Genomic DNA, 72,089 nt, shown 5'->3' on the forward strand with positions numbered 1-72,089 from the left:
ATAACTAAAATTACTTCAAATAACTAAGTTTCTTATAAGTAACTAACTTCTTCAGTAAAATTTAAGTCAGTGTTGATAGTTTATTTTATACTATTTTAAGGATATCAATGAGATCTCATTTTTATTTTGATTGATTTCTTTCTGTATCATTTTTTAATACATATACAAGCTAAGTTTTGGCACCAATATGCTCACATTTAAACCATAAAAATTCTTAGATTGAATCATAATAGTAATAAATTATTCATTCATATAAAATAGCAATTTTCATTATGGGATGTATAAGAAAAGATCCTAATTTTGTGATAAGTGGTTACAGTTTGTACTCTTTCCTATTTGTTTCTCTTTAGAGGAACTGTTAGAATTTCAGTTTTAATCATATAATATTGATATATGTAATAAATATATGGTGCTTCCCTGGCAGCTCAGAGGTAAAGAATCATTTTGCCAATGCAGGAGACCTCAATTCGATCCCTGGGTAGGGTAGATCCCCCAGAGAAGGAAATGGCAACCCACTCCAGTGTCCTTGTCTGGGAAATCTCATGGACAGACAAGCCTGACAAGTTACAGTCCATGAGGTCTCAAAGAGTCAGATGCGACTTAGTGACTAAATAACAAAAATTAAATATATAATGATTATTTCAACCAAATGAACTGTTTAAGTCAGATAAGTAGAAATTTCAGTAAATATCTAAACACATGCAATATTGATTCCCAATTTCAGATCAGAAATCTAAAATGCAAGTCACTGAGCTTTTCCTGTAAAGCACCAGATAGTGAATATTTTAGGCTTTGTAGGCTGCATGGTCTCTACTGCAGCTCAATTTGGTTGCAGTAAAATATCTGTAGACAGCCTTGGAATCAATAGTGTGGCCGTGGCCCATGAAACTTACAAGGCAGGCAACAGGCTGGATTTGACCCACAAGCCATAGGTTTTTGACCCCTGAACTTCGATGTTCAGATACATATGCTTCAATTGTGACTGAATTGTCACTGTGCTGTTTTGTTTTTTAATTTTTTGAAACACATCTGATTTATAATGTTGTGTTAATTTCTGCTGCACAGCAAAGTGACTTAGCCAACACACTCTTTTTCATATTGTTTTCCATTTTGGTTTATCACGGGGTATTGAATATAGTCTCCTGTGCTATACACTAGGACATTGTTGTTGATCCATCCTATATATTGATGTAATAGCTTACAGTTGCTAATTCCACTGTTGTTTAGGAATTCAATCTATCCTTTCCCAGCAGTATGACTTGATTAGCTAGTTCTCTATATTTCAAATTCTTAAATTTTCTAATGGAAATATCTATTTTGTAAAAAGGTTTGAAATGATTACCCACTAATTCACCTAAAGTACTTGGCAGAGGGCATCTCGACACATGAAAAGCAGTTAATAAACCTTAGCAGTATTATTACTTTTTTCTAAGATTATATATATTTTGTAATATAATATATATAAAATATGAAGGTTTTTTTTCTCACGAAGATTATATATTACATAATTCACAAGGTATGTCATTTATTCAATTCAACCTAACACAGATATTATTTATTTAGGAACAATTGCTCTTGACATTTTTGTTGCCTAATAACTTCAGTGATTCCCCTACCCCCTTAGTCTTGTATGTCATGCTACTCAAAATGCTTCAAAGAATTCTGTATTACTTTAATTAAATTTTCACTTAGTCAATTACATGTACAAATTTGGGACAGACAAAACACGTAATGCTAAAGTCCAGACACATTAAGATTAAAGAAAGCCAGATTATGTGCTGAATTTAATTGACCCAGATTCACATTAAAGCAAGTGATTCTGAGGTTTTCACATGTTAATTACCAGTTATATGGAACAGCAAACTTATAATGAAATAAATTTGGCCTTGAAAGTAAGGGAAATGAAATATATGCTTTTGATATTTCAAATAGTACAAATTGGCAAAATCTAGGCTTCATAAATTATATGTATGATTGACAATTATAAAAATATGTTAGTGAAATGTTCCTTTATACCATGTATACATATACATATTCATATAAATGTATATATGACTATATAATTATTTGAATATATTGCATACATCTTTGCCTCAATGAGATTTTTTCCTTAGTATATTTATTTATTAAACTTAGTTGACTTACAATGCTTCAAGTGCTCAGCAAGCTGATTAAGTTATACATATATACACACATTACTTTTAAAATTATTTTCCTTTATAGGTTATTACAAGATATTGACTATAGTTCCCTGCACTATACAGTAAATCTTTGCCGCTTGCTGTATATCTATTTTTTTAACTATAAATTTAGCATTTGACTCATACTCAATCAAACAAGCAGAATCTAAATGTCATAAAATTTTTAGTTAGGCAAAAGTTAATAAATTTTCTAAAATATATATATTATACATGTTGTTTATATATATATATATATATGTATATAAAAGATTTTCTACTAAGCTTGATAAGGGTTTGAAAAAGAACATCAAAAAAGAGAAGAGATGGAGAAGCTGGAAAACATAACCTAAATGATTGGGAGCACTGAATATGAAATAGAAAAAGGTGAAACAAACTGGATTAAAGTAAAGGATCATCATATAGTCCAGTTGTTTTTAAATGTGACTACTCATTAGAAACATATCTGGAGTCCTGGAGAAAAAAGACAAAAAAACAATACTTAGGCATTTGTATTTTTCAAAAAATTCCAAAATAACTCTGATATGCATCTGGATTTTAAATAGTGATTGCAGGTTTTTCTATTAAATTGTAGTTTGGGTGATGCAGAGTTTTATTAATTTTCTTTTGACCAATCATAATACAATGGTATTGAGTATTAGTCACCTGAGCACAATAGTAAAAGATATTTATCTGTTTTCACAATCAATATCCAGACAAAAAATAAAAGATAATTACAACTGCAAGCCATAATGGGAACATGATTAGCTTAACAATATAAACTAATTACATATAATTTGGGGGTCTAGCAAAGTGATGCGGTATGTGGAAGTGCATACATGCACATATTTTAATCTTCCCAGCCAGTCTATGTCTTTTGGTTGGTGAATTTAATCCATTTACATTTAAGGTAATTATCAATATGTATGATCTAGTCAGTTCATTTCAGTTCAGTTGCTCAGTCGTGTCCAACACTTTGTGACCCCATGGACTGCTGCATGCCAGGTTTCCCTGTCCATTACCAACTCCCAGAGCTTGCTCAAACTCGTGTCCATCGAGCCAGTGATGCCATCCAACCATGTCATCCTCTGTTGTCCCCTTCTCCTCATGTCTTCAATCTTTCCCAGCATCAGGGTTTTTTCCAATCAGTCAGTTCTTTGCATCACGTGGCCAAAGTATTGGAGCCTCAGCTGCAGCATCAATCCTTCCAAAGAATATTCAGGACTGATTTCCTTTAGGATGGACTGGTGATCCTATTATCATTTTCTTAATTGTTTTGGGTTTATTTTCTGTAGGTAGGTCTTTTCCTTCTCTTGTGTTTTCTGCCTAGAGAAGGTATTTTAGCATTTGTTGTTAAGTTGGTTTGGTGGTGCTGAATTCTGTTAACTTTTGCTTGTCTGGAAAGCTTTGGGTTTCTCCATCAAATCTGAATGAAAGTCTTCCTAAGTAAAGTTTTCTTGGTTGTAGCCTCTTTCATTTCATCACTTTAAATATATCATGCCATTCCCTTCTGACTTGTAGAGTTTCTGTTGAAAAATCAGCTGACAACCTGATGGGGGTTCCCATGTATGTTATTTGTCATTTTTCCCTTGCTGCTTTTAATATTTTATCTTTTTTGATTTTTGTCAGCTTGATTACTATGTGTCTTGGTGTGTTCCTCCTTGGGTTTATCCTGCCTGGGACTCTCTGTGCTTCCTGGACTTGGTTTTCTTTTTACTTTCCTTTGTTAGGCAAAGAAAGTGAAAGTCACTCAGTCATGCCCAGCTATTTGCAACCCCTGGACTGTACAGTTCATGGAATTCTCCAGGCCAGAATACTCGAGTGGGTAGCTGTTCCCTTTTCCAGGGGATCTTCCCAACCCAGAGATCAAACCTGTGTCTCCCACATTGCAGGAAGATTCTTTACCAGCTGAGCCACCAGGGAAGCCCCTTATTAGGGAAGATTTCAGCTATTATCTCTAAAAATATTGTCCCAGGTCCTTTCTCTCTCTCTTCTCCTTGGGACCTCTGTAATGTGAATGTTGGTGCATTTAATGTCCTAGAAGTCTCTCAGGCTGTCTTCATTTTTTTTTTTTCCATTCTTTTTTCTATATTCTATTCTGCAGCAGTGATTTCCACCCTTCTGTCCTCCAAGTCATTTATCTGTTCTGCCTCAGTTATTCTGCTACTGATTCTTTCTAATGTATTATTCATCTCTGTTTGTTCTTTGGTTCTTCTAGGTCTTTGGTAAACATTTCTTGTATCTTCTCCATTGCTTTCTGAAGATCCTGGATCATCTTCACTATCATTATTCTGAATTCTTATTCTGGAAGTTTGCCTGTCTCCATTTCCTTTAGTTTTTTTTTTTTTTTTTCCTCCTGGGGTTTTATCTTGTCCCTTCATCTGTGACAGAGCTTTCTGCTTTTTCATCCTGATTAAATTTCTGGTATGTGGTTTTTGTTTTAGCCACTGTGGGACTGGGGTTCTTCTTGTTTTTTTCTGTCTGCCCTCTGATGGAGGAGGCTAAGGAGCTTGTGTAAGCTTCCTCATGGTAGGGACTGGTGGTGGGAAAAACTGAGTCTTGCTCTGGTGGTTAGGGCCTTGCTCAGTAAAGCTTTAATCCAATTATCTGCTGATTATTGGAGTTGTGATCCCAGCCTGATAGTTGTTTGGCCTGAGGTGACCTAGCCCTGGTGTCTAGGGGCACTATGACTATGGTCATTAACTATGGTTAATAATGACCTCCAAGAGGGCTTACAACTAGGGGAACCTTCCCAGACCACTGCTCCCAATGCCCCTGTCCCTGTGATGAGACCCTGCCATCCCACACCTCCACCAGGAGACCCTCCAACACTAGCAGGTAGTTTTGGTTCAGTCTTCTGTGGAGTCTCTGTGCCTTTCCCCTCGGTCTTGGTGTGTGCAAGATTTTGTGTGTGCACTTCAATACTGGAGTCTCTGTTTCCTCCAGTCCTGTGGAAGTCCTATAATCAAATCCTGCTGGTCTTCCAGTTCAGACTGCATGAAGATTCCCTTTGTCAGGTCCCCAACCTGGGAAGCCCCTCTCTTACTCTAGTTCTAGAGGCTGGAAGTCTGAGATCAGGGTGTCATCTTGGTCATCTGAGGGTCCTCTCACAGGATCAGACTACTCTTGGCACCCTCAGAGGGATGGAAGACCCTCAATAAACAGATATGTTGTTCATAATCAACCTTTCCCTGTTAAGTCATCATCCTACAACACGAGCAAGGCTATTAAACTTGCACTTAAGGGTCTTGGGGTATTCTGATTATTTATTTCTTTTAATATGATATTTCCAATTTTTATCTTGTGTAATCTGGTACAAACCAACTAAAATCATACTGTTTTATTTTTAATTTACTTATAGTTTGATGCAGTATGATATCTTATACCCAAGGTTTACTTTTTCAGAGAGGTATGACTTCTCAACTGGGCATGTATACCCAGAAATCAATGAATTATCCTATTTCTCTAAAAATATACTGAGTTTGAAGTATTAGAAGAAAATTAAACTGTTTACTGAACTCCATGGGTAACTTGTAGAGGCAAAATTACAAACACATTGCTATCAGTATGTATTTTGACTATTGAAAGTTTTACATATTTCAATATTTTATCTATTTTTATTTTTTAAGATACTTGATATAGACCACTTTTAAAGTCTTTATTAAATTTCTTGCAATATTGTTTATGTTTTATGTTTTTTTTTTTTAGCTGTGAGGTTTGTGGAATCTTAGCTCCCTGAGTGATCAAACCCATACCCCCTGCATGGGAAGGTGAGGTCTTAACTACTTGACCACCAGGGAGGTCCTCATAATTCCAGATTTTAAACAACTATTTCAAATCACTTTTGAGAGCACGGGTAGTGAAGACATTGACAAATGTTTACTAGAAATATCTTTTCTTCCCTATGTATAAATGATTATCATGATTTCACTAATAAAATATCTTAGAATTTTTCCATTTAGCCCATATGTTTTTGAAAAAGAAAAGAAAGAAAAGAAAACAGTAAATCACCAGCAGCCAGGTTATGGATTGAGCAACTCTCATTACTTTTGGTTTATTTCAAAGCCTCAATCTGTAAGATATGTAAGGAATTATTGAGCAGTCTTTTCTCATTTGATTCTAAAAACTGTGCGACAGAAATCAACATACCTAAAATACATAAATATTGAAATGTGTGGTTCACCTCAAATGTCTAAAGCTCTGGAGCTTTCCCCGCAGAGACAAACTAAGCTTAACTTAATTGAGAAAGGAGGAAGGAAGTAGTTGAAAAGCAACACAGAATTGTTTTTAGAGAATAATGGTAAACTTTTATCCCCCTGAAAGGATAAATTTTTTAACTATAATATAGCTTTTCCCAATACAAATCAAAATAAACTCCAAAAGTATCCATTGCATAATTTTATGAGTTTTAAAATATGCTTCCTAAAAAAAAGTACAGGTAATTTTTCTTGTGGTTTATTGGTGATCCTGAAGATTGTGTTTTTTTGGGGGGGGGGGGAAGTGTGGTTTGACTTGTCATCTTTGTTGTTTATAGTTTTTTAATCTTTCTAATCCGCAGTGTAAAGATTAAATGAGATGAATAATATTACAGTATGAACATTTAATAAAGATTAGTTTCTTTTACATTCTTTAATGCTAGTGTGCATCCAAGGGTATAAAAAATGTCATTAAGTTGGGATTATGGTAGTCTTTGGATTTTTGTTTTTTATTTTTCTTTTGGATTTGGCTTTATTTGTGTTTAAAGTTAACATTTTTAAGGAACATGGCAGGCAACTGCTCTAATGTTGATTTGTTACCTCTCTGCATAGAAATCAGCCTTTGAATGATAATTTGTGCTTTCATGCTCAGCTGGAATTGAACTTGCATATCTTATGTCTCCTGCATTGGCAGGCATGTTCTTTACCATTAGCACCACCTTGGAAGCCCTTCTTGAAAACTTGTAGAAGAAGGCAATTCAGCAAAACTGGTTGAAGTGAGTAAAACAAGACAGGGTTTAGAAGCAACCAGTGAAGTCAAGGCTCATTCACCACTAAGAAAAGGCAGGGGTTCACCTTCTTTCCCAATAGTACATTGGTGACATGTTGGTAGTTTGAAATTGACCATTGTAGGTCAGAAATGCTACAAATCAAGATTGCCTTTCTTTTTTCTCTCTTCCTTTTTTCCCCGTATCTAGAGCCAGCTCTTACAGATTCACAAGCCATGGGATTAGTCTTGACCTATCATGATTGTATGATGATAGTTTCTGATCAAGATTTAAATGTATTTTTTTTTAGGTTTATAAAATATTGCAATGATATTCTCAGAACTGTAAGTGGAATGAATAGGGAAATAAGATAAATGAGTGACAATCAAGAGTAATAATATTACTTTTATTTTAGATGGTGGGCTATAATTTATTTTATTTATTTATTATAATTTATTCATTTAACACTTCTTGTTTTTTTTTTTCATATATCCTGCATGCCAAATGTTATACCAGGTGCAAGTGTTTTGAAGATGAATAAGAAGACCTTTCAGTCACAAAGTTCATATCTAAAGGCATAGTCACATAAACAGAGAATACATATTAAATACAAATGTGAAGCTATGTAGGGGATATTGTAGGAGCATCTAAGAAGAGAACGCTTAACAAGTTATGACTGATTCCTACAGGATGTAGCACCTAATTTTTCAATAAAACTTCTTGGGATATAGGTATTATTAAATGAGTAACAAAGAAATGAATCCTGCCACCTAAACTCTGATATTTAACAGTATATATTTAAGATTCCTAGATCTATCTAAACAAAAACAACTTTCCAATCTAAAACAGACCTCTTCACTCTTTGGGTCTAGTTATCCATCCATCATGATATCATGGCATCCTCTGTGTTCAAACTGCCAAAGAGGATTTAGTTTTTTCTCAGACTATGCAACAGTTAGGTACATGTAATGGAAAGAAAAGCAACATTTTGGGTATGTGTGTGTGTGTGTGTGTGTGTGTGTGTGTGTGTGTGTTTTAAGAGATCTGATAGCTGTATCCACAGATTACTTGATTAAATTGTGTTTCTGCATATGCTGAAGAAAATACGTTTTGTACATGGAAGATAAGAGGGATTTATAAGACCTTGCTTGAATGATAATTTCTTTAAATTGTTGCCAAAAATTAAATACTTGAATCTACAGGCTATTCCCAGGTTGCACTGAATGTGTTTTGAAGATTCCCAGAGGTACTATTGCTGTCTTTGTAAATGACAGTAATTAATAACAGAATGCCATAACTATGGCTTTTATTAAGTCATTAGCAATGAAAGTGATAAACTCCATATTAGAACTTTGGACAATGACTACAGACACTAGAGAAATCATCCAAAAATCTGAGGCCTAAGTAATGAAATCTGTCCACCCTGACTAAATATGAACATGATACTTGTGGCTCCCAAGCCATTATGATAAAACAACAGGTTTCCATGATATGTCACTAACTGGTATTTTCATCAGCTGGTTTATGTTAAGCATCTGTCAGGGAGGTGTCATTAGTAAATTTCCAAGGATGTTTCCCACAGTATTTTCCAGTGATGATGCAAAAAATGTATGGAAGATACAAAAATGGTTCTTGAAAATAAATCTGTCACAGGGTGATATTTAGCCAACTCTAAACAAAAGCAGCTTAACATCCGTGGAACTGTCTGTATAGAGAAACATTGTCAGAATTGATGTATGGGAAATTAAATCAGTGACCTTGGTTACTGCAGTAGCAAAAAATTGCTAACTGGATCCAATAGGTTGGCTTAGAGGGATAAGTGGGAAAACTATACAAAAGAAGCAAATTTTAAAATAGAAATAATAATCAATAGCCTAGTGGTGTATTATATCTTCAAAATACTTCTAGGAGCATCATCTCATTTAATTATAACAAATTCTTTGTCAAAAAGTAGATATTTTTGTGACCATGCTGCATATGAAGTTTAGAAGTATTATTTAATTTGTTTAAAGACACAGGGCTAAAAAGAGTTAAATTGAAAATTGATCAGCAGTGTTTAGAAGGAAATGGCACTCCACTCCGGTATTCTTGCCTGGAGAATTCCATGGACAGAGCTTGGCGGGCTACAGTCTCTACCTCTCTTTTGAAATGCAAAGAAAAATGTGATACATTTCTTCCCAAATTCTTTGCAGGAAATGTAGGTAGGCTTCAAAAGTGAAAATGGTTAAGCAAGTGATTTTATAGACATTCAACTTCCCTTTCAAGACAGGCATGCTGGATAATTCCTGAGTGTAGAGGAGAAAATCTTTCTGTGAGAAGGAAAATTTACTGCCTGGTAATAGCAGGGGAATTTCCTTGAGAGTATCTAAGAATATCAATATTGTGTAATGTAATTACTGTTGAGGTTTGGCTTTTGAAAATATGTAGACTAAGTGGCAAGGAGTACATGAAACTTACATTTAATTCAACTTATTGAGCAGCATTTAGTCCAAAGATCCAAATGTTATAGGCTACAGAGATGAACACAATCAGGTATCTGTCATCTAGGCATTTATAATTTACTTGATGAAATGACAAAAGATCTTTAATATAGCATTGCAGTAAATATCAATACTACAGAAAAGGTAACTATACAGTGAAAGACCAAGGGAAAGAAAGAGTGTTTTCTTTGAGAAGGAGAAATGGAAGAGGTGATAAGAATGAAGGTAGGGAATGGACAGCTGGCAATGTCAGGAAGGAGTGAGCTGAGGAAAGATGTGCTGAGAGAGAGGGTGAGGCCGGTCTGATGAGGTCGGCACAGGGGGGCCCCACCAGGGAGACTGAGGAGAACCTGAGGGCACAGCAGTGACACAAAGCCGGGATGAAGAGAGAGTAGACTTCTGCCGTGTCCACTCAAGGTGAAGTTCACTTCCAAATCAGTGTCCATGGAGGGAAAAGTGGGGGAAGAATAAGGTAATTTCAGTGGGTGAATGAATGAAAAATAGACTGAAGATGGGGATGAGGTGGGTGGGTTATATTTCTTTATGAAACGGTGAGCAGCAAAGAGTCTCAAGGCTGAGGGAGAAGAATCTGCAGGGAGAGCTGGGATGAGGGAGAAATACTCGATGTGGGGAAGGATTACCTCAGTGGAGGCAGAGTTTCCCTGCCCAGGGACAGTGGGGGCCCAGCTCTGAGTAGAAAGAGGGAATCTTCTTCAGCTCACTCTAGAAGAAACAAAGGGCACACGGATGGATAAGGGTATGTTGACAAATAAAAGTGACTGGAAACTGGAAATATTCACCTGTAATTGTTTCAGTTTTCCATTTGAGATCGAGTTACCAAAAGAGTGTGTGGGGCAGGATAAGCTTGAAAATGAGACAGTCGTTGAGGGGAAAGAAGGTGGTGCTGAAAACAAATAACTGAGATTTGAGGTCCCAGCTCTTTGCGAACATCATTATTCTGTTTTTCTGATCTATATGGTCACTTGGTTTTACACAGCAGACCTTAGGAAACCACTTAGGTATAAAGAAAGGGGCTGAGATTGAGTCACGATTACGATTTTCCCCAGATGTTTCCTGTGAAAGGGCAGGAGGATAAGATTATTGAAACTGTAGTGACCAACATTTCAGAAGAGCAGAAGACAAAAAGGTGATCAAAAGCATTTTATGTATGAGAGGAATAGAGAGAGGTGGAGCCTCAGTTATGGGATTGGAAAGAAATCCTAACAGAAAACAATATCCTTGAGGTGGTCAGATGATGAGATAAAACTAATGTCTGATTGGAACAATTCAAAGTGATGAGAAATGGCAGGGGTGTGTGGGAGTGTGTGTGTTTGCACACTCACACCTACCCACGTGCACTCTAGCTTCTTTTTGGTGTTTCTTTTTCACAACTCCCAATCTTACTTCTCTGTGCCATAATTTTAATTGTTGCCCAAATACACAATTTATACATTCAGAGCCCTGTCCCTAAACAAATCCCACCGCAACAGCAGTGCCTTCTCTCAGACCTTATGCAGGGAGGCCTTTTGGACAAACAGCAGTTTCCTGTCTAGCTGATTCAGCATAGGAGGTGAGGGTCGGCTCTCATACACGAGGCAGCTGATGAAGACAAAATGAGCTTAACAGCTAAACTGTAGACAATTCAATATTCTCAGCAGGTGAGCTTTGTTAAGTTTGGATCTACAGATTTCTAACTTCTGTAGTCACTACTGCTTTAATTGGGGTTGATTTATTGTTGCACCAGCTATTGTACATGCTTAAAGCACAGATTCCTGTAACTGCTCTACTGAGGTCACTGTGTACAATTTAAGGGCTTCCACTAGGTAATACTGTTCCCAAGTGGAGCAAATATTAGAAACACAAATGAAATGCAAGTTTGCATACAATTAAAGTGTTACATCTATAGGTTCTGAAATTGGTAAGAGATTATTTTAATTTAATATGGCATGAAGTTATTTTCATTATTTTTTTTTGAAAAGCAACTGTTTATTAGAACCAATACCAGAGTATGAAAAGTGGGAAGAGAGAAGGTTGGGAGGGGGAAGAGAATGAGATCTGCATCAGATGTCAGTTGTGAAACACAAAAATTTAAAAATTTTAAATATTTATAAAAGTCAAATAATGAGATAAAAGGTGAATGTTTATATAATATATAGATATAATGTAATCAATAATATATCATATATAATATATATTATAATTATATTACATATAATATATATTATATGTATAATATATAATATTATAATTTTATAATATATTATAACCATATTAGACATTGTATATATATAATATGTATATATGATTGTGTATATATATATCACTTTTCCCAAAATAAATCAAAAGTAGACATATTTGGCTGAAATAAAACCAAGAAACACAACCAAAACTCTCCTACAAACTAAAAATATCCATAGAGAATTCAATTTCCCATTTTTACATTCAGAAATCTGACAACAAAGTGTGATTTGTTTTTCTACTCAGGATGGTACCTAGGGCTGAAAGAAGCCCAGCCTCAGGTTCCTCTCAGCTCCCATCCTGTGGAAAGGGGTGGGAAGACCTGTGGGTCATGGGCGAATCAACTCCTGGCTACTTGGCAGGATGTCTGACTGTTCTCTATCCATGGTCCAGGACTCCCCAGAACCTCCTGGTGCTTTCAGCGCAGTGGGCAGAAGAGCAGAGTCCATAAAACACAGAACTGGAATGTGACTGTGGCAAGAGGCCAGAACACTGTGCCTTTTTGTGGGTTTTACGTCTAGGGCCAAGGAGAAGGAGAGGAGAACAAACGTTACTGGGAAGAGGATCTGGCCGAGCCCCTAAACTGAGATGGAGAGTAAGGCTCTTGAGTCCATGCCTGGGCAAATAGAAATAGTGTGCAAAGGTTTCCCAAACCAGAGGGAAAAATGGTTGAAGCCAAGCTCAAATTCTGGACACTGAGAGAGAAGTGGCAGATGCTGAATGCAGGGAATTGGATGACATTTTCAGGAGTATCAGTGCCCAATTCTGAGGGTTAAACCTATCTCTAGAAAAAAAAAATTTTTTTTTCTAATGTTGCTTTTTTTTGATGGAGGATGGAGGAAGATTGCCAGCTCATTCCTGTGAGGCTTGGGTACAGATATTACAAATGGGTGAAGTGACCCAGCGCTTCTGGGATCAGTTCAGGGAGCAATAAACAATGATATAAATCAAGTACACTGTGTGTACTTTGCTCCTGAGACAGTTCCAGTCTGTTCCAAGCCCATGGGGAATGAAACCCCAACTCCCAACCTGCAGAGAAATCTTGGATCTCAAACAGCCTCTCTTTGTGGATGAAAGACATAGAAAATACTAAGTGCCTTCCGCTGGCAAGGCACTTAATTAAGTCCGAAGTAAGTCTGGACTATTAAGATTCTAAAAGTCGTGAAAACACTGTCAACATCTGAATGAGCAGCTTTGACCAGTGGTGGGGCCAAAGAATTTGCTGAGGTCAATAAATGCTTCTAAGCTTGGTACAGCTTAGTGAGGACAAAAGCCAATGGCAGGCCTAGACTTCAGCTCAAGGTAGCCTCCACCAAGAACTCTAAATGTATCCTGCTGACTATGATTTCAGTGCCTCACAATACCCCTGTGAAATAGGTCAGTACTATTACCCCCATTTGACATATAGGAAACTGAGGCATTGATAAGAGTGACTTTCCCGAGGTCAGACATTATGAATCATCAAGAACTTGACACACACAATTAGCATCCACTCAATTGCCTGTTCCACTCCCTGGAGCATTTTTGTTCTCACAGTGCACTTCATGCAAAAGAAGACATGAGACACACCTCACTCTGCAAACTAGATGAACTCAATCAGCCTGCAAGTATTAATGGCTGGCCTATTATTTATCTGGCATAATGCAAGGAACCTTGGAGAAGAAACAAACTGCTTCTGAAAGTCATGCATTAATGAGTGTTTTGAAAATAACATTGCATTTTAAACATTAAGGGCATGCATTATTTTGTAAAGAAATACTCAGTTTACCCTAAGTGTTGAAGGACTATGTCACACCAATTTCTCAAAGTTCTGTGCTAAGTAACATAAATTAATATTCAGAATAAAGCAAGATCCCACTCAAAAAATAAAACTAAGACCCATTTCCTCAGTGGTGGCTCAGGTAGTGCTCGAATCTCCAACGCTGGTGGGGAAAGGATCACAACAGCGGTGACAGCAGCTGCATCCTCCACAGGCTAAGCTAGGAGCCGGGGTACCACCAAACACCCTGCTGCCACTCGTCTCTCCCTCACAGTACGGCTACACAGTCCTGGAATTCTCCAGGCCAGAATACTGGAGTGGGGAGCCTCTCCCTTTTCTAGGGCATCTTCCCAACCCAGGGATCGAACCCAGGTCTCCCGCACTGCAGACAGACTCCTTACCAGCTGAGTCACCAGGGAAGCCCACCCAGGGGCAACATCTGTCCAATTTTCTGACTCAACTCAACCGCAGGAGTTGCAGTATCTTCACAACAGGCCAAGATGGAGGAGATAGATGCATGTGTGCTAAGTCACTTCATGCTTTGTGACAGTATGGACTGTTGCCTGCCAGGCTCCTCTGTCCATGGCATTCTCCAGGCAAGAATATTGAAGTGGACTGCCACCCTCTACCCCACGGGGTCTTCCAGACCCAGGGGTCTGTCTCGTGTCTTCTGTCTCCTGCCTTGGCAGGCTGGTTGTTTACAGCTGGTGCTGCCTGGGAAGCCCACGGAGACACATGCTGACACTTGTTTTTCCATTATATTCACTCTTGATGGGATATTGACAGAAATTTTGTTAAAGAATTTTCAAAGCTCCCCTCAGCCATTCCTCAGTTTTCTCTTGACCTGCTTTATCTTTGTCTTCTTTGCACGTTACAATGTCCCAACTCAGCATTTAAATAGGGATAGATCATTACTGAGGGGAGACAGTAATAAATTGAAATGGGTTCTTAGAATCTTCATTCCAACCAGAAATATATTTCCCAGAACATCTCACAGCCAAACAATGAACTTGCTCTACTTTTGGAAAATTTACATTCTTTTATTCACTTACAAAAGCTTAAAACTCAATATACCTGTGTATGTATATGTGTATATACATATAATTTTTCCATATTACCGGCACCTTTCTAGATGTTATGGGAATATAAAAAGGTGAAACCTAGACCATGACCTCAAGTCTTGACAATCTAAATGGGACGGACTAGCATCACTTAGGGAAATACAGGGCCAGGCACACAAGATGGGATGTGAGAGTGAATCACCCTCATGATATGTCTTCACCCAGCAAACATCAATGGGGCTCCTTGCCTCAGATGCTCTTCTATGGCTGAGCATACAGCATTGAACAGAGCTGATGACAAACCTGCTCTTATGTGGCCCATGGTGCCATGAACAGACAATCAGCAAGATAAACACGTAGACACACTAAAGAATAAAGAAAGCTAAATATAGACAATGAGGAAGAGAGGGGCCCAAGACACATTGTGGTTTGGCTGGGAATTTAGGTAGAATGTCCAGTGAAAGATGAACTGTCTGGGAATCTGAAGGAGGTGAAGGAAATTAACCAGCCATGCAGATAACTGGGAAAATACGTTTCAGGCAGAGGAGCTGTCAAATGCAAAAGGGCTGAGGCAGAAGTATGCTCAAAGAAGAAGAACAGGGAATCAGATCACTATATGTAGGTCATTGTGAGAACTTTGGCTTTCACCTGGAGTGATAACAAGGGATAGAAATCAAGAAGTAGGTAGAGAGTGTAAAACATTAATAAACAAAAACCCCAATTAAATAGATCCAGCAGTGGAGGTTCTCGAGCCCTGCAATAACAGTAGAGTTCATCAGGAAGAAGGAGGACTTACTTTCCTTGCTGACCAGGGCTCAGCCAATGAAAAGCCATGGGATCTTTAATTATAGCCCTCCCACCTTCCTTTCCCTACTATAAAAGCAGCTCCCTCCCTTGCCATATGGGGACTTGCACTTGGCTCCCCACAGCTGTGGAACCCAAACTGTAATTCTCTGCTGATCCTGAATAAACCCATTTTCACTGGAGAAATATCTGGCCATTTGTTTGTTTCAGAATATGAGAAAAAATAAATACAAGATGTGAAATTTCCACCAGGTTCAGGTGGGTGGATAGAATAATAGCACAATACTAGCAAAGACATAATAGGAATTACTTTAGAGGCCATGATGTTAAGGCGTCTGGCATTATTTAAGTAGAAAAACATCCTATGACTGGATAATGATGGTGGGACTAAACTACTGATGACCTTGGAAGACATGAAAATAGGCTTACATGTGATAAAAGAGAAACACTGGGAATCTGGAAGCTTTTGACCACCAAAGCTTGAATAAATTGGAGAGAGACCAGTTCAGGACAAGACATAAAAGAAATAGAGAAAAAAAGAAAACTGATTTCTATAGCAGTTTAAAAAACCAAACCTCTATTCTAGCCCTCAATGGACTTTGAATTTCTGCCCATGGTTTATAAACTTGAGTGGTTTTGTTTGAACAGGACCCTTGATAATAATGTAAGAATTATAGTTTGAGGTAGAAAAGAACAGCAGGTGAAGGGGAAAAACAGGAGGGATAGAAATAGGAAAAGAAGTAAATAAATACTTAGGTAAGCTAGAAGAGCTGGAGCTCTGTTAACGATTTCTAACAATCTGATATTAATAAAGTTTTAATGTGTTAGCATTTATTGCAGTGGGGTAACCTGCTTTAGACTACTTCCCGCTGGTTCTTCAGCTGTCAACATTTTGAGATTAGTGTTTTGAAGCATATTTTTCTAACAGTAAAATTAAAAAGTGTTTTAATGTCTACCTCCTACTGCCTCCCTGACATGGAAAGATTTTCACATGAGTTTATACAGGAGGTAAAAATAAAAACTTTTACTGAGCCATTGGACTGTGAAATGCAGTAAATTTCCTGGCAAGACTAGAACAGTGTTTATGACTGTGGGAGACTCACTGACTACAGGGTATACTTTTCGTGGGTTGAGAATTTGGGAAATTCTATTTTCTATATATGACCTTTAGCAAGTATAGAGGATGGGAGAAAAATTCTTTACAACCCTGACTGGTTTACAAAGTCATCTCCATTAATTTTGGTTGTCAATGCTGGTGCATGGTTAAACTAAGTGAAATTCAGATCAGCTTGAAAATGTGAGCTGGAAATGTTCATGTTTCTGGGCAAAATCAGAAAGTTACAATTAAGGGAGTTTAAAGAAGAGTGATAAAGAAAAACAAAATTTCAAATATGTTTAATGAATTTCTAGTGATCAATTCATGTCAACACTTGTCTGTTGCTGTCACTGCTGGGGATGAGTGCATTCTGGGGTGGAAACACCAATGGTTTAATTACTTCACACATGAACTTACTGATGGGGACAGAATAGGAGCACGAGTCCAAGTCTGAGGTTCTTGAACTATGGCTCATGAGCCAAATATATTCCCCTCCAGCCTCTTTCTGTAAATACGATTTTATTGAAACACAGCCATACACAATAATTTGTGGGTACCTGTGGCTGTTTAGGGGCTTCCTAGGAGCCTCAGTGGTAAAAGAATTCACCTGCCAAGCCAGAGATTCAGGATATCCAGGTTCAATGAGGGTTTGACCCCTGGATCTGGAAGATCCCTTGGAGAAAGAAACGGCAGCCCGCTCTAGGACCCCTGTCCTGGGAAATCCCATGGACAAAGGACCCTGGTGGGTTATAGTCCATGGGGTTGCTAAGAGTCAGACACAACTCAGCAACTGAGCACATGACTGCTGCTGTTGCTGGTTTTTAAATTATTTTGAAGTTATTTATTGGAGTATTTTTTAAAGTTATAATTGGAGGATAATTGCTTTACAAGATTGCATTGGTTTCTGCTGTACAACAACATGAATCAGCCATAGGTATACATATGCCCCTTCCCTCTTGAACCTCCCTCCCACTGGCAGGTTGTTGCTGAATGAAAAGATGCTGGGATTCTTGGCCTCCAGAGAAGAATTTATTCTGGGGCCAGAGATGAGGCTGGATCACTCAGAGCTTTTGTGTAACAAAGTTTTATTAAAGTATAAAGGAGATAGAGAAAGCTTCTGACACAGGCATCAGAAGGGGGCAGAAAGAGTGCCCCCCTGTTAGTCTTCAGCTGGATGTTATATAGTCACTAGCAGTTTGTTAAGAAAGAAAGGAATGTCTTAAAACTCAGAATGGCACCAGGCCCCTCATCCATAAGATCCATTTTGGGATAATCTTGGCACCAGATGATTCATCCCAGGCCATATAATGATTGACTTGAATCTTGTTAAGGGCAGATTACCATACAAATAGTTTCATTTACATAGATTAGGAGAACAATATCTGAGTATAACATACTGGTTTGTCAAGTAGGTTCTGAGCCATTAGGCTGAACAAAGACAGAGTCTGGGGTAAATGCATAGCACATTAACATAGCTTAAGACAAACATTTCCATAAGAAAAATGCATTGGTTAACTCAAGGTTTGAGAATAGTTAGCTTCAGGTGAAACCAGGTGTCATTATGGCAACACAGTATTTTAAGAGAAACCTCCTTTTAAATTTGTATAGAGAAGAAAAAAAAATATCGTTAGTTTGTTTTTTCCTGATGCTTAAGAGAGATAAAAATGTCTGACGCTTGCAGCCTATTTCCTCCATCTGGAGCCCCTTGGCCTCCTGCCCGTTACCCTCTCACCACCTCCCACCCCATCCCACCCTTCTAGTCTTCACAGAGCGCTGGTTTGAGCTCCCTGTGTCAGATAACAGATCCCCATTGGTGATCTATTTTACGGTAATGATGGAACTATTTGCAGGCCAGCAGTGGAGACACAGACATAGAGAACAGACTCGTGGACACAGTCAGGGAAGAAGAGGTGGGGATGAATTGAGATAACAACATGGAAACATACACATTACCACACGGCTGTCTTTACAGGACAATGACAGAGCTGAGTAGTTGCTATCAATATGGCCTCTGCCCCAAAGTCGAATATATTTACTGTGAGGCCTTGAATGAGAAGTCTGCCCTGTCTTCTAAAAGCACTGCTGTGCATGGGAATCGCAGAACTGGGAGGTGACACATATTCTGTGAGTAGAGGGCAGATGAATCTGGGAGAAGGGGTTAGGGGCAGAGAAACAGCAGAACAAGACCTCATGGGCCTCGTGAAATAGTCTGTGAACTCTACTGTCCATGGAGAGCTTATCTGAACACGCTATCATTCAATGTTGCATTCCCTTTTCAAAATAATAAGTTTTTTTTTTTTTTTTAACTCCATAGTAGTAATGTTTCTGGCTGGTGCAAAAAAAAAAAAAAGAACTGTTTCTTTTTATGAACTGAACTAGTATAGATACAACTAGCAAGCAAAACGACAAACTGAAGAAGGAATTCACAGGGCCTGGACTCCGCCTTAGACCTGTCCATGCTGATCATGCTCGGCCACCTCTCCAGTGGACTCTGAACTCTGTGTTTAGTGCCTATGGAAATGACGACAGAAGGATAAGACCCCCTCCAGACAGGAGAACCTTGAAGATCGTACCCTGGTTACTCATTGCGTGAGAGAAAACACACTCTAATCACCCCTTCCTCCAGACAATATCTATCGGAATGTAACCACAGGCTTATCAGTTACAGGCTTATTGATAATTAACTGTTTGAACACATAACACATGAATTATGGGGTTATTGTGATTGTATTTACCCTTCCTTAGTTTATGTAAGTCTCAAGGAATTTGGGGTGGTGGGTTCGGACACGTACACATGGGGTATAAAAGATTTTCACAAATGCTGGTCGGGGTCCTTGGCTAAGAGGAGATTCTGCCTTGGGCTCGCTGGTGTAATAAACTGCACTCCGCTATCTGCATTGTCCTTCTGAGTGAGTTTGTTTTCTGGAACATGTGGCTATAACAAAACAAGTGTTAACAACAATGCTTTTTTTTTTTTTTTTTTTTAACCAAGGCAGTAAGAAATAGGCTGCTGTCATCGTCTCATTGTCATCCACTTTTATTATAATAAAGTTGTTTTGAAGCTCTGTGAAAGAAAATTGCTGCTTGCTGAGATCACAGCATAAAGGCAAACTGGATGAAAAATTCGAGTCTATTACATGCCGCGTGTACTATTATTTATTTAGAGACTGTGGCATTTATTTAGGGGAATATCCATTTTCTCTCTTTTGGAGAAGAGCTTTCTGTCTCATCCATGAAAACTCCATGGCATTGCACCTTATAAACCCATGAGAAGAACCTGAGTTATGCGGTGCAGTGATGGATGAACTCACTCTGGGCGCTGAATATCCCAGCTCTTGTTGCTGCAGCCATCACAGCTGCTTCATCTTTGTTTACAAAGCTGAAATGATCAGTTAAAAAAGTCAATTTTCACTTGTTTCAAGACAATTATTTTTAATTTTTTGAATGGATTATGCCTCTTTCATTTTTTGCAATAGATTTTAATTCTAATTTAATAATAGGCCAGCATAGCACAGGAGTTGAGAAAAGCATTTCTCAGACTTTGCGATCTCTAGACACATTCCCACTCAAAACTCACTGAGGGCTTCAAGGAGTGTTCTGCTTATGTGGGTTATATCTATTACTGATGTTTTGTTGCTAAAGACAAGGGTTTCAAAGAACAGAAAAGCAAGAGATTAAATTGCCAACATTTGTTGAATCATGGAGAAAGCAAAGGGGTTCCAGAAAAACATCTACTTCTGCTTCATTGACTACACTAAAGCCTTTGACTGTTTGGATCACAATAAGCTGTGGAAAATGCTTAAAAAGATTGGAATGCCAGATCACCTTACCTGCCTTCTGAGAAACCTGCATGCAGGTCAAGAAGAAGCAGTTAGAGCCAGACATGAAACTGATTCAAAATTGGGAAAAGAGTACAAAGGCTGTATATTGTCATCCTGCTTATATACCAAGTATGTCATGTAAACTGCCAAGCTGGATGAATCACAAACTGGAATCAAGATTTCCCAGAGAAATATCAATAACCTCAAACATTCAGATGATACCACTCTAATGGCAGAAAGTGAAAAGGATCTAAAAAGCCATTTGATGAAGGTGAAAGAGAAAAGTGAAGAAACTGGCTTGAAACTTAAAGTTCCAAAAGTTAAGGTCATGGCATCTGGTTCCATCACATCATGGCAAATAATTGGGAGAAAAGTGGAAGCAGCAACAGATATTACTTTCTTGGGATCCAAAATTACTATGGATAGTGACTGTAATCATGAAATGAAAAGATGTTTGCTCCTTGGAAGGAAAGTTATGACAAACCTAGACAGTATGTTAATAAGCAGAGACATCACTTTGCTGACAAAAGCCCATATAATCAAAGCCATGGTTTTTCCAGTAGTCATGTAAGGCTGTGAGAGTTGGAACATAAAGAAGACTGAGAGCTGAAGAATTATGTTTTTGAATTTAGTTCTGGAGAAGACTCTTGAGAGTCTCTTGGACTGCAAGGACATCAAACTAGCCAATCCTAAATCCTAAAGGAAATCAACCCTGAATATTCATTGGAAAGACTGATGTTGAAGTTGAAGCTCCATTACTTTGGCCATCTGATGCAAAGAACCGACTCATTGGAAAAGATCCTGGGGTTGAGAAAGATTGAAGGCAAAAGGAGAAGGGGAGAGCAGAGGATCAGATGGTTAGATAGCATCACTGGCTCAATGGCTATGCACTTGAACAAACTCTGGGAGATATTGTAGGACAGAGGAGCTGGCATGCTATAGTCCATAGTGTCACAAAGAGTTGGACACAATTTAGGGACTGAACAACAATAATGCTACTAGAAATTTAAACTGATTCACTTTAAAATATTTATTAGCTCATTTTAAATTTCTTTCTGTGGTAAAATACACAAAATAAAATTTACAGTCTTAACCACTTTTGAATGTGCAGTTTACTATTGTTAAGTATAGTCACAGTGTTCCTAACATTAATTCATTTTAGATGATAATAATAAATACTATATATGGTGATATAAGCAATGTGTTTTTAATGCAAAATAACTATTCATTTATTTTGAAAAATAAAAGCAATTTTCCCCCCAAGTTCTATTAAAGTAAAAGTAGCATGTTTTTACATTTTTGTAGACATTTCTTTAATGTCTAGCTTAATAGGAGATGTTAAAATCTCATATCAACTTTGCATTCATTGTAGTAAAACATATTGTTTGGTGAAAGTGTATGAAGAAATTCTGGTTTTGTATAAATATATAATTGAGAAAAAAATGAATATATTCTAATAGCCTCTCCAAATAATTGTGGTTCATTATGTGGCCTTCACTGTTTACATGAAATAGAATAAAAAATATAAAAGGCAAATCACATCTTAGTATATTCAAAAATAATTTTGATCTCACAGATCCTCTGAAAAGGACCCCTATGTGTTTTATAGAATTAACAGTGTAGGGTACAGCATTCTGCAAATTATATGACTTCATGGAAGCAAAAGTGAAAGTGTTAGTCACTCAGTCATGCCCGACTCTTTGCAAGCCCATGGACTGGGGCTTGCCAGACTCCTCTGTCCATGGAATTCTCCAGGGAAGAATACTGGAGTGGACTGCCATTTCCTCCTCCAGAGGATGTTCCCAACCCAGGGATCAAACCTAGGTCTCCTGCATTGCCAGGAGTGTTTTTATCATCTGAACCACTAGGAAAGACCAAAGTGAATAGTAAACATTGTAGCAAAAACTATATTAAAAATTTTTTTTCAACAAACTGTGATGAGAAACTCATCACATAAAATTTATCATCTTATCCATTTTCAGTTGTACAGTTCAGTACAGTTAGTGGTATTAACTATATTCACAGTGTTATGCAACATATCTCTAGAAATTTTTCATCTAGCAAAACTGTTGCTAGGCAGCTGGATATTCAACATGCACAAGAATGAAGTTGGAATCTCACCTTACACCAGAGAAAAATTAACATTGGTTAAAGGCCTACAACTATAAAAGTTAGAGAAGAAATTGTACGTAAACATCTTTAGGACATTGATTTTCACAACAATTTCTTGAATATAAAACATAAGGCACAGGCAAAAAAACAAAAATAGGACTATATAGGCTTCTGTTAATCACAGAAAACAGTCAACAGACTAGAAAGGTAAAGGCAAGATACAGTGTGAAAGAAAATATTAAAAAATCATTTTTCTGATGAGTTGATATGTAAAATATATAAATAACTCCTACAACTCAGCAACCAGAAACCAAATAAATTGATTAAATAACAGGCAAAAGGCTTGAATAGACAGAATTTCCTTAAAGAATATGTACAATTTTCTAAGAAGCATATAAAATGATGCCCAACATTGCTCATTATTAGATAAAATGAGTTCAAACTTCAGTGAGCTATTACTTCACATCCATTGGGAACATGGCTACTACCAAAAATAAACAAAATGACAAATGTTGAGGAGAGGTGGGGAAATTAGAAGTCATATGTATTTTAAGTGGGAATGTAAAATTTTATAGCCACTTTGGAAAACAGTACAGATATTTCCCCAAATCATAAGACAGAATCACCTCATGATCCAGCAATCCCATTTCTAGACATATATCCAAAATAATTAAAAAGGTCTTTAAGAGATATTGGCCCACTTATGTTCATTACAGCATTACTCACAACAGTCAAGAGGGAGTAGAAGCCAACCAGATATTCATCCATAGGTGAATAGGTGAGCAAAATGTGTATGCATATACAATGTAATTGTATTCAGCCTTTAAAAAAAGAAAGAAATCCTATCACAAGCTACAACACAGATGACCCCTATGAATTGATCTTTTCTTTCTCTTGTGACAGCTTTCAACTTAAAGTCTATTTCACCTGATGTAATATAGCCATCCCTCATCTTTTGGACACCATTTGTATGATGTATCTTTATCCATTCTATCACTCTCAGCCTATATGTGCCCTTGGATCTAAGTGAACCTCTTTATTCGACAGCATATTGTTGGAGCTTGATTTTTGTATTAGGGTTTTTTTTTTCTTTTTTTAATCAATATAGTCAATCTATGTCTCTATGTCTTTTGATTGGGGGGAGTATATCTATTTACATTAATCCCATTTTGTTTCTGTGTTATTTGTGTAATGTTTTTGTTGTTCATTTTCCTCTCTTTCTGAATTTTTTTCCCCAATTCATTGATTTTTTTAAATGCTTTGATTCTTTTCCCATTTCCTTTGTTGTATGTTCTGTAAGTATTTTCTTTGTGTTTACTGTGAAGATTACATACAACATCTTAAAGTTACACAATCTATTTTAAATTGATAGCAACTTAACTTCAATTGCATAAAAACTTTATTCCCTTTTATGTCTCTGCCCCCTGCTTTATTTATAAATTACTGATTTCATAAATTACATCTGTTTATATTGTATAGCATTAACATAAACTGATGGTTACTTTGTGCTTTTATCTTTTAAATTATATACAGAATAAAGAGTGATTTAACTACCAACGTTACAATACTACAGGGTTATTAACCTGTCTATATATTTATCTTTACCAGATGACCTTATAATTTCATATGTTTCATGTTGCTATCTAGTTTATTTTTGTTCCTACTTGAAGGAATTCCTTTAGCATTTCTTATATGGAGATATATACCCTCAGCTTTTGTTTATCTGGGAAAGTATTAATGATCTTCATTTTTTTTCAAGCTTTATTATAGCTGACAAATAAAAGCTGTATGTATTTAGCATGTACAATTCATACATATACATTGTGAGATCACCACCACATTCAAGTTAATACATATGTCCTTCATGTTTCACAGTTGTCATTTAGGGTGTGTGTGTTGCTGTTGTTCAGCCTCCCAGTCATACATGACTCTGCAACCCCAGGGGCTGCAGCACGCCAGGCCTCCCTGTCCCTCATCAGCTACTTAAGTTTGCCCACATCACGTCTGTTACATTGGTGATGGAATACAGCCATCTCATCCTCTGATGTCGTATTCCTCTTCATGGATCACTGCCTTGTTGAGGCGAAGGGGCTTCTGTAACTCAATGAAACTATGAGCCATTCCATCCATGCAGGGCCACCCAAGATGGATGGGTCATAGCAGAGAGTTCTGACAAAACATGATCAAGTGGGGGAAGGAGTGGTAAACCACCAAAGTATACTTGCCTGAGCCTCATGAACTGGCTTAAAGGACAAAAATATATATGCCACCAAAAGATGAGTCCCCAGGTCGGAACGTGTGTGTGAGGGAAATTAAATAGTCTTGTTTAGGCTTCAGAGACAAAGTAGAGCAGAACATTGTATCTAATGTGCCTGGACACCTCCCTGACTGTGGGTGACTGCCTGCTGTGAGTGCAAGACTTGTGGTTGTTGGATCATCAAAAAAGCAAGAGAGTTCCAAAAAAACATCTACCTCTGCTTTTTGACTATGCCAAAGCCTTTGACTGTGTGGATCACAATAAACTGTGGAAAATACTTTGAGAGATGGGAATACCAGAGCATCTTATCTGTCTCTTGAGAAATCTGTATGCAGATCAAGAAGAAACAGCTAGAACTGGACATGGAACAACAGACTGGTTTCAAATCAGGAAAGGAGTACATCAAGGCTGTATATTGTCACTCTGCTTATTTAACTCATATGCAGAGCACATTATGCCAAATATCAGGCTGGATGAAACACAAGCTGGAATCAAGATTGCTGGGAGAAATATCAATAACTTCATACATGCAGATGACACCACCCTTATGGCAGAAAGTGAAGAACTAAAGAGCCTCTTGATGAAAGTGAAAGAGGAGAGTCAAAAAGTTGGCTTAAAACTCAACATTCATAAAACTAAGATCATGGCATCCAGTCCCACCACTTCATGGCAGAGATGGGGAAATAATGGAAACAGTGACAGACTTTATATTTGGGGACTCCAAATTCACTGCAGACAGTGACTACAGCCATGAAATTAAAAGATGCTTGCTCCTTGGAAGGAAAGCTATGACCATCCTGGACAGCATATTAAAAAACAGAGACATTATTTTGCCAACAAAGGTCGCTCTAGTCAAAACTATGGTTTTTCCAGTAGTCATATATGGATGTGAGAGTTGGACTACAAAGAAAGCTGAGCACCAAAGAATTGATGCTTTTGAACTGTGGTGTTGGAGAAGATTCTTGTGAGTCCCTTGGACTGCAAGGAGATCCAACCAGTCAATCCTAAAGGAAATCAGTCCTGAATATTCATTGGAAGGCCTGATGCTGAACTTGAAACTCCAATACTTCGTCCACCTGAGGCAGAGAACTGACTCATTACAAAAAGATCCTGATGCTGAACAAGATTGAAGGGGGAGGAGAAGGAGATAACAGAGGATGAGATGGTTGGATGGCATCACTGACTCAATGGACATGAGTTTGAGCAAATTCTGGGAGTTGGTGATGGACAGGGAAGTCTGCCCTGCTGCAGTCTATGGGGTCACAAAGAGTGGGACAGGACTGAGCCACTGAACTTAGATAAGATAGGAGGAATTTTGAGATTGTTGAGTCCCTGTAGGGGGCCTGGCCACCCAAGCCCCAGGCTTAATATCATTCCAAATTTTATGTGACAAAGCAAACAGCATTACCATGAAACCAGAACTGCAATTTGCTCACAGATTGATGATGATATCAATTTGCATCCTGGGATTATATTGAGTTCTGTGATCTTTGAAGTCTCACCCACAGAGCACATGTGATGTCTGGGATATATCCCCAACTGGGACTCCAGATGTGCTGTGATCTGGGACTTCCCAGCACTATTTGAGTCTGGATGTTTGTCAAAACCCAATTTGGTAATGAATTCTTTTCTGTTTCTGCTTCTTTCTTCTTTTAGTGTTAGTATATTGAAACTAAGCTAAATAAAGTGAAAGTGAAAGTGAAATTCATTCAGTTATTTCAGACTCTTTGTGACCCCATGGACTGATAATACAGTTCATGGAATTCTCCAGGCCAGAATACTGGAGTGGGTAACCTTTCCCTTCTCCAGGGGATCTTTCCAACCCAGGGATTGAACCCAGGTCTCCAGCATTGTGGGTGGATTCTTTACCAGCTGATTATTTACCACAGGGGAAGCATGAGAATACTGGAGTGGGTGGCCTATCCCTTCTCCAGCTGATCTTCCTGACCCAGGAATTGAGCCAGGGTCTCCTGCTAGATAATTCTCTAATAAATATTGGTATTACTTATTTGTATAGAATGAGTGGCTTATTTTATTAACAAATCCTTTGAACCTGAGATGAAAGTGAAAACTTTTGACAAAAGTTTGGTGAAGTATAAAATAAGATATTGTTAACCATAGTTACATTGCTTTACATTAGATGCTCAGAACTTATTCATTCTGCATAACTGAAACTTTATACCCTTTGATCTATATCTTCTTATTTCCTCCATTCTCTAGACCCTGGCAAATTTTGTCTCTGGTTCTATGAAGTTGACTATTTTAGTTTCCACATATGACTAAGATCATGCAGTATTTCTTTGTCTGTGTTTGGTGTATTTCACTTAGCATTATGTCTTCCAGATTCTTCTATGCTGTCACAAATAGCTAGATTTCCTTCTTTTTATGACTGAATGGCATTTATCTGAGTGTGTATCATTTTCATATATATATATATATATATATGATGTAAATATAACCTCCATCAACATATATTAAAGGTGTTTCTCCATTAACATATAGTTGTTTATCAATATTGATTTGTTCATTGATACATATGTAGGTTGTTTCCATACCTTAGCTATTGTGAATAATGCTGGAATGAATGTGGGAGTGTAATGTCTCTTCAGATAATAATTTCATTTAAAATATAAATATATATAACAAAAAATAAAATTATATATATATATAACCAAAACAGATTGCTGGATCAGAAGGTTCTATTTTTAATTTTTTTAAGAACTTTCTGTTTTTGTAATTGTTATGTCAATTTACTTTCCTATCGACATGGTACAAGGCTTTCCTTTTCTGTATATCCTCACTAACACTTGTTATCTTGTCTTTCTGATAATAGCTATTAACAAGCTTTCCAGAAATATAAAATGAGAAAAGAATAGTCTTTTCAATAAACAGTGTTGGCAAAACTACATGCAAAACAGTTAAGTTGGATACTTGTGTGAAAGTCACTCAGTCATGGCCAACTCTTTGGGACCCCATCCAACTATACAGTCCATGGAATTCTCCAGGCCAGAATACTGGGGTGGATAGCCATTTTTTTTCTCCAGGGGATCTTCCCAACCCAGAAATAGAACCAGGGTCTCCTGCATTGCAGGTGAATTCTTTACCAGCTGAGCTACCAGAAAAGCCCAAATTGGATCCTTATCTCACACCACTTATAAAAATCAACTCAAAATGGATTAGCAACTTAAATATAAGATGTGAAACTGTAAAACTACAAGAATAAAACATTGAGTAAGGAGTTCTTGGCATTGGTCTTGGCAATGATATATGGTTTATATGACTCCATAAACACATGCAACAAGATCAAAATAAACAAATGGGATTGTACCAAATTATAAATCTTCTGTACAATAAAAGGAGCTTCCCAGATAGCACTAGTGGTAAAGAACCTGCTTGCCAATGAAGAAGGCATAAGACACATAGGTTCAATCCTTGTGTGAAGAAGATTCCCTGGAGGAGGGCATGGCAACCCCCTCTAGTATTCTTTCCTTAAGAATTCCATGGACAGAGGAGTCTGGTGGGTTACAGTCCATAGGGTCACAAAGAATAGGGCATGACTGAGCAACTAAACACAGCACCTGATTTGATAAGATGTTACCATCCAAATATATAAGCAATGCTTACAACTCAATAACAAAAATAAATAACCTGATTTAATAATGCACAAGGGACCTAAACAGACATTTCTCCAAACAATACATACACATAGACAACAGTTACAGAAAAACAGCTCAACATCACAAATCACCAGAGAAATGCAAATATCCTTCATATTTGAAGAACAATTTGCTAGGTACAGTATTCTTGGTTGGAATTTTTGTTTTTATGTTTTCTCTTTCAGCATTTTGAATATGTCAGTGCATACCCTTCTGTTCTGTAGTTTCTACTTTGATAACCTTATAGATGCTCTTTGTATGTAATTAATCATTTTTCTCTTGCTGTTTTCAATATTATCTATTTGTCTGTGATTTGTCAGTTTGATTATAATGTGTTGGTGTGAATCTATTTAGATTTATATTAGTGGAAATTCATAAAGCTTTTTGAATTTGAATGTCTTTCCTTCCCCAAATTTGTAAAGTTTTGAACATTATATATTGAAATGGACTTTCAGCTCCTTGCTAATTTTCTTCTCCTGAGAGTTGTATAATGCATATATTGGTTTCCCTGATGATATCTCATAGTGCTTATGCTCTCTTGACTTCATTTATTTTCTTTTAGCATCTCTGATTCATTAATTTCAAGCAATCTATTTTTAAGCTCTCTCATTCTATCTTCTGCTTGATAAAATCTTGCTGAATTTCTCTAGTTGAACATGCCAATTAAATTATTGTATTCCTTAGCTCTGGAATTTCTATTTGGTTCTTTTTTATGGCTTTTATGTAAAATATCTCTCCTGATATTTCCATTTTTTACACACTGCTATCCTGATTTTATTTAGTTGTCTATATTCTATTTAACATATTGAACACATTTAAGATACTTAATTGAATTCACTGTAAAGTATTCATAGATTTCTGTTTCCTTATGGTCAGTTTCTGGACATTTATTTTGTTAATTTGATTGAGGCATTTCCCCAGTTTCTTTGTGTACCTGTGATCTTTTGTTGATATTTGGACATTTGAAAAAAAAAAAAAAAAAAGATGTAATTTTAACAAAGTTGCAATATACAAGGTTGATACACAAAAATCAATTTATTTCCTGTATACCAGCAATGAACAAGTAGAATTTGAAATTAAAAGCACAATATCATTGACATTTGCAATCTTCAAAATAAAATACTTAGGTACAAGTCTAACAAAATATATATATAAGATCTAGATGAGAAAAGCTATAAAACACTGATAAAATAAATCAAAAAAGACCTAAATTAATGAATAGGAAAACTCAGTATTGTCAAGATGTTAGTTCTTCTTCCCAAACAAAATCTCAGCAAGCTATTTTATGAATATTTACAAATTGATTCTAAAGTTTATATGGTGAGATATAAGATCCAGAATAGCTAACAAAATATTAGAGAAAAATAAGGTTGGGAGACTGATGCTATTTGACTTCAAGACTCCTTATAAAGCCATAGTAATCAAGACAGTGTAGTATGAGTAAAGTAATAGAACAATGGAACACAATAGAGAGCCCAGAAATAGATCCATGTAAATATAGTGAACTGATCTTTAATAAGAAGCAAAGGTCATCAAGAAAAGATAGTGTTTTCAACAAATGATGCTAGAAAAGTTAGACATCCACAGTTTTTAAAATGAATCTAGACCTCAGAACCTTCACAAAAAATAACCCAAAATGGATCATAGTCCTAAATGTACAATAACACTTATAGTAAGCAAATGTAAAATAAAAGTTCTAAATATAACAGATGAGAAAATATAAATGGCCTTGGGTATGGCAATACAATGTCTATGGCATTATCCATAAAATAAATAATTGATAAGATGAATTTCATTAAAATTGAAACTGCTCTGTGAAAGACAATGTTGAGAGAATGAGAACATAGGCCATACACCAGGAGAAAGTATTTACAAGGACATTCTGATAAAAGACTGTAATCCAAAATATTCAAAGAACTCTTAAAATTCACTAAGAACACAAACAGACCAATTAAAGAATGGACCAAGATATTCAGCAGACACCTCACCAAAGAAGATATACGAATGGCAAACAAGCATCTGAAAGGATGCTGCCTGTCATGGGTCATCAGGGAAATGCAAATCAAAACAGTGAGATACCATTATGCACCTATTAGAATGGCCAAATCCAGAGCACTGACTACACCAAGTACCAACACGGATGTGGAGCAATAGGTAGGAATGAAAAATGGTGCAGTCGCTTTGGAGGCAGTTTGGTAGTTTCTGACAGAAATGAACATACTCTTACCATATTATCAAGCAATCACACTTCTTGGTATTTATCCAAAAGATGTGACAACTTAGATCCACACAAAAACTCACACCAAGATATTTATAGTATATTTATTCATAATTGCCAAAACTTGGAAGCAACAAAGATGTCCTTAAATGATAAATAAACTGTGGTATATCCAGACAATGGAATATTATTCAGCACTAATGAGAAATGAGCTCTCAAATCATGAAAAGACATGGAGGAACTTTAAATGCATATTAGCAAGTTAAAGAAGCTAATCTGAAACAGCTATGTATTATAAGATTCCTATATGTCATTCTGGAAAAAGCAAACTACAGAGACAGTAAAAAAAAAAAAAAAATTAGTGGTTGTCACAGGTTGGAGGAAAGGTTGGATAGAGCACAGCTAATTTTTAGGGTAATGAAAATACCTCTAGGATACTGTAGTTATTCATACTTGTCATACATTTGTCCAAACCTATAGAATGTACAACAGCCAGAGTGAGTGAAAGTCACTCAGACATGTCCAACTCTTTGCAACCCTATACAGTCCATGGAATTCTCCAGGCCAGAATACTGTAGTGGGTAGCCTTTCCCTTCTCCAGGGGATCTTCCCAACCCAGGGATTGAACCCATGTCTCTTGCATTGCAGGAGGATTCTTTACCAGCTGAGCCACCAGAGAAGCCCACACAACAGCCAGAGAGAACTATAATGTAAATAATGGACTTTGGGTGATTCTGATTTCTCAATATAGGTTCATCAGTTTTAACAAATGCGCCCCTCTGGTAAGGGATGTGAATGATGGGGGGAGGCTGTGCATTTTCAGGAGAGGAGCAATCTTGGGAACCTCTCCACTTTCCCTTCATTTTTGCTGTGAACCTAAATCTGCTCTAAAAGAAATGAAAGTCTTTAAATATGTTTTTTTTTTTTCCAATTACAAACAAATAAACAGTCACACCTCTCAGCTTTTACTACTTTTATACTAGAAAAATGTTCACTAATGAACCCAGCTGGAGATTTATGGAGTGTCTAAAGCCTTCTAAAACTATATCTTTTCTAGGCTTGTGCAAGTAATTTCCCAGTGAAAGTTGACCCCTTCTCTGGGTTCTGTAAGCTTTTTCTCTGCCTTGGGTTTTTCTGCAGTAAGACAGTCTCCCTGATGGTGTCACAGAAACCCTCAGTCTGGCACCAAACTGCCAATCAAGTCCATGCTTGGTGCTCAGAGTCAGGCTGGATGAAATCCTTTCCTTGGGCAGCCCTCTGAAAGCCAGAGCAACAGGCTCACAGCCCACTCTTCTCTTTCCATCCTGAGTAGGGAGGGGAGCCTGGAACGTGGGAGCTTTCTCTACATCAGTCTATACTGTGCAGGACCAGGTGGACAAATGCAAGGAACCCCCCTTACTGGATTCTGTCCAGTTGTCTCCGGCTTCACCCTCACCTGGGATGCTGCAGCCACTTCCCTGCCTTCTGGGTTCTCATGAATGCAGTGTGGGGATATACTGTTGCGAAGTCAGTGTTTCTACAGGGGAATGTGGGCCTGGGGCTTCCTACTCCACTATGCTGCTGCTATTACTCCAGTAAATCTCTTCTGAAATATATATTCTTCTTGAAATAAATCTGATATTGTACTAATGAGTAAAAGTTTTGTAAAGTTTTTTGAAAAAAATTTAAACTTTCTAAAATACCTTTTCCTTAAAATGTTTTGGCTCATTTCATCTTTTTTAAACCCTTAATCTACTCTACTAATTTTAAAAACCGGCAAAGACATTTTTTATGAAAATCACAACATTATAAATATCTCTTTTCAGTGACCACGATTGGTTTCTTATTCTTCTTTTGCCAGCTTTAATGACTAATATATCATCATGAAGGGAAGCAGTTTCCAAAACCTGATTTTTCTGTGTGTGTTTTAAGTGCTAAAATTGAAAAAGTATAAGCATTTTCTAATATGACTTATTTTCAGATATGAAGGTAAAAAGGGGATAACATACTAAAACACTCAATGTTAATTCTCAATAAAATTTTACTCAGGGTGATTTGTCTTTCTTTTTAGCATCAAAGGGTAACATAAATAAAATTTAAAAAATGATGTGCTTTTAAAAGAATTATAAACAGAATTGAAAAAAAAATGCTTTTCTTTAAAAGAAGTACAACCTATAGAGGAATTAATAATTTTGATAATAGTTGATAAAAATTGTGTTTCTCTACCTGATTATAAAACTATTAATGCTAGCATATTTATTGAGCGCCCTTTATGGGAAAGATTCCTAGGCTGCTGGAAGCTGTTTTGCTATAAACTATCACTTTATCACAATGACAAAACAACATTAAAGTGTTGAAAACACAAAATTTTCTGATTAATAGAACATATCAAATTATTACTATGTAACATGACAAAACATGCAAATATTTTTTATTTAGAGTGAAATATTTCAAGAAGATACCTACTTTCCTATAGTAACATTTATTTTGTAAGCCAAAGAATGATTCTCTCAAATGCATTCACATTGAATGCACTTGAATGCCACTGCCTTTAGGGATGAATCCACTCGTGATGTGCCTATTAAGACACAAATAACAGATCAAGGTCTACTCTTGGTTAAGGTTGTGTAAGGGAAAGTATTTTTAAAAATCTGACCTACAGAGAATTTTGTGTGCTTTTAGAAAACATAATTCTCAAATTTAAAGATTTACCTACAAGTATCAGAAATAATGGATATAAATTGCAGATTTTTAAAATTTTGACTTTTACAGGGTATTACACCCTTTATGCTTCTGTGCTTTATTTGTTTATTTGTATACCAATGTGTCTATTTGTTTTTGTATCTCTTTGTCTATTAACGATCTATTATCCTACTTACTTCAAAAATAGTTTTGAGATTCATAACAAATCTTTCAGTTAAGAACTAGGAAGTGCAGCACAATTACCAGGTTGGAAGCTCTGACGGAAATACCTTTAAGTTCTCATGAAAAGAACCCCTCAGTCAGTTCAGTCGTGTCTGTCTCTTTATGACCCCATGGTCTGCAGCATGCGAGGCTTTCGTTTTGCCTTTTCATACTGTTCATGGGGTTCTCAAGGCAAGAATACTGAAGTGGTTTGTCATTTTCTTCTCCAGTGTCATGAAAAGAACCCCTAAATTTGCCTTATTAATTTTATGAAAAGCTAGTGCAAGTCTGATATGTACTAGATGAAAACATGAATATTTGGTGAGCATTACCGAAGGTAGATGAAGAATGAAAGACTTATTTGGTATTTAACCTTAAATTTGTCTACCTCTTTTATCAAGGATTGAAGAAGAAAGACAAGTAGTTGGACTCTTCTTTTTAATATTTGAGGCTATTTTGGATATCTAGCATTGTATGAATTAATCATATTAGAATTAAATAATAAATCACACATTCAGAAAGAACTAGAGAATTATCCATTTCTCCAAATTGTCCCTCCTCCTGGATGGTGAGCTAATACATATTATCAGCAATGTCAGGCTGATAACCATCCCCCTACAATTGTTGCCTTAGCTCTCGGCATTTGCCCTGTTTGATTTTTCATCTTCCTGCCCAGAAGCTACTTCACTGATCTCCACCAGTCCCTTTCAACCTACATGTTCCTGGCCAATACTGGGCCAACTGAAATATCCCATGACCATCATCATAGTTAAAGTCATAATAATATTTACACTGCAGGATGGCATTACAAGACTTCCCTCAGTGCTTGTAGGTATACTTTTTTCTGGAAATTCTACACTTTACAAACACAGAAACACAGACTTCCCTGGGGGTCCAGTGGTTAAGAATCTGCCTGCCAATGTCAAGGGACACAGGTTCTATCCCTGGCCAGGGAGGACTCCACATGCCATGGAGCAACTAAGCCCATTTGCTGCAACTACTGAAGCCAAAGCACCTAGAGTCCCAGGGAAACAAGGGAACCCACTGCAGTGAGAAGCTTCTGCACTGCAACTAGAGAGTAGTCCCAACAAACTGCAACTAGAGAAAGCCTGCATGTATCAGTGAAGACCTAGCACAGCCCCAAATAAACAAATAAATAAAAATTAAGAAGAAGAAAAAACCAGACTTGCAGCCACTGCCAAAGGGGGAGGAAACTGGGGCTGGAGCAGCTGGCACAGGTCTGGAGCCCAATGCTGCCCCTGCCAGCAGCAGGTTGGGAGCATCTGAGACCATAGCCCAAGAGGAGGCCAGAGTTGTGGCTGGAGTTGAGGACTTGCATGTGAATTGCTCAGACTCACCTGACCTGGAGCTACTCAAACTCTGGGAGGGGATACTTCAGGTGGGCTGAGTTGCCATCTCCCCTCCTCACCACACCCCCAGGCCCAGACCACAGGACTGGGGTCTCCCCAGGCTTGAAACTCGCTCCTCTCAGGCCCAATCCTCCAGGCCAGGCTCTGGGTCTTCCTTGGCCTCTGGCTCCCTTCACACTCAGGATGAGATGGGAGGATGGTGATCATCTCAGACTCAGGTGCTTTCTCTGCCCATATTGTAGTGATTGGGAGGGAGCCCCTTCCTGCTGACTGCTAGGGAAGGACCAGCACACCCCCAAGGTCTCACTCTGCATCTCCCCCTCCTCCCATTCAAAAGCAAGTTTCTTTTTTTCCTCTCCATTGGAAATCCTACCCGGAAGTCCAAAACACCTATCTGTGTGTCCTTCCCCAGCTCCTAGAGTACTCTTAGAAATAGTATCTACTGACCAAGGTTCAGAAACTTTCATTCTTGACTTGACTTTTCAAATTTGAGAAAAATGTTGACCCCCTCCCCAGTATCCTAAGTAACTGACACTCCATGCCTAGGGCTTTATCAGTTTGGATCATTAGCTCCTTGGCTATCTTTGTGTGATTATCCTCACCCAAGTAAGTTTCAGTTCCCTCTGGACTTCAACTTCCAACCTGGGGTGGGACTGACCCGAAGGACTCTGACCCAGGATTTCTCACCCTGGAAGACAGCTCCAAGGAAGCAAGAGAAGTAGATGTCTGGTAGAACCTGGCAGCTCAGGAGTGGGTGTTTTACTTACCCCCACACAAGATGAAAAAGTACAAAGCTCAATGCATTGACAGGCTTGGCTGGGGACAAGTGAAAAAAGAAGCCCAAGAAAGGCTCAGGCCAATGCCTGCTTTGCACTGAGCCTCCTAACTCTGAGTCTAGCTAAGAGGAGGAAGAGGAATTTGGTGCAGGTGGAATCGCTCTGGCCTTGCCAAGGGAGACTATTTATGATACTGCAAGATCTGGTATCCCCTCTGTGCTTTTATCATCCTTGTCACCTGTGTCCTGGCCTGTGTTGACTTGGTGTCGATGCAAATTGCTCTGCATACAGAATTCTCAAGAAGCTAGTAAGGTGGTCTGGTATTACCATCCTTTTAAGAGTTTTCTACAGTTTGTTGTGATCTGCACAGTCAAAGGCCTTAGCATAGTCAGTGAAGCAGAAGTAGATGATTTTTCTGGAATTATCTTGCTTTTTCTATGATCCAGTGGATGTCGGCAATTTGATCTCTGGTTCCTTGGCTTGTTCTAAATCCAACTTGAACATCTGGAGGTTCTAGGTTCAAGTACTGTTGTCGCCTAGCTTGAAGAATTTTGAGCATTTCTTTGCTAGCATGTGAAATAAGTGGAGTTGTGAGCTGCTTTGAGTGCTCTTTGCCATTGCCTTTCTTTAGGATTGGAATGAAAACTGATCTTTTCCAGTCCTGTGGTCACTGTTGAGTTTTCCAAATTTTCTGGCATATTGAGTGTAGCACTTTCACAGCATCATCTTTTAGGATTTGGAATAGCTCAGCTGAAATTCCATCATCTCCACTAGCTTTGTTCATAGTGATGCTTCCTAAGACCCACTTGACTTCCCACTCCAGGATCACTTCATAGCAAATGGATGGGGAAACAATGGAAACAGTGACAGACTTTATTTTCTTGGGCTCCAAAATCATTGTAGATGGTGACTGAAAACATGAAATGAAAAGACATTTGGTCCTTGGAGGAAAAGCTATGACCAACCTAAACAGCACATTAAAAAACAGAGACATTACTTTGTCAACAAAGGTCTGTATAGTCAAAGTTTTGACTTTTCCAGTAGTCCTGTATGGATGTGAGAGTTGGACCATAAAGAAGGTTGAGTGCCAAAGAATTGATGATTTTGAACTGTGGTGTTGGAGAAGACTCTTGCAGTCCCTTGGACTCCAAGGAGATCAAACCAGTCAATCCTAAAGGAAATCAATCCTGAATATTCATTGAAAGGACTGCTGCTGAAGCTGAAGCTCCAATACTTTGGCCACCTGATGCAAAGAACTAACTCATTAGAAAAGACCCTGATGCTGGGAAAGATTGAAGACACGAGAAGGGGATGACAGAGGAAGAGATGTTTGGATGGCATCATTGAATCGATGGATATGAGCGTGAGTAAGCTCCAGGAGATGATGGAGGACAGGGAAGCCTGGCGTGCTGCAGTCCATGGAGTTGCAAAGAGTCAGACATGACTGAGCGACTAAATGGCAACAACAGCAAGGAGAAGTTTAGAACAATGGGATCTAATCAGAAAAGCTGTTCCAAGAAGTTCCAGAAGTTAAGGAAGAGATACTTAGCCAACAAAAACAACTTAAGAAGATTGAATCTGAAGAGCTGGGGTTGAACAAAGTCTGGATAAACATCACATAAATGAATAAGCAGATTTCTCTGTTGACTTCTGCAATAAACCACCTCAAAGTCAATATCAAGTTAGCTGCAGACTTAATTAGCCTGCCTGCCACTGTAGAGGGACTTCAGAAGAGTGTAACTTCTATTGGCAACACTTTAAACAGCATCTGTCTTGCTGTGGAGGCAATACAGAAGACTATGGAGGAATACAAGGAAACCATAAAGTTACTTCAGAGTGGCATGAATCAGCATGCCCTAAAGGAAACCAATAGAAGCAACCAGATCATTCTATCACTTCCAGCTATATCTGAACTTGACAGCAAAACAGACAATTTGAATTTGAAACAGGATATCCTGTACCTCCATAGTTTTTTGGAGGAGGTAAACAGTGCCCCAAGGGAGTACCAGCGATGGAAGTATCTTAAACTCGAGGGAATGAATGAGGCAGTTAATAATCTTACCCAGAGAGTCAACTTGATAGAAGGAGTTCTGGTTGCTATAAGCAAGGTAGAAAAGCAAGTGAAACTGTCCTCCAGCATGGTGAATGATAGAGCTGTCTCTCCAGAAAGAGTCTTTGCATCAAGTGACCAGCAGAATAGAGTTTGTAAAATCCCAGAGCATAAAGAAAGAAGAGGGCATCAGAGGATAGGATGGTTAGATAGCATCACCAATGCAATGGACATGAACCTGGGCAAACTCTGGGAGGTGGTGAGGGACAGGGAGGCCTGATGTGCTGCTCCAGTCCAGAGAATTACAAAAAGACACCACTGAGTGACTGGAGAGCAACAAGAAAGAAAGAAGATAGTTCAGAGTCTCAGGTATTCAAGCTCAGAGAGAAACTGTAGCTGATCAGTGCCCTCACAGACAAAGCTGAGAGCCACAGGCCTCCAGAGACTACCAAATGAAGAGCAAGTACAGGTTTCAAATCAAAGCCCTCAGTGTTGCCAAAATTCCCACAGTCTCTTGGAAATCAGATTGAGAAATCTGCCCAGGTAAGACCTATCTCCTTATCAGTAATTTCTAGTATTGAAGATCTTCAGGACTTGTTCCATAACACTGACTGTGATGTGGATGGGAAGCTGACTTACCAGGAAATCAGGAACTCCTTAGATTCTGTTATGCCAGCACCAGAGCATTTGAGAGTTTCATTCTGATGGAGATGGAAGATCTCATTCTTAGAGATAAGAGTAGCTTTAGAAGTCTAGCTTTATCAGGCTTATTTTAGAAATGAATGTGTGCCCTAGACTACCTAATATCTACTCAGTTTTTGTTTGATTAAATGAGTGGTATACTTCAAAAAAATTCAAATTAATAAATAAGGTATTAAAAATTTTGCACATGAAGTAGTGTGCCAAGTAAAATGCAGTATTTTATACTCTGAATTGGAAAAAGTATCACATAATTTAATTATCCACAAAGACAAAGTGGCATTTTGTTTTGGACATCTATTACAGCATCACTCAAAAATGATAAAGAGCTTTCAACTGAACTTGAGGACTGTGGTTGGGATAGTTTGAGTTAATAAAGAAAACTATGTAATACATGTGAAACTCACTTTGGCATCCTTAGGAAACATTTGAAAATACAATAATTCTGCAGGAAAAGGGAAACTAAACATGGAATTCCTAGTTTCAGAGGATATGGTTATGTAGTCTGGCATAAAATCCATCCACTTATACACTCAATAATAGAATGTATGTAACATATATATGCTTGAATTGCTTACAATAAAATAGGGTATATACAATATATATATATATACAAATAATATATACATGGTTATACTATTTACATGTATACATACATACATGTATAAATAGTAGTATATTTATAATAGTAGAAAAATACTAATTTAAATGATCATGAATAACATATATATAAGCTTAGTATTATTATTGCTACTACATATATTATTCTATTGTGTGTGTGTGTGTGTGTGTATACATACACATACTATTTATGGCTATTTAAATTATAATTTGAAGTATGTTTTTTAGCAAGGGATACATATAGTACATATGATATATGTGTGTTATATAATGTGTATCTCACTGAATGAATTTGTATATAGTGTTCAGTGACAATAGCCAAAATACAAAGTTGATATGTAGAATGATCACACCTTTGTGAAACGGCGTTTACCAAGACAGGATTGCCCATTTTGCAGTCCAAGACGGAGTTTGAATCTTGATTACTCACACACATAGAGGCTGCAGGTTAGGGAGCCCTCCTTCCTCTTGAAGCCCTCGATGGTGGCACGTGTGGTCTCTGAGGTCCCTGTGGCTCAGAAGGAGAAGTGGGGGAGCTGCACCAACTCTTAGCTGGCCAGAAGGTGAGGTGTGTTCTTCACCACCATATCCAGAACGAGTCCCACAGCTCACATACACATATAAGAGATCCTAGGGAGTTACTCTGCCACAAATGTACCTTTTAGAAAATAAAATATCCTCTATAAAGTTTGCTATTTGCATCAAAATATTAATAGCAGCTTTCTGAGTGACTGATTATGATTAATTTCAACTTTCTTCTTTGTGCTTTTCCCCTTTCCCAAATACTCTGTAATATGTACTATTTTCATAAAATAATTTTTAAAGTATTAAAACTACAAAGTAACCATGTACTCCATGTCACATTACTTTAGCTTTTTATTAGTCTGAGGAACTATTAATATACCTTTAAAAAATAGTACTTTGGCCCTCAGTCAAACATAACTGTAATCTGTTAACATTACTTTGTGCCTTGATAAAATATTAAATGTAACATTACTATAGACTTAATTAAATTTTTTTTTGCAATTTAAATCTTTTATTGGGGTAGAGTTGCTTTGCAATTTTGCATTCGTTTCTGCTGTACAACGTTGCGAATCAGCCGTGTGTACACATACATCCACTTCCTCTTGGACCTCCCTCTCACCAACCCCCATCCCATTCCTCTAGATCATGACAGAGCACCAAGCTGAGCTCCCAGTGCTACACAACAGGCTCTCACAAGCTCTCTATTTCACACACGGCAGTGCACATGTGTCAAATGTACACTGTGTCTAATCTCCCAATTCACCCCACCTTCCCCTATCGACCCCCTTCATCATGTCCACACATCCTTTCTCTATGTCTGTGTCTCTATTTTAACCTAATACTAGGTTCATCTGTACCATTTTTCTAGATTCCACATGTATGCTTTAGGAGAGGATGTGTGTGTGCATGATCAGTTGCTCAGTTGTGTCCAACTCTCTGTGACCTTGTGGACTGTAGGCCGCCAGGCTCCTCTGTCCATGGGATTCTCCAGGCAAGGACACTGGAGTGGGTTACCGTGTCCTCCTCCAGGGGATCTTCCGAACCCAGAGATCAAACCTGAGTCCCTCACATCTCCTGTACTGTAGGCAGATTCTTTACCCACTGAGCCACCTGGTAAGCCCTGTTAGTAGAGAATACAGAAGACTTAATCCAATTTCAAGATTGAACAACTTATAGTTAAATATGTTGTGTCAATTTTGTAGCATAATATTCATGACTTTATGCTAAAACCATACAAATAGGAATGAAGGGATAATAAACATTTTGTGACAGAAAAGAGGATGTGATAGGAGAATGTGGGGCTCAGTTATAATCTCAAGGGAGACTCACTGACAGATTCCCAAATCTCAAACACTTTTGTTACTAACATAAACAGCTGTGTCAACTGTGAATGAATGCTGTGAAAACATTTTGTCTCTCAGATTAATCACTCCAACATCTCTCTCAAATGACATCAGGACATCCAGATCTCAGGAAGTCCTCTTTGAACTTGAATTATACAAAGAACTCAAAACTATTCAATCAAAAAAGGGTCAATCATGTTGCCCCTGGTACTTCACCAAGTACCAGGTGAAGAGGAAATTGGAGGGTCACTTCACTGTTTTTGCCTCACCAAATCTTCACTGGGGGCATTGCTGAAAACTCTCCCTGCAAAGTCATTTTCACAGATTTCTCTGTGCTTCACATGTTTTATTTCCTGAGGTTACAGCTTTTTATTCCAAAAGGACTTGCACAGACATTGTTCCTAAGTCACATCTAGTATAATAAGGTGCTTCAGAAAAAAAAAAAAAGGCACAATTTCCTACTCTTCCCAAATACTGTATCATTTGATGTGGGGTTTTACAGTTCCTCCCAGCTTGAAATGAGTTTCTTCTTGCACCTCTTGATCTGGGATGGCCTCCTCTCTTGCTTTGAGCAACAGAATGTGGTGGTAGTTTTGCTACAGCAACTCCAAACCTAAGTCTCTGAGGGCCTAGCAGTCTTCTTTTCATTCTCTTAGAATCTTGCTGCTGCCATCTGAACTCACGCAGGCCAGCAGCTGAATGAAGAAAGGCATGTCACCTCATTATCAGACTCCCTAGTGAGCTGAGGTCTCCAGAATGAGCTAGTCCCTAGCCAATCCATCAGAGAAACATGGGAAGCCCACTGTAAGATCATTCACGTCTGACCCAGATCAGCAGAACCAAATGACTAACCATAGCCTCATAAACAATAACGTGATTGTTGTCATGTTTGTTTGCTATTCTTACTTATGTTATGAAATCAATGTCCATCTCCTGACTGCATCTCCCCCTATTAGACTACAAACTCCATGAGAGAGGAGTCTCTTCTGGGCTCTTCAACACTGCCTTCCCAGCACCCAGCACTATGCTTGGCACTTAGCGCACTCTCAATAAATACAGGATGATTGAAAATGTTTGAATAGCCAGGATGATGCTGGTTTAACCAGTAGCAGAAAAACTGAGAAAAGGAGACTAACATCACGTGAAGTGGACAGAACAGTTTTGAGACAAGAATCAGAATTGGTTCTGATTGTACTGTGCTCTGACTACACTATTAGCTACATAGGTCTGGGCAGGTCAAAATTCTTTATCCACCACACTCTCAGTTTTCTCCTCTATAAAATTAGAACAACAAACCTGCAGCTGGGCAGATGAATATCCTCCAAGGCAGAAACAGTAAGTCTAGGGGAGGGTCATGGTGGCCCAAATGAAGGTCGACCATCTGCTGAGACACGCTGGAGAACCAAGTGACTGCTGTCTTAAGCCTCTAGGCTTCCGCAGATTTGTTTACAGGAAGCTGTGGACAGCTGCTCTGGTGCTCAGGACTCCAGGCCAGATTAACACACCTTTCCTCACATTGAGTTTTCCTGATTCTATTTCCTAACAGTGGACATAATTTTTCTAAGAAATTTTGCTAACATTGAATTACAAAGGGAAGAAATGAAGGTCTGGGACTCAACGAATCCCACAGGCTTTCTTCTTTTACAAAGTTAATGACCTCCTCAACAGCCACTGTGGCCGCAGGCCAGCAGGTATTACACTAAAGAGCCCAAGGAAATTTCTGGGAATGATCAGCATATTCAATGCCTTGATTGTGGTGAGGGTGTATATATGTCTAAACTTATAAAAATGTGTACATTAAATATGTAAAATATTTTATAATAACCTTCCTTGAGGGAAACAAAAACCACAGAACTTACACTTAGCTGAATGTGTTTCAGAGTAACTTTCTGTATATACCTGAACATAAAAGATACAAAAGAAACCAAAAACCCAAATGCCCCTTCTGAAGAGCCCAGGACAAAAGCAAGGTACTGTGTATGCCCCTGCACATAACACCACCTGATGGGTAGGCAAACCACCTAAGCCACCTTTCTGGCCCCACCCATGGACACAACCCAACCCTGAGCCCATATAAGAGATTGAAGTATAAAATGCATAAGATAAATTATGGTGTTCAATCTTCCAAAAATCCATCCTATTAAAAGTTCTTTTTATTTCATACTGGCTGTTTTGCTAAATTTTCTTTTTGTTTCAGAAGTTACCAGTTATCCTATTGGCTTCAAATTACTTACATATGGACACATGAACCTAAATCATATTGGATATAAAATGATTACAGAAAGTCATTTCTGAGTTCATTTCAATAACATCTAAGCTAAACATCAGCTCAATTATTTCTAGGTGACAAATAATCACAGGGATTTTTTTTCATTTTGGAACACTTTATAGCCTCTGAAGTACTTTCATTATCTCATTTTAGAAATATTGTTTCTCACAATTTCAATAAAGAAAAAACTAAGTCATAGAAATGAAATGATTTAGCAAATAATTGAGTAAATGTCAGATTCAGGATTTGATCCATGGTCTTTAAACTCCAAGTCCCATGTTCTTTACACAGTGCAATATTTCCCTTCATAATCGGCAAAATTAACATTTTGAAAGAATGTCTTTATTTCAAGTTCTACATTCACTGGCAATTTAACAACCTAAAAATGTCATTAGAAGTAATATGAGAAATTATGTTTGTAATAAGTAGGGCAAACTAATTAATCCAACTTAAATCTAGTGTAGTGTGCTAATCATTAAGGAATAAATTTTGACTATCACATCAATTTAAATTATATTTATGCATAAAAGAGATGACATCTTTCTCTTTGCTATTTTTCTTTCCCGTTTTCTCATCAGACAAGTTGAAAATGGTTTGCATAATATTATATTTGTATAGCCAGGATGGTAAGCATAATTTCTTAAGTTTACTAAGCACCAAAGCCTGGAAGTAAAAATCTATCCATCCAGCCATCCATCCATCTATGTGCTGTGTTATGCTGTGCGAGGTCGCTTCAGTCATGTCCTACTACTTGCAACGCTATGGACTGTAGCCTACTAGGCTTTGCCCATGGGATTCTCCACAGTACTGGAATGGGTTGCCATGCCCTCCTCCAGGGGATCTTCCTGACCCAGGGATCGAACCTGCATATCTTGCACTGCAGGCAGATTTTTTTACCACTGAACTACCAGGGAAGGCCCCATCTATCCATATGTGTGATTAAATACGAAATTTATAATGGGCTATTGTATGAATACGACACATATTTGGACATAGAGAATATTACATCTTTTTGTGAATTTGCATAGTTAAAGTTAATTCTTTAAGTTCAAAATATTTGGGCTCCCAAATATAGATAGGTATAGTTAGCACAATATAGTGGAAAGAGAGTTTAGCATCAGGTAACTTTCACATATTTTTACTGTAGGTATTTATCCTATATCAGAAATATCTCCCATAAACCCTGACGGTGTTTCTTTACTGGTGAAAACATACACAGTGCTGGATAGCACCAAACATATATAAAATATAAATCCTAGATCTGAAACCAACCAGATGGTCCTGGTCAGGTCACTTAAGTTTCTGAGCCCCATTTTACCCAGGTGTAAAATAAGAAAATGAGTTCATACACCCAAGACTTGCAGATAAGTGTAGGCATGGTATGTGTGTAGAATCTGCTATATGATTTAGATACTTTATGCATGTTGTCAACATGAACAATCAAGACAATCATGACTATAATCTGTTAACTCTAGCTCTGTCTTTTCCATTGACATGGAGGAAAGAATTGAACTGCATTTTAATTTATATTAAGTTACCTTCTTTATTGAATTTAAAGAATGTTTCAAATTTCATAAGAAAGACTTTCTTATGAGTATACAAACAGATGTTTTCACTTAAGAGTAAGTATACAAACGGATATTCTTCAGTACCAAAGAATGCGATAACCATCAGACAATTGAATTCATCTCCCATGCTAGTAAGGTCATTAAAATCTTGCCTGCTAGGCTTCAGCCTTGTGTGAACCAAGAACTTCCAGATGTCCAAACAGGTTTAGAAAAGGAAGAGGAACTAGAGATCAAACTGTCAACATTTGTTGAATTATAAAGAAGGCAAGGGAATTTCAGAGAAAAACATCTATCTCTGTTTCATCGATTACACCTGTGGATCATGACAAACTGTGAAGGCTCTCAGAGAGATAGTAATACCAGACCATCTTACTTGTCTCCTGAGAAACCTGTATGCAGGTCAAGAAGCAACAGTTAGAACCCTGTTTAGAGCAACTGATTGGTTCAAGATTGAAAAAGGAGTACAACAGAGATGTCTGAAGTCACTCTGTTGGTTTAACCTTTACAGTGAGCACATCATGAAAAATGCCAAGCTGGATGTGCTACAAGCAGGAATCAAGATAGGCTGGAGAAGCATTAACAACTGCAGATATGTGGATGATACTACACTAATGGCAGAAAGTGAAGAGGAACTAAAGAGCCTCTTGATGAAGGTAAAGGAGGAGAGTTAAATAGCTGCTTAAAGCTAAATATTAAAAAAAACTTAGATCATGGCCCCATTCCTAATGTCAAATAGAAGGGGAAATGTTGGAAGTAGTGACAGATTTCCTCTTCTTGGGCTTCAAAATCACTGCAGATGGTGACTGCAGCCATGAAATCAGAAGACAGCTGCTTCTTGGCAGGAAAGTGATGACAAACCTAGACAGTGTGTTGAAAATCAGAGACATTACTCTGATGACAAAAGTCTATATCAAGGCTATGGTCTTCCCAGTGGTCATGTACAGTTGTGAGAGCTGTACTGTAAAGAAGGAAAAATGTCAAAAATGTATGCCTTCAGTCTGTGGTGCTGAAGAAGACTCTTGAAAGTGCCTTGACAGTAAGGAGATCAAACCAGGCAATTTTAAGGGAGATCAGCCCTGAATATTCAATGAAAGGACTGGTGCTGAATCTGAAGCTCCAGTATTTTGATCATCTGATGTGAACAGAAGACTCATTGGAAAAGTCCCTGATGCTGGGAAAGATTGAGGGCAGAAGAAGAGGGTGTCATAAGATAAGATGGCTGGAGGACCTGACCGACACAATGAACATGAACTTGGGTGAACTCCGGGAGTTGGTGAGGGACAGGGAGGCATGTTGTGTTTCAGTCCAAGAGGTTGCAAAGAATCAGGCATGACTGAGCAGCTGAACAACAATTTAGAGTATAAGGACCAAATGGTATGTGTGTGTGTTAGTCACTCAGTCATGTTCAATTCTTTGCGACTTCTAGTGATGATGAATTGTTCACAAGCAGGTGGATGGGGGAGAAGCTGGGCTTGCAGTGTTGGCCCATGTCTATGGTTTGAACTCTCTCATGGTAGCTGATCCCAGCTCTCCCAGTTGCTGAATAAGAGTTGGGACGAGCTGCCCTGTAGCATCTTGCTATGGAGTGTCTCCATTACACAGATACCATTAACCTCAGGAGAACAGAAGATAGTAAAATGAATAAAAATAATTAGAAACAATGAGCTTTGAGTATTTATTTTATTTTTAGAAAAAAAAAGAAAGAAACCAAGGATTACTTAAGTAAGAAATTAGAAAAATACCTTTATTCTGCTCTTGAGCAGTTATGACCAACTTTCTATCTTCTAGCTCACTTACCCATTCTTCTGTCACAGTTATACTGTTAATTGATTATTTCTATAGTACTTTTAATTTCAGTAATTGTGCTCATCTCTGTTTATTCTTTATTTCTTCTAGGTCTTTATCAAAATTTTAATTGATTTTTGCATTTTCTCCATTCTATTTTTGAGGTTTTGGATCATCTTTACTATCATTACTCTGAATTCTTTTTTCAGATAGCTTGCCTAGTACCTCTTGGATTATTTGGTCTTGTGAATTTTTACCTTTTTCCTTTATTTACACAATATTTCTCTTTCTTTTTTTTTCTTTTTTCCCCTAATTTACTACGCTTGAGGTCTCTTTTTAGTCTGAGGCCAGACTTCAAAGCCATAATATTTATTCCTTTTGGTTTCAGCCCTTAATGGGTAAGGTTGGTCCAGTTGTTTGTGTATGCTTCATGTTAGGAGGGACTTGTGCCTGCATTTTGGTTGGAGGAGGTGAGATTTTTGCCTCTGATGGGCAGGACTGTGTGAGATGGTATGATTTTGGGTATCTGTGGAAAGCCTGCTTGATGATGGTTAAGTTTGTATTTTTGTCTTGCTTGTTGTTTGGGTGAGACATCCTGCTTCTCAAGGGTGAAAAACTGAAAGTATTTCCTTTAAGATTAGGAAGAAGACAAAAGTGTTCACTTGCACCACTATTATTCAACATAAATTTCGGAAGCCCTACTTACTGTAATCTGAGAAGAAATGAAAGGAATCCAGATTGTAAAAATAAGAAGGAAGACTCTCACTGTTTTCAGATGAAATGATACCATACATAGAAAAACCTAAAGATAATATCAGAGAATTATTAGAGCTAATCAAGGAACTTAGTAAAATAGTTGGATACAAAATCAATACACAGAAATCACTTGCATTCCTATACACTAACAATGAAAAACCAGGAAGAGAAATTAAGGAATCAATCCCATTTACCATTGAAACAAAAATAATAGAATACTGAGGGATAGACCTACCTAAAGAGACAAAAGATCTGTAAACAGAAAAACATAAGGCAGTGATGAAGGGAATCAAAAATCAAATAAATAGATGGGGAGATATTTCATGTTCCTTGGTTGAAAGAATCAATATTTTGAAAATCACTATTCTACCAAAAGCAATCTACAGATTCCATGCAATCCCTATCAAATTACCAATGCCATTTTCCACAGAACTAGACAAAAATTTCACAGCTTGCATGGAAACACAAAAGACCCTGAATAGCCAAAGCAATCTTGAGAAAGAAGAATAAGAGCTGGAGAAATCAACCCTCCAGACTTAAGACGATAATACAAAGCTACAGTCATCTAGACAGTATGGTACAGGCACAAAAACAGAAATAAAGAACAATGGAACAAGATGGAAAGCCCAGAGATAAATGCACACTCCTGTGGGAACCTGATCTTTGACAAAGGAGGTGAGAACATGCAATGGAAAAAAGACAGTCTCTTCAAAAGTGGTACTGAGAAAACTCAACAACAACATGTAAAAGAATGAAATTAGAATACTTCCTATCACTGTACACCAAGAAAAACTTGAGATGGATTAAAGATCTAAATATAAGACCAGAAATTACAAAAATATACAGATTTTCCTTGACTTACAATGGGATTATATCCTGATAAACCCATCAAAAGTTGAAAATATTGTAAATTGAAAATACATTGACTACACCAATCTTCTGAATGAACATAGCTTAGCATAGTCCACCTCAGATGTGTTCAGAACACTTACATTAGTCTACATTTGGACAAAATTGTCTAACACAAGGCCTATTTTTATAACAACATCCTGAATATCTCCTGTAATTGGCTGAATACTCTACTGAAGGTGAGAAACAGCAGGGTTGCAAGTTACCTGTTATTCATCCTTGTGATCATGTGCTGATGAGGACCCTGACTCTGATGCCACCAGCACCCTGAGAGTATCATGAATGCATGATCTTCCAGAGGAAGATTACTTTCAGAATCTGAAGTAGGGTTTCTACTGATTGCAAACTGCTTTCAAAAACCATATGGCTGGAAAATTATAAGTGATTCTTTGCTATGTGCAAATCTCACCCAGAAGCTTAGGTCCTAGAACCACAGAATTAACCACTGACAGTGTCCACTCATCTGAAAACTGTCTTCTTCCACAGAGTAGAATCAATGAATAAAATTTACCTGTTTATGTAAGGCTTCTTGGGTTTAGAAGCAATATTTAAAGATATAATAGTGTACTATATATCTGTATATATGAATTTTGCTTTCCAATGCCTTGCAATTTTAATAATGAAAAGCTATTACTCTTACTACTAATTATTAAAAACAAAAAGTAAAGACATATAGTATCTGATTCAAAGTAAAGTAGTTCATATGAAAACAAGTTTAATTTGTTAATATTCATACTCTGGTTTCTCTTCAGATCGTATAAATCTTTCACCTTTTTAATTTGCTAACATTCCAAGGATCCTGAGGCATTATGTCTTTAGTTATCAGTCAGTCAGTCAGTACAATGGCTTATTCATGTCTGACTCTTTGCTACCCCATGGACTGCAGCACACCAGGCTTCCCTGTCCATCACCATTTCCTGGACCTTGCTCACACTCATGTTCATCGAGTCAGTGATGCCATCCTAACATCTCACCCTCGGTTGTCCCTTTCTCTTTCTGCCTTCAATCTTTCCCAGCTTTTCTAAAGAATCAATTCCTCACATCAGGTGGCCAAAATATTGGAGTTTGAGCTTCAGTGTCAGTCCTTTCAGTGAACATTTAGGACTGATTTCCTTTAGGATGAACTGGTTGGATCTCCTTGCAGTCCAAGGGACTCTCAAGAGTCTTCTCCGACACCACAGTTCAAAAGCATCAATTCTTTGGTGCTCAGTTTTCTTTATGGTTCAACTCTCACATTCATACTTGACTACTGGAAAAACTATAGCTTTGGCTAGATGGAACTTTGTTGACAAAGTAATGTCTCTGCTTTGTAATATGCTGTCTAGGTTGGTCATAGCTTTCCTTTCAAGGAGCAAACATATTTTAATTTCATGGCTGCAGTCACCATGAATTTAATTTCATCTGCAGTACTTTTGGAGCCCAAGAAAATAAGGTCTCTCATGATTTCTATTCTTTCCCCATCTATTTGCCATGAAGAATGGGACCAGATGACATAATCTTAGTTTTTTGAATGTTGAGTTTTAAGCCAGCCTTCTCACTCTCCTCATTGCTTTCATCAAGAGGCTCTTTAGTTCCTCTTCACTTTGTGCAATAAGCATGGTATCATCTGTGTATCTGAAGTTATTGCTACATCTTGCAGTCTTGATTCCAGCTTGTGCTTCATCCAGCTGGGCATTTCACATGATGTACTCTGCATATAAGTTAAATAAGCAAGGTGACAATATATAGCTTTGACTTATTCCTTTCCCACATTTTGAACCAGTTCATTGTTTCATGTCTGGGTCTAACTATTTCTTCCTGACCTGCATACAGATTTCTCAGGAGGCAGGTAAGGTGGTCTGGCATTACCATCTCTTGAAAAATTTTCCACAGTTTGTCATGATTCACACAGTCAAAGTCTTTAGCATTGTTGATGAAGCAGAAGTAGATATTTTTCTGGAATTCTCTTGCTTTTTCTATGATTCAACAGAAGTTGGCATTTTGTTCTCTGGTTCCTCTGCCTCTTCTAAATCCATCTTGAAATCTGGAAGTTCTCGGTTCATGGACTGTTGAAGCCTAGCTTGGAGAATTTGGAGCATTACTTTACTAGAATGTGAGATGAGAGCAATTTAGTTTGAACATTCCTTGGCATTACACTTCTTTGGGATTGGAATTAAAACTGATCTTTTCCAGTCCTGTGGCCACTGCTGAGTTTTCCTAATTTGCTGGCATATTGCATGCAGCACTTTCACAGCATCACCTTTTAGAATTTGAAGTATCTCAGCTGGAATTCCATCACCTCCACTAGCTTTGCTCATAGTGATGCTTCCTAAGGCCCACTTGACTTTTCATTCCAGGATGTCTGACTCCAGTTGAGTGATCACACCGTCATGGTTGTTTGGATCATTAAGATCTTTTTTGTATAATGTCTGTGTATTCTTGCCACCTCTTCTTAATATCTTCTGCTTTTGTTAGGCCAATACCATTTCTGTCCTTTATTGTGCTCATCTTTGCAGGAGATATTCCCTTGTTATCCCTAATTTTCTTGAGGAGATCTCTAGTGTTTCCCATTCTATTGTTATCCTCTGTTCCTTTGCATTGGTCACTTAGGAAGGTTTTCTTACCTTTCCTTGCTATAATTGGAGCATTCAGATGGATTTACCTTTCCTTTTCTTCTTTGCCTTTCACTTCTCATCTTTTCTCAGCTATTTGTAAGGCCTCCTCAGACAATAATTTGCCTTTTTCATTTCTTCTTCTTGGGGATGGTTTTGATCACTGCCTCCTGTACAATATTATGAACCTCCATACATAGCTCTTTAGGTACTCTGTTTATCAGATGTAAATCCTTGAATCTATTTGTCACTTTCACTATAAAATCATAAGGGATTTGACTTAGGTCACACCTGAACAGTCTAGTGGTTTTCCTTACTTTCTTCAATTTAAGTCTGAATTTTGCAATAAGGAATTCATGACCTGAGCCACATTCAGCTCCTGGTCTTGATTTTGCTGACTGTATTGAGGTTTTCTATCTTTTGCTGCAAATAATATAATTAATCTGATTTTGGTATTGACCATCTTGTGATGTCTGTGTTAGAATCATCTCTTGCCTTAGTTATAGTTAGTGCCAAAGTTCACACCAGCTGTCAAAGCCCTCTTCTCCCCAAAACTCCTCCCATGATTATGCATTGGTTGTGTGCTCTCCTAGTGCCAACAGGTTTCCAGCTTTATGCTAAATATAGGAGGACATTCTCCTGGTTAATATAACCTCAATACCAAGGAAGTGTGTTTTACATTTGATCTAGTGTAGAACTCTTGTAGAGGATTCTGAGTGCTCTTGTGTGGGTTTTGTATGCCACCACTAACCCATAACTGTTGCCTTGGAAATAGAGTATTCAAACTGACCTGCTTAGATCATATTTTCTCTGGTGGTGGACGAATAGTTTGCTAAAGTTTCCAGTTCCAAAAAGAGAATAAATGATTCCTTAAAGAAAGGTACATGGGGAGATAAATACTACATGTCTTTTGTAATTGTGAAGTGCAGGTGAAAGGTGAATTGGCAGCCAGAAGGGAACAGAAGGCTGATGCAGAGTGCATGAAGTAAAACACAATGATGAGATTTATGTGCTTCCATAGCTAACAGGAACTATAAATATAGTAGATGGTTCTGATTCAAGAGGATCTCACTAGGCAGAAATGAGATGCATACGGCAAGATGTAATTTCACAGGAGCAAATATAAATCCTTACATTTAGGTTCAAACAGTTGGTTTTATATAAGTAAAAAATAGAAAAACAGGATTTATAGCAGTTCTACTGAAAAAAGTGAAATGTGGAGTTTTATTTGGCTTCAAGTTCAATAGGAACTGGCAACATGGCACTATTGCTAAAAATGGTAATCCAATCTCAGGCTGCTGTCTGTTTCACACAAAGGAGATTACAGCCTCCCTGTGCTCTGTGTAGGTGTAGTAAATCCGGATTATGCTTCTGGTTTGGGATTCTACACTTTGCAAGTGACACTAACAAACTTAAGGGGATCCTGAGTGAGAAGAATAAGGTAGAATAATATTATTCATAAAATCGCAGAATAAACTGGGTATATTTTTATCTTAGGGATGTCTTCAAGAGTATATAATAACTTCTTTCAACTATTTCCAGATGTATCAATGGAAAAGGAAGATGATTTTCCTGGGGTCTAGAAAGACAGTACTCCTTCAACTGACAGAAGTCAAATAAAAAGAATTCTGGCTATTAGAGGATATTTCTAACTGTGAAAAGACCATGTCACAATGTAGTATGTATCTTTCGCTAGAGGTGTTAAACTATAAATTAGCACTGTGAAGTGTAAAAGAAAAAAATTAATAATCAGAGTAGAGATGAAGGAACATCACAAAATATCATTTAAAATATGCATCTCAGGATTTCCCTGGTGATTCAGTGGTCAACCTTTCAGCTTCCAATGCAGGGAGTACAGGTTCAATACTTGGTCAGGGAGTTAAGATCCCATGTGCCTTGAGCCCAAAATATCAAAATATAAAAGAGAAGAAAATAAATGTGTTAAATTTATTGTAGCAAATTCAACAAAGACTTTAAAAATGATCCACATAAAAAATCTTTAAAAAAGTAAGAGTGTCAATTATATTTTATACTTTTGCCTTCTACATTTTTACTTCATACTGTCTTTAATGTTTTTTAATTTGATTTTAACAGCATTACTGAGGTATAACTCACATGCAATAAACCACACATAAAATTTATAATTTGATGTTTGACTACATCTGTATCAGTGAACCTATCACAAAAGTAAATATATCAATCACCCCTAAAATTTTCCTCATGCCCTGTAGGAATCTCTCCCTTCTAAAACAAACCTCATTGCAACCACCTGCATTTCTAGGCAAGCACTGATCTGTCTTCTGCCACTATTAATTTGTTTGTATTTTTTTTTTAGGATTTAGTATGTATGTAATTAGACAGCCTCTGTTTTCATTTTTTCTGGCTTCTTTGATTTGGCATAGTGTTTTGTGGTTTATCCAAATCAATGTGTGACTCAATAGTTCTGTCATCTTATCGTGAGTAGTATTCCACTGCATAGATAGCCCATGATTCACTATTCATTCACCTGTTATGCACATTTTAGGTTGCTTTCAGTTGGGGCTACCACAAATTTTGGTATAGACATATTTTCATATCTTTTGTGTAAATATCTAGGAGTAAAATGGCTGGAACATATCTAGGCATATGTTTAACATTTTCAGAAATTCCTAAATACTTTTTCCAAAAGGGTCATGTCATTTTGAGTTTCCAACAGAAACACATGGAAGTTTTAATACCTCCACAACCTGGTCAATCTATTCAACTTTCAACATTGTAATGGGTATATGGTGGCATAATACTGTGGGTTTACCTTGTATTATCTTAAATACTAATGTTGTTAAGCATTTCTTTCATGGGCTTCTTTGCACACATTTGTGTTTGAAGTATCTTCTAAGTCTTTGCACATTAAAAAAAAATTATTTGGCTTCCTATTTTTCACATTCAGGACACAAGTTCTCTATGAGAAACATGATGTGCAAACATTTTCTCCCTATCTGTGGTTTATTTGTTAATTATCTTAATAATGCTATTACAAAGATCAGTTTTTAATTTTAATGAAAATTTTTTATGGCTTATACTTTCTAAATACTGAGAAATCTTTAAATATTCATAAACATTTTCTCAGAAATTTTATTTTAGAAACTTTACAGTTTTAGATTTTACATTTAGGTCTGTGAACCATTTTGAGTAATATTTTATACATGGTACAAAAATATATACAAATCCATATTTTTCCCACATATGGATAAACAATTGTTCCTGCAACATTTCTTGAAAAGATTATCCTTTCTTTACTGAAATGTCTTTACATCTTTACTTTAAAGGAAATCAGTTATTCTTAAATTCTATTAAATTGATCTGTTTGCCTGTATTTATGTCAATGTAGCACTGTCATAATAACTAGCATAAAGTAAGCGCTCAAACCATGGATCATTAGAATTTCAAAGCACGGTCTTTTCTTGTTTACAGTAGTTTTGACTATTCTATGCCTTTTGCATTTACATATAAACTTTAGAATCAACTTTTTTTTTTGTTTTCTTTTGCTAAATTCATATTGGATTTTGAGTGGAACTGTTATAGCTCTAGAAATCGATTTGGGGGAAATTAGTATCTTAACATGAAGAAAGCAATGGCACCCCACTCCAGTACTCTTGCCTGGAGAATCCCATGGATGGAGGAGCCTGGTAGGCTGCAGTCCATGGGGTCGCTAAGAGTCAGACACGACTGAGCGACTTCCCTTTCACTTTTCACTTTCATGCATTGGAGAAGGAAATGGCAACCCACTCCAATGTTCTTGCCTGGAGAATCCCAGGGATGGGGGAACCTGCTGGGCTGCCATCTATTGGGTCACACAGAGTCGGACACGACTGAAGTGACTTAGCAGCAGCAGCATCTTAACAACATGGTGACTTTCAATTCTGGAAGACATTATATCTCTTCACATTTTTGTATCTTTAATTTTTCTCAGCCATATTTTGGGGTTTTCAGTATAAGAGTCTTGTTCATATATATTTTTTTAATTTTTTTCCTATAATTATTTTCTATTTTTTTGTGGTATTATATACAGTGCTGGGTTTTGAAAGTTTCAGTCTCCAAGTTTGTCATGCATATAAAGAAACAAAATTCATGTTTGTAAGTTAACTTTATATGATGTACCCATTCTTGTAGATTTCATCAGTTTCCCTGTGATATGAAAATGTATGAGAACAAAGTCAGGAGCACAGCCCAGGAAAGATTATGGCATTAGTGGATAACAGTCTTTGCCTTCATGCAGTGTCAGAGACTCAAGAAAATGCACAGAAGCCAAAATTGAGAAGGATAACTAAAATAAAACTCTACATCACAATTTCTCAGTAAGGAGGAATAGACAAGCATGTAGCTAAGACATTATTTTGTAAGTAAATTATGATCCATTCTGTGTCCATAAATTCCAAGCCCTCAGGAAAACCTCCCTTGAATAAACAAAGCCAGTTTCAGAAAAATGAGGAAAAGCAGATGAATGTTGCTATGATCACTCTTTCTGAAACATGTAGCCCAAATAATTACTTTCTCAGTTTAGTTCAGTTGCTCAGTCGTGTCTGACTCTGTGACCCATGGACTCCAGCATTCCAGGCCTCCCTGTCCATCATCAACTCCCAGAGTTTACTCAAACTCATGCCCATCGAGTCAGTGATGCCATCCAACCATCTCATCCTCAGTTGTCCCCTACTCCTCCTGCATTCAATCTTGCCCAGCAGCAGAGTCTTTTCCAATGAGTCAGTTCTTTGCATCAGGTGGCCAAATTATTGCACTTCAGCTTCAGCATCAGTCCTTCCAGTGAATATTCAGGACTGATTCCTTTAGGATTGACTGGTTTGATCTTATTGTTCAAGGGATTCTCAGGGGTCTTTTCCAATACCAAAGTTAAAAGGCATCAATTCTTTGTGCTCAGTTTGCTTTCAAACTGGTCCAACTCTCACATCCATACATGACTACTGGGAAACACACACACACACACACACACACACACATAGTTTTGACTATATGGACCTCTGTAAGTAAAGTAATGTCCCTGTATTTTAACATGCTGTCTAGGTTGGTCATAGCTCTTCTTCCAAGGAGCAACCATATTTTAATTTCATGGCCTCAGTCACAATTTGCAGTGATTTTGGAGCCCAAGAAAATGAAGTTTGTCACTATTTCCATTGTTTCCCCATCTATTTGCCATCGTGCTGCTGCTGCTGTGATAGAATAAGTCAAAATAAGTCATTTCAGTTGTGCCCAACTCTGTGTGACCCCATAGATGGCAGCCCACCATCCCTGGGACTCTCTAGGCAAGAACACTGGAGTGGGTTGCCATTTCCTTCTCCCTGTTTGCCATGAAGTAATGGCAAATCTTAGTTGTTGCCATAATCTAAGTTTTTTGAATGTTGGGTTTTAAGCCAGCTGTTTCACTCAACTCTTTCACTTTCATTAACAGGCTCTTTAGTTCTTCACTTTCTGCCATAAGGGTGGTGTCATCTGCATATCTGAGGTTATTGATATTTCTCCCAGCAATCTTGATTCCATCTTGTGCCTCATCCAGACCAGCATTTCACATGATGTACACTGCATATAAGTCAAATAATCAAGGTTACAATATACAGCCTTGATGTACTCCTTTTCCTATTTGGAACCAATCTGTTGTTCCATGTGCAGTTCTATCTGTTTCTTCTTGACCTGCATACAGATTTCTCAGGAGGCAGTTAAGGTGGCCTGGTATTCCCATCTCTTTGAGAATTTCCACAGTTTATTATGATCCACACCGTCAAAGGTCTTAGCATAGTTAATGAAGGCCAAACTTGTCTGTTATTCTAGGTATCTCTTGACTTCATACTTTGGCATTCCAGTCCTCTGTGATGAAAAAAACATCTTTGTTCAGTGTTCTAGGAGGTCATGTAGGTCTTCATAGAACCATTCAACTTCAGGTTCTTCAGCATTAGTAGTTGGGTCATAACCATGGCTTACTGTGATATTGAATGGTTTCCCTTGGAAACAAACACAGATCATTCTGTCGGTTTTGAGACTGCACCCAAGTACTGCATTTTGGACTCTTTAGTTGACTATGAGATCTACTCCATTTGTTCTAAGGGGTTCTTGCCCACAGTAGTAGACATAATGTTCACCCGAATTAAATTCTCCCTTTCCAGTCCATTTTAGTTCACTGGTTCCTAAAATGTAGATATTCACTCTTGCCATCTCCTGTTGACCACTTCCAGTTTACCCTGATTTATGAACATAGTATTCCAGGTTCTTATGCAATAATGCTCTTTACAGCATCGGACTTTACTTCCATCCCCAGTCACATCCACAACTGGGTGTTGTTTTGCTTTGGCTCAGCCTCTCCATTCTTTCTAAAACTATTCCTCCACTCTTCTCTAGTAGCGTATTGGGCCCCTACCAACCTGGGGAGTTCATCTTTTAGTTTCATATCTTTTTGCCTTCTTATACTCTTCATGGGATTTTCAAGGCAAGAATACTGAAGTGGTTTGCCATTCCCTTCTCCAGTGGGCCATGTTTTGTCAGAACTCTCCACCATGACCCATCCATCTTGGGTGGCCCTACACAGCGTGGTTCATAGTTTCATTGAGTTAGACAAGGCTGTGATCCAAGTGATCAGTTTGGTTCCTTTCTGCAATTGTGGTTTCCATTCTGTCTTTCCTCTGATAAATCAAGATAAGAGGCTTGTGGGAGCTTCCTGATGGGAGGAAATGGATGTGAGGAAAGCTGGGTCTTACTCTGATGGGCAGGTCCATGCTCAGTAAATATTTAACCCAGTTTTCTGTTGATGGGTGGGGCAGTGTTCCCTCCCTGTAGTTTGACCTGAGGCCAAACTTAAGGACTTATGCCAGGCCTATTGTATTCAGAGTCCCGATCCCACTGCAGGCCACTGTTGACCCACATCTCTGCTGGAGACTTCTGAGCACTCGCAGGCAAGTCTGGCTCAGTCTCTGGTTGGAGTCACTACTCCTTTCTCCTGGTTCCTCAAACAAACAAGGATTTTTTGTGCCCTCCAAGAGTCTGTTTCCACAGTTTGTCTTGTTGGGGCTTCTTTGCCCTTGGACATGGGTATCATCTTTTGGTGGGATCCAACATTCTCCTGTCTATGGTTGTTCAACAGTTATTTGCAATTTTGGAGTTCTCACAGGAGAAGATTAGCTCATGTCCTTCTACTCCACCATCTTAGCTTACTGTACATTTTTATGCCTTAACTCATTTTTTAAAATACAATTATCTTTAACCTTACATATTATTCTCTCCTTGAGAGATTAAGAAAGTAGATTAGGGAGGGTGAGCAATTTGGAAAGCTTTCACCATTACTTGGGTGACATCAAAGCTGAGTAGTCTGATTCCAAACCCCAGTTATTTTCATTTGTCATTTAACTTATTTCAGACTCATATAAGTGAGTTTAGTCACTCAGTCATGTCTGACTCTTTGTGACCCTATGAACTGCAATACACCAGCCTTCCCTGTCCATCACCAGCTCCCAGAGCTTACTCAAACTCATGTCCATCGAGTCGATGATGCCATCCAACCATCTCATCCTCTGTCATCAGACTTGTATTCTCATATGTAAAAAAAAAAAAAAAAAGAAAGAGACTGGATTGATTAATCATTTAACCCATGCCAATCTGCAGCCACCCCAAAGGGTAAATAAACCTTCAGTTTAAAATTGTGTACATGTGCTATTAGCATATAACCAGTGAAATAGACCATCCATCTATCTCCAGGGCAGAACTTCACTTCTTAGCATTCCCAACACCCAAATATTTTATCTGCAAAGGAATTACTCATTTGAGTAAGACAAAAATTTTGAAAACAGTTGTTATAGTCTGAAGAAAATTACAGCATTATTCTCTAATTCTGAAAAATGATGCTGGAACACCCTTACACTAACCCAGAAAATATACCTACCTCTCTCACTAGCCAGACTCATGTTTCTTTTATTTCCTTTATTAATTCTAAATGAGGTTCATAGAACAATGCATTTTATGACTATTAATTCACAACCTGTCTTCTCAGTTTTCTATTGAACGTCCCTTATTGTGAAAAGAGTTTCATGTTAATATCTACAGTAAAACACAACACTTGAAATTTCATCAGTGGGATTATAACTTCATAATTCACATGGTTAACTGTTGCTAGTTTCCATACTTGAATAGCATATATTTAAAGCATATTTACAAAGCATGGATATGCAAACATTTCTACATTGTGGTGTTAGTGTTTTAGGCTGATTTTCCTTAATGTAGTATTTTTTTTTTTACTCCAATTTAATGAATTAAAGTGAAGCAAATTGGTAAATGAAAATAATGGAAACTTCAAGTGCAATTTCTTTGGATACTTTTGTAGGGAAGCTTGAAGGAATTATTTATGTGCAATAATTTGAAATTTCCAGCATGACTGATGACATACAACTCAAACTCCACAACTATTTGATAAAGGGCATCTCACATTTCTCTTAATAATACATAATTTAATGTTTTGTTTCATAAGTTTAAGAATTTAATAATGGGTTAGAAATGTTTCTTGACTGTTGATTACATTCCAGTTTAAATACATTCCTAATATTTTTCTGAGATTTTTCAAAGGTGAGGCTGGCTCCCACAAACAAGGTGCCCCACTCCTGGAGGGTGTGGGTTGAGACTGGCTCCCGTAGCTGGGTCCAGCAGAGCTTCTCTGAGTGGTGAAGTCTAAGTAAGAGAATTCCAAGTGGGGGAACAGTATGTGCAAAGACACTGAGACAGAAGGAGCTTAATGTGCTCAAAGAACAGGTTAGGAGATAGAGAGAAGCAGAGGTCTTGGATATAACATTAAATAGATCTGCAAGGACAAGTTCAGTTCAGTTCAGTTCAGTCGCTCAGTTGTGTCTGACTCTTTGAGACCCCATGAATCACAGCATGTCAGGCCTCCCTGTCCATCACTGACTCCTGGAGTTTACTCAAACTAATGTCCATCGAGTCAGTGATACCATTAAGCCATCTCATCATCTGTCGTCCCCTTCTCCTCCTGCCCCCAATCCTTCCCAGCATTAGGGTCTTTTCCAACGAGTCAACTCTTCACATGAGGTGGCCAAAATATTGGAGTTTCAGCTTCAGTGTCAGTCCTTCCAGTGAACATTTAGGACTGTTTTCCTTTAGGATGAACTGGTTGGATCTCCTTGCAGTTCAGGGGACTCTCAAGAGTCTTCTCCAGCACCACACAGTTCCAAAACATCAATTCTTTGGTGTTCAGCTTTCCTTACCATCCAACTCTCACATCCATATATGACTATTGGAAAAACCATAGCCTTGACTAGATGGGTCTTTGTTGGCAAAGTAATGTCTCCATTTTTTAATGTGTTATCTAGGTTGGTCATAACTTTCCTTCCAAGGAGTAAGTGTCTTTTAACCCATCTGAATGCAGAGTTCCAAAGAATAGCAAGGAGAGATTTAAAAAAAAGTCTTTTTCAGTGATCAATGCAAAGAAATAGAGGAAAACAACAGAATGGGAAAGACTAGTGATCTCTTCAAGAAAATTAGAGATACCAAGGGAACATTTAATGCAAAGATGGGCTCGAAAAAGGACAGAAATTGTATGGCCCTAACAGAAGCAGAAGCTATTAAGAAGAGATGGCAAGAATACACAGAAGAACTGTACAAAAAAGGTCTTCATGACCTGGATAATCACGATGGTGTGATCACTCACCTAGACTCAGACATCCTGGAATGTGAAGTTAAGTGGGCCTTAGAAAGCATCACTATGAGCAAAGCTAGTGGAGGTGATGGAATTCCAGTTGAACTATTATGAATCCTGAAAGATGATGCTGTGAAAGTGCTGCACTCAATATGCCAGCAAATCTGGAAAACTCAGCAGTGGTCACAGGACTGGAAAAGATCAGTTTTCATTCCAATCCCAAAGAAAGGCAATGCCAAAGACTGATCAAACTACTACACAATTGGACTCATCTCACATGCTAATAAAGTAATGCTCAAAATTCTCCAAGCCAGGCTTCAGCAATTCGTGAACCATGAACTTCCAGATGTTCAAGCTGGTTTTAGAAAAGGCAGAGGAACCAGAGATCAAATTGCCAACATCCACTGGATCATCAAAAAAGAGAGTTCCAGAAAAAAACATCTATTTCTGCTTTATTGACTATGCCAAAGCCTTTGACGGGGTGGATCACAATAAACTGTGGAAAATTCTTAAAGAAATGGGAATACCAGCCCATCTGACCTGTCTCTTGAGAAACCTGTATGCAGGTCAGGAAGCAACAGTTAGAACTGGACATGGAACAACTGACTGGCTCCAAATAGGAAAAGGAGTTCGTCAAGGCTGTGTGTTGTCACCCTGCTTATTTAACTTATATGCAGAGTACATCATGGGAAACGCTGGGCTGGAAGAAGCACAAGCTGGAATTAAGATTGCCAGGAGAAATATCAATAACCTCAGATGTGCAGATGACACCACCCTTATGAGAGAAAGGGAAGAGGAACTAAAAAGCCTCTTGATGAAAGTGAAAGAGGAGAGTCAAAATGTTGTCTTAAAGCTCAACATTCAGAAAACTAAGATCATGGCATCTGGTCCCATCACTTCATGGGAAATAGATGGGGAAACAGTGTCAGACTTTCTTTTTTGGGCTCCAAAATAACTACAGATGGTGATTGCAGCCATGAAATTAAAAGACGCTTACTCCTTGGAAGGAAAGTTATGACCAACCTGTATAGCAAGGACAAGGGACATAGAATATTGTCAAGGAATCTGGATTTGAGAGGGAGTCTGGGTCTAAGAAGATGCTTTTAATCAAGAGAGTGATGGGTTCAGCTTGTTTCAAGATTATTCTCTCTGTTCTTTGCAGAATGGATTGTAGAGGGCAAGTGTGGAGATGTGTAAGTATAAGGTGGTGATTTCAGATCATTTGTTTAAGATAGAACAGGGTGACAGTGGGGAAGGAGAGAAACCTATTTAAGATACATCATGGAAATCAAGTCAACAAAATTGGATGATTAATTGAATACATGGAAGGAGAAAGAGTTTAATCAAGGGCTGCTCTTTTGGACTTTTTACCTAATTTTACCTAATTTTTCATTTACCATGATGGGGAAGACCAGGGGTGGCATATATGGGTGTGAGTACTGAATGGGGTGAAACAAGGGTCCTGGGTTCAACATATTCAATATGAAGTGACTCTTATTCAGCCAAATAAGATTGTGGAAGGTGCCTGTACCACCAAGGGAAGCATTGTGGTGATGTAGACAATTATGATTCAGCTAAGTACAAATAACTTGCAAAGTCACAATCACAAGGAAATAACATGGATAAAGGAAAAGTTAAAAAAAAAAAAAAACAAACACACACACAACACAACTATGGCTTAACCTAACATTTAAAGTCATAACAGACGGATTCAAGAGAGGCAATTGTGGAGGAACTGCCTACAATTCAAGGAGATCAAGGACTTATTTTGTAGAATCCAAGGGTAGAAAGCATTTCAAGAAGAGAATGGCCCTTTGTGCTGAGAGACTGAATAACTTGAGGGCAAACAAATGACCTTTGATTTTGGCAATTTGAAAGGAGCTGATGGGGTTGAAAACACATTTGAAGAAGAAAAGATTTGATAGAGATGAGTAGGAGTATACTCTTTTTATGATAAATTGGGTGTTCACGGATACAGAGTTTGGCAGATGGATTTCCTGTACACCACACACCAGAGCCTTAGAAAAGGTAAAAAGCATTTCCTGTTCTAATGGTTGGCTTACTTCTCTGGCTTTTTTTTTTCTCATTATACTCCAATGATTTTATGACTCAATAATTGATTTAGCAGCTTAATTCTTAAAAAAAAAAAAAAAGATTTACAGTGGTGTTTACTTATTAAGTGATAAACAAGGGCTTCTCCTTTATCTTATTCCACAATAACCTTCCTTAAGTTTTAATCTTTCACTTTTCTTCACAAAAACATGAAAGGTAAGGAACAAAAGATAAAGTTTTACTGTTGGTAATTTTGAAATTCCATCATCAGTTACACTAGTATAGTTTTTGGTGGGAGAGTTATGTTAAATCTTGGAGAGAATTCCTAGTTACCATTTCTTACCTCTTGATGTCACAGTTGAGCTCAGTAAGACACATTATATATGGTTACTCTATACAAGGGTCTTCTCTGATGGTTCAGATAGTAAAGAATCTGCCTGCAATGCAGGAGACCTGGGTTCTATTCCTGGGTCAAGAAGATTCCCTGGAGAAAAGAATGGCTACCCACTCTAGAATTCTTTCCTGGAGAATTCCACAGACAGGGAAGCCTGATAGGCTACAGTCCATGGGATCACAGAATCAGATAGGACTGAACCACTAACGCTTTCACTTTTTCAGTATATAAATTTGAAACAGTATATAACTTCAACTTTTTCTCTAGTGAAAGAATAAGACAATAATTATTTTTTATTATTCATTTTTGAAAATTACAAGGGAAGATAAAATATAAAGAACATCCTTTTGTTTTTTAGCATAAAAATGTACATTTCCTCAAAATTCTTCATAAATTTTCAATGTTTACACAGCATGTTGAATATAGAACAAGTGACAAGAAAGATTACCTGTTTGATGGATGACAAAGGCAAACTATGGAAGCTTCATAAATATTAATCAAGATAAAAAATAACCTTATAGTTTTATCAAACACTACATGTGTACTATTTATTTTAAATTTAAAATATTATATAATAAAGTTAATTATCCTTTACAGCAGTCAGTATTATTTATAACTTAAAAATCTATATGAAACATAAGTTTCAGCTAAGGATTCTAAAAATAGTCATTGTTTAAAAAGTTGCAGAAACTATACAATTGATCATTTTTCTTTCTCCAGATTGGCTCAGTCTGGATGACAAAAATTTAACTTATAGACAAAAGAATGTAATGAGTCCAGGATTCAGTTTAACCTGTGTTTTTTGCAATGGTGATATTTTAAGGATTTAATTCATTTGGTAATTTGAAAATAGTTTTTGAAGAGAAAATTAGCAGTTGACATAATGCTTACCTGGAGTGAGTAGCACTAATGTATTATTAATTTTTAAAATGACAAAAATGATCACATTTAATAATCAATGTATGAATAGAAGTTTTTCATGTTGTTATAATTTAGGCAATTTTATGTTATTTTTTCTGGTGTTCAGGCATTGTTCCATTTATTCTTGAGTGTTTTACCTTATTTCATAATCATCAATCTGTACCTATATAGAAGCCATATGCTCACCCTTCTGATAGGTTTTTTTAGTAACAAAAATTTAAATCATTGTGAAAGCTATCTAATACATTTATATTTTAAAGTTCTTAAAGTATCTTACTCATTTTCATTGCTAATTACTATTTCATTACTCATTACTATTACTAATTACTATTTACTATTTTCATTACTATTACTACATATTCATTACTAATGCAATGGCTAACTCAAAGAAAAGATAAGGCATTTAAGCATCACTAATACAGTTTTTGTAGAAAATAAAATTATGTTAATGATGAAAATAATTCTGAAAAATATAATTAACAAAAGTACACAGTCAAAAGTCAATGTATAGAACTCAAAATGTGTGGTTTAAAAAAAAATGTGTGCCTCATTTAACTCAGTTCACTAATATATTTTTAAAACATGTCTCAAATAATTGCCAGCATATTAATTATTTTTAATAAAATTATAAGCTTTTAAATAAGCATATTATCCAAAATATTTTAGCCTATTTGTATCAAAACAATAATCAAATGCATTTTACTTCAATTAAATGCTTTATTAAATAATATCTTTCACCCTGAATTTAAAAATGAAGAACTAAATGTTATTTGTGAGTTAAACAAATATATTTGTTATCCTGAAAAGATTACCGAGTAAAATCTTTGCCTCTTATCTGCTTTTATAATTTGTTTCTGAACTTTACTATCTTCTGCTTATCTACTGCTAACCTCCTGAATATATTTGGGCTCTACAGACGTGGTGGTAGACACATATCTGTGCTGCCAATGGCAGTGCTAATGGCTCATCTCCATTTGGAAATCAGCAGGCAGAAAGTTGGGGATACTATTAGCTATTATTATCTACTTTAGGTAGATCTTCCTGAGGCTACTTTCAAGGGCACTCATTTTCATTTGTAGAAGCTTTTCTTTGGGGTTGAAAATAATTTTTTTTTTTTCAATCTTTAGGCATCTATATTGGAGTGCAAGAAACTACTACTCCCATGTTGATATGCAAGGTATTACCAACACAAGAGACCCAACATTTGAAGACAGATCCCAAATTAGAGTCCACCTGGTAATTACTCTATCATTTCATTCCATCCCGCCCCCCACAGGAAGCGAGACAGAATTGTCCTAACTTAAGTCAGAAATATCAAACTTGTTAAGGAAGACTCTATCCTTGCTAGAAAATCATGGTTTTCTTTTATATAAAACATTTTGCTCTTCCTCTATGAAAAACATCATAGTATATCAATGTACCTAATATTATAAAACCAATTAGAAAGCATTGAACTTGAAAGTTGCTCAGTCATGTCTGACTCTTTGCACCCACATGGACTATACAGTCCATGGAATTCTCCAGGCCAGAATACTGGAGTGGGTAGCCTTTCCCTTTTCCAGGGGATCTTCCCAATCAAAGGGTCAAACCCAGGTCTCTTTGCATTGCAGGCAGATTCTTTACCATCTGAGCTACCAGGGAAGCCCATAGAAAGCATTATTAGCATTTAAGTGTGACTATCTGCTGAAAAAAGCTGATATTTTCAAGTTTCTGCTGGATCAGCCAGTGACCCAGATTCAGTCAGAACCAAAGTTTGCAGATTATTTACCCAGAGACCATCACACTATGCCATATAACAACACAAATAAATCCTGTGAAAGACATTTGTCTCTGGACCACAAATGTATGTAACTATAAAAGCCCCTTGCTTTCCAACCACTGTGGCCATGAGATTTATGAGATTCACTGTGGAAAGGGTTGCACTTTAGAATGTTGCAATACTCTGTTAGCACTAAAAAATTGATACAAGAAAAAAGTCTGCATGACAAAAAGTAACAGAAACACTCCATTGTTCAATAATCACTCTGGTATTTAGTATTTCAAGATGAGTAGGATTGTTTCCAATGTATCATTCTGCTAAAATGAAAGAGCACTTTAAAAAAAGAAGAACCTGAGGTGTTTCTTAACAAAGAATTGAAAAAAATCTTAATAGTGTCTAAGTAGATGAAGTAACAGCAGCCAGTTTCCCTTTAAATTGATGTGTTGTAAGATGTATTAAAAGCTGAAACTTTCTATAATTATGGTATTCAAAATGTCTAATTATTTCATATATGTGTAGCTCTTTTAAGAGACTTGGAAAAAAATAAAATTCAAATTAATCCCTAATTTACTTAAATCATAAGCTTTACTAGCAATGTTAAAAATAGCACTTCATCAACTTTGAAAAATACTACCATGCTATTAAATGTCTCATTTCTGTTTCATACAGGGTTTTTGAAGTAGAGACTGATTTACTGAGTGCTTCTGAGGAATTAAAGATAGGGAAAATAAAAGGACTCTCAAAAGCTGAGTAAATCACAAAATGTTTTTTCTCAGTATCAGAGGGAAAGCTACATTTTCTGTATACAAGAGGCCTAAAAGCAAGTAAAGAAATAAAGTCTTGCCTGGACTCTGAAAAAACTAGTTATAAGATGTCCATTCACCATGAATGGTAAGATGTTGGCAATGTATTTTCCATAATGATCAATAAACAAAGTGACGAATGACTCTTATAGAATAACTAAAAAATGGTTTGTATATAATCATTTTACCTTTGTGTAATTAATGAAAAAAAAATACTCATGACTTTAAAAATTTGGGGGAAGATATGAGTTCATTAGAATTCTTAACATAACATCATTTCATCTCATTTATTCTGTAAATATTTTATTAATTACCTACTCTATTTCGGTACTGAGGGTCCAGATAAATAAGACAGACCAGCTCCTCTGTGGAGCACACATCTAGTGAGAATATGGAGAAAAAGCAATCCCCATGTAAACACAGGTAATTTTAGCCCATTGTAAGTGCAGTAGATCTAATTGGGGTAATCATAGGGTGGAAGTGGGGCTTTTTTGTTCAGCCAGATAGCCAAGAGGCCTGGTGCACTGGAAAGACCCAGAGGGATCGGGTGGAGAGGGAGGTGGGAGGGGGGACAGGGATGGGGAATACATGTAAATCCATGGCTAATTCATTTCAATGTATGACAAAAACCACTGCAATGTTGTAAAGTAATTAGCCTCCAACTAATAAAAATAAATGGAAAAAAATAATAAAAGAAAAGAAAAGAAAAAAAAGAAAAGAGATCATGTTGGAGATGAGTTCTGAATGTTGAGTTGAAATCAAGTATGTAAGGCTATGGAAAAACTGTGTTCCTGGCTGAGAATCAAATATAAAGATCCTAGGATAGAAAACAGTTAGGTGTCGGGAGCCAAGAAGAGGACAAGCGAACGCCCCGCCCATGACAAGGCTCTGGGTAAAGGTCATGGACCCAAGGAGGCCATGAACCCAGGGGAATCCGAGTCCAGCAGGCTCCGGGACGCTCCCTATTCTTGCTATATGTGTCTTGTCTGTGCTAATACTCTTTCTTGGAATTCTTGGTGATTTTTCGCTGTTCCTGGTAGACCTCGGGGAAGGTCCCAGGGACATCTCTAGGGTGTAAACATCTGGGGGCTTCCCAGAAGAGTTAGGCTTACTCTGCCCCCAGGGAGATGGGAACCATATGAATAACCTGGTATGCGGGAGGTATTTAGATTTAGGCCATTTATAGATGTGTGGGATTTTATATATAGGAGGTATATTAGGGAATATGGAAATAGATTAGAAGTTAAAACTGCTTATAAATGTGATTATGAATCCCATCCCTGGACACGCAAACACCATTAGATTTAATTGTAAGTTTAATAACCACACAATGCTAAAATTCTCATATTGTAGAGTAAGGGTTAAGGCAGCTGCGACGCTGCTGCTACTCCATTTCCCCTGCCCATGGTGTGCCTGGGAGTACACTAGGAAGTAGTGTTAGTGCTTTAGGTATCATAGATGGCTGTGTGAAAATAGAATGAATTATGGCTTGTAGATTAAATAGTAAGCAAGATATTGTAGTATGTGTATAATATAAAAGTTAAGTTTTCATAGTAGGTAAAATTATAATAGAAACTATAGTGGTTAAGTGATTGATTATACTGTAAAACTGTTAAGATATTTTTTTCCCTGTAGCTATGTGTTTCTTTGTAGCTGACGTTTGTCCATTCAAGTGAAGCAGTGAAGCAAGAAGAACGTTTAAACCTGAAAACAGAGTGGGCTAAGAGGTCCAAAACAATCCTTGTCACGCGCCACTAGGGACGGAAGATTTTGTACCCTGGGAAATTCTGTCTTGGAAAATATCCCCTGACTTGTTTTGTTGATCTAAGGGGCACGTCATCTGGAAAGATCTGAAAACAATAATTTGTACCTTGGCCCCGGTAGTAAAAAAAAGATATATAAGGTGTTAGAGAAAAAATAAAGAAGAAGAAGTTTTTCCACTGCAACTGTGTGTGTGTGTGTGTGTGTGTGTGTGCGCATTCGCCGACGCCGCTCATCCCAAGGGTTCCCTGGACCAGCGGAGGCTGGACCCCCGCAGTTGGCGCCCGGAACAGGGACCCGAAGGGTAAGTCCTCCCCCCAAGAAGTTTCCCAAGGCAAGGTCGGGGCGGCTAGGATCTCACCTAGGGTACTGCAGACCCCCCTGCGTAAGATTAAGGTAGGGTGAGAAGGGTGAGGAATCGTGAAAATAACCCTGCGTAAGAGTAAGGTAGGGTGGAAAGAGTGAGTGAGAATAAACCCTGCGTAAGAGTAAAGTAGGGTGGAAAGAGTGAGTGAGAATAAAAAAAAAAGAAAAAGAAAAAAAAAGAGAAAAAAGAAAAAAAAAGAAAAAGAAAAAAGAAAAAGGAAAAAGAAACAGGAAAAAGAAAAAGAAAAAAGCAGAATAATTGTGAAAACAAAATGGGAAACAGTGAGTCAAAAGATAGACGCCTCTTCATTGATATTGTAAAACAGATGCTCTCTCATAGAGGGATTCATGTGAAAAAGAGTAGCCTTTCTACTTTCTTCTCCTTTGTTCAAGAGCAGTGTCCCTGGTTCCCTGATGAGGGCACTGTTAATCTGAGAATTTGGGAACGAGTTGGCAGAGACATTAGGAGGCATTATGATAATGTTGGGCCAGATAGGGTCCCTGCTGACACATTTTCTCTATGGAATCTTATTAGAGATGCCCTAGACCCTGAGCATGAAGCTGAAAAGTTTAGACGAGAGACCAAGAGCCCTGATTCAGACGGAGAAGATCCGGTGACAGACGAGAATAGAGAAAACACATTTGAAGGGCCCAAAATAAGTCCTAGTTCTTCTGATTATCGCTCATTAAGACAAATGTTGGCCTCTATGGCTGTACATAGGTATGATGATGATTCAGATGATGATGTTCTTGATCCTAGAGATCAGGCTGAGTTGGAAGAAGAGGCAGCCAGATATCATCATGATGATGGTGGCTGGTCCCCGGTGGGAAAAGTAGTCCCTCAATATTTGATTCCACCCTTGAGACCTGAGAAGAAGCCTATAAGACCCAAATTGCCTAAAAAGACAATTATTCGTCCAGCAGATGATCCAGATCCCCCGCCTGTTAGACCCCCTCTATCAGGGGACAACAATGGGTCAGACATTACAGAGACTGACAAAACCGGTTAGGCCAGGAGGTGGCATGCAGCCCAGGGAGCTACTGAACTATGGAGGCTGTTTTTCTTGTGGGCAGGCAGGCCGACAATGAAGGGGAAAAATCCCCACCACCACAAAAAGAAAAAATTAAATATAAAGTAAGTAATAAAAAAACTCTAGATTCTCCCACCCCAACTTGGGGACAGATCAAGAACCTCACTCGTCAAGCCCAGACAGTTGCCGGACCTGGTGCCAGCCCAGAACAACTCTTTCTTGCAATCCTTGCTATCCTGAGTTGCCAGGTAAGTATGGTTACTCCCTTTTCCTCTCAATCAGAGAGCGGAATTTATTGGGCCTATTTCCCTGATCCTCCAACTCTGCAGGTTGTCCCTTGGACAGAGTCACCCCTTCGGGTGACAACTAATGCACCTCGGTTGCTAGGAGGGAGTTGGACATCTCATTCTTTAAAAAGTTATCCTATAAATCTAAATTTCTCTTTCCACGGATTAGTTGAAGGAATCCCAATTTGCTTTAATTTTCCCCTTGAAGGGACTCGAGGCCTTATTACTCCAACTAAAGAGGGATGTGTCCAGACATCAAAAAAGGCCATTATTACTGATTCCCCACTTAATAAAGGAAAAAAGGGATCAAAAAGATTTGTTTGGGTTTTATTGGGGCAAATGCCTGGAATCTCAGATGAGATCCAAACACAATTTGGAAGGTTTAATCATTCTCTCCCCTTTGATGACACTTATGAACGATGCTCATCAGACCCACCTTCAGATGACAGCTGGGGTGGAGTAAATTATCAGATAGGATACCCTCAGTGGAGAGAGTGTATTTATGATTCTATGTTAGCCTATAAAATGGGGAATTCAAATACAATATCCATTCAAGATTGGAGTAATCCAAATCCAAAACACGATCTAAAAACAGTAAAAAATTATACAGACGAGTATGTAAATTGGGAAAACTCTACTGTACCTTGGCCTCTTTCAGCTAGCAGATGGCACCACAACGCCCTGGTTCCCCCCATGGTTGCTTATCAGCAAAATTCAAAGACCTTTTGGCAGCCAGAGCTATGGAGAGCAGTAGCTGCAACTTCCAATGTAACTTTAAAACGACCTAATTCAACCTTAGAAAAGGTTGTTTTGGCTTGCCTTCCTTCTCCATATGTTTTCCTTTTTGTTAATGACTCAAATAAGTTACAGATATATCTTAATCAAACTGGAGGACCTACCATTGTTGATTGTGATACCTGCTTCCTTTCTAGCTGTCTGAGCCCTAGGTTTAATGTTTCTGCTTTTATAATTTTAAAACGACCTCCCTATCTCATGGTACCTGTTAATTTGACAACATATTGGTATGATAATTATGGCTTAGCTGTATTACAACATGTTAAAGAGTTAATGAGAATTAAAAGGTTTGCAGGATTGTTAGTTTTAGGAATATCTGCCTTAATTATGGCTATATCTTCTGCTATATTAGCCTCTGTTTCTCTTGCACATCAGGTTCACACAGCCGCTCATGTTAATGATTTGTCAAAAAATGTTTCCTTAACGCTAGCAACTCAAGAAGCTATAGATAGAAAACTAGAAATGAAAGTAAATGCTTTGGAAGAGGCAGTAATGCATATAGGAACTGAATTGCAGGCTTTAAAAACGAAGTTGGCTTTATCCTGTCATGCAGATTACAAGTGGATTTGTGTAACACCCTTAAAGGTAAATGAAACAGATTATAATTGGGAGCGGATTCAAAATCATATTTCTGGGGTTTGGAATAGCTCTAGTATTAGCCTAGATTTAGAAAGATTACATCAACAGATTGCTAATGTAAAAGATGCTAAGTTAGACTTTACTGTGGTTGAAACAGCTCATGATTTCTTTAATCAGTTAAGTTCCTTCATATCAGGAAAAGGTCTCATTTCTGGAATTATGACCTGGGTTTCTCTAGGATGTATTGTCTTAGTAATTATTCTTATCCTTCCTTGCATTGTTTAGGATCCTCGGGAACTAGTATTCAGCTGCCTTTCTGTTGAACTCAGCTGCTTGCCTTAAAAATATAAAAAAGGGAGAGTCTGAGCAAAAAGTGAACAGGAACCCCCCATTGAAATCCTCTGGTTTTAATTCAATGACCAGTAGGAGGGCCAATGAACCCTAAATGGAAAGGCCTAAAGCCTGAGGTGTCTACACAGATTGAAAAATCTTATATGTGTCTAAGTAATGTGCTAACACGCATTTCTTTAAAATTGATGTGTTGAGTTTTTAACGCTTTCCCTATTAGGATTCAAGAAGGTCAACATTGGACATCTTAGGGTTGGATAAAATCATCTTCCCTAAATTACTTACATCTAGCTCCTCAAGGGAAAATGCATTCACACTTTGAAAAAACCCTGCTATTCAGTCTATTCTTTTTATACATTTTTGAGTGAGGGATTTTACTATGAGGTATCTAGGGAATTGATGGGAAAATAAAAGGAATTCAAAACTGCTTAAAATGTGATTTTGATCCATTCAGAGCGAAACACATACATTTTTCTGTTAATACCAACCTAAAAGCCATAATTGAAATAAGGTCTTAGGGCCTGCGACTC

General features: G+C 37.6%; 1 protein-coding gene and 1 pseudogene across 1 annotated transcript; both read left to right on the forward strand.

The window, feature by feature from the left end:
- The first annotated feature begins 4,882 nt into the window (after window positions 1–4,882).
- LOC110150228 (EF-hand calcium-binding domain-containing protein 14-like) lies at window positions 4,883–38,426 on the forward strand (annotated as a pseudogene).
- Window positions 38,427–69,567: 31,141 nt separating this feature from the next.
- On the forward strand, window positions 69,568–71,496 carry LOC139031504 (endogenous retrovirus group K member 25 Env polyprotein-like). The gene has a single exon (XM_070456916.1). It carries the CDS (start codon window positions 69,568–69,570, stop codon window positions 71,494–71,496), a length of 1,929 nt encoding a protein of 642 aa, XP_070313017.1.
- The last annotated feature ends 593 nt before the right edge of the window (window positions 71,497–72,089 follow it).

This window comes from Odocoileus virginianus, chromosome 27 (assembly GCF_023699985.2).
Source record: "Odocoileus virginianus isolate 20LAN1187 ecotype Illinois chromosome 27, Ovbor_1.2, whole genome shotgun sequence".
NCBI classification, from domain to species: Eukaryota; Metazoa; Chordata; class Mammalia; order Artiodactyla; family Cervidae; genus Odocoileus; species Odocoileus virginianus.

Coding starts and splice junctions, on each gene's coding strand:
- LOC139031504 (XM_070456916.1), top strand. CDS start 69,568: ATGGAGGCTGTTTTTCTTGTGGGCAGGCAGGCCGACAATGAAGGGGAA.